General features: G+C 44.3%; 1 pseudogene; it reads right to left on the reverse strand.

The window, feature by feature from the left end:
• Nucleotides 1–47,101: 47,101 nt before the first annotated feature.
• On the reverse strand, nt 47,102–48,034 carry LOC141082704 (olfactory receptor 5I1-like; annotated as a pseudogene).
• Between the last annotated feature and the right edge of the window lie 24,055 nt (nt 48,035–72,089).

Consider the following 72,089-nt stretch of genomic DNA (forward strand, 5'->3'; position numbering starts at 1 on the left):
GTGTCACTTGTAGGGGGTTTCCACTGTTTAGGCACATTAGGGGCTCTCCAAATTGCGACATGGCGTCCGATCTCAATTCCAGCCAAAAAAGTCAAATGGTGCTCGTTCCCTTCTGAGCTCTGCCATGTGCCCAAATAGTGGTTTACCCCCACATATGGAGTATCAGCGTACTCAGAACAAATTGCACAATAACTTTTGGGGTCCTGTTACCCTTGAGAAAATAAAAATTGGGGGTGAAAAGATAATTTTTGTGGAAAAAATATGATTTTTTAATTTTACGGCTCTGCGTTATAACCTTCTGTGAAGCCCTTGGGGGTTCAAAGTGCTCAACACACATTTAGATAAGATCCTTGGGGGGTCTAGTTTCCAAAATGGGGTCACTTATGGGGGGTTTCCACTGTTTAGGTACATCAGGGATCTCCAAATGTGACATGGCGTCCGCTCTCGATTCCAGCCAGTTTGACATTCAAAATCTCAAATGATGCTCCTTCCCTTCTGAGCACTGCCGTGCGCATAAAGATTGGTCATCCTCCACACCTGGGGTATCGGTGTGCTCAGGAGAAATTTCACAATAAATATTGTGGTTCATTTTCTCCTGATACCCTTGACAAAATAAAAAAAATTGTGTCCAAACAAAAATTTTGGGGAAAAAAAGTTAAATGTTCATTTTTTCCTTCCACATTGCTTCAATTCTTGTGAAGTACCTAAAGGGTTAATAAACTTCTTGAATGTGGTTTTGAACACCTTGAGGGGTGCAGTTTTTAGAATGGTGTCACTTTTGGGTATTTTCTGTTATATTAATCCCCCAAACGCACTTTAAATGTGAGGTGGTCCCTAAAAAAATGGTTTTGTAAATTTTGTTGGAAAAATGAGAAATCGCTGGTCAACTTTTAACCCATATAACTTCCTAACAAAAAAAATTTTGGTTCCAAAATTTTGCTGAGAGTAGACATGTGGGAAATGTTATTTACTAACTATTTTTTGTGACATATCTCTCTGATTTAAGGGCATAAAAATTAAAAGTTTGAAAATTGCAAAATTTTAAACATTTTCACATTTCCATTTTTTCATAAATAAACGCAAGTTATATCGAATACATTTAACACTAACATGAAGTACAATATGTCATGAAAAAAACTGTCAGAATCAGCGGGATCCGTTAAAGCGTTCTAGAGTTATAACCACATAAAGTGACAGTGGTCCGATTTCAAAATTAAGGCCTGGTCCTTAACCTACAAAATGGCTTGGTCCTTAATGGGTTAATTTTGGTTGATACATAAAATGAGGTTAATGAGACTAGGGGAAAATATGTGCTAGTGGGTTAACAACTTGCTCAGTGTTAGGAAAAAGAGGGTGGTTATGAAACATACCCTGATTAGAGTGCTGACTGATTTTCTCTTGGATGGAACTTAGATTTGTAGAAAAGAATGGATGTAAGATAAGTCACCTAGAGAAATGTTTGTTCACAGTTATCTCATGCAGGGGTTAGCATTTATGTACATTTAATTGAAGTACATTTCATCAAAGTGCTTGGCAGTTATACCATGGGAGAATCTAACACACATCCCGTTCTCTTCATACAGGTAATCAGCTCATTTATATCCTGCACTGATCCATCCTGAATGTGTTCACTCAATTCTATGTCAGCAAGCAGTTTGTAATGGTAATCAACTCATTCAACTCCTGCACTGATCCATCCTGCATGTGTACAGCTATTCCTTTTCATATTTGCAAGCATATGTAATGGTATTTAGGCATTTAAACTTACTCTGCCTGTCCCTTTATACTGTAAGGTCATGCAACTTTTTCAAAGTGGTTTATGATCCATGTAGGCCTGCATAGTTGTTTGTTAGTTCATTTATGGCCTCCTGCTGTCTTAACTTAGTTGTTTGATTGCTAACGAGGTAAAATAGTGAGAGATCTTAAGCTCCCGCTACACACGGCGAGATCGCTAGCGATATCGCTGAAGTGACAACGATTTTGTGACGCAACAGCGACATCGCTAGCGATCTCGCTAAGTGTGACACACGGAAACGACCGGCTCCCTGCTGCGATGTCGCTGATCGTGCGTGAACGTTCAGGATCATTTTTTGATCGCTGGCGTCACGCTGAACAGCATGCATTGCTGTGTTTGACGCCGACGAGCGACCTCGTTGGCGACTCCGAACTCAGCAACGTAGGCGTGATTAAACTTTGTGTTCGTAACGCCCCCTTAGCGCCAATTGGTTGCCGCAACAGCGACTTCATTATAAAAGACTCTGTAGTGTCGCTCCCAGTCCATTGTACCTGAGCATTGTGTTAGAGCTAGTCTCCCATATATTGAGACACATCCTGGTGAAGCATTTATGCAGGGGGCATTTATGTATGTTTAATCGAAATACATTTCATCAAAGTGCTTGGCAGTTATACCATGATAGTTAGGGCAGGAGACAGGTAAGACATTTATACAAACCTATTCCCAGTACATTTGGACTACAACAATTATTTACCATATGCATTTGTATAATGTATGTCCTGGATGCTGCATTCACTCACATCCACCGTTCTTGCACTAACTCTTAACACTCCATCTACTGTATATTGACCCCTCAGTCCTCTCCTATGTATAGCATTCATGCTTTTTTCATATTGCTAAATGAGTCGCCCTCGCTTCACCCAGGGCTGTGAGGTACTCGGTACCTTGCCAGTGTCAGGGGGATGATGTGTCACAGCAGCGGTGACCCTGTCCGTGGCCCTGGGCCCCAATATCAATGGCGGTGATGTTTGTCATTTATATGGAAAGTTTGTGACGCCACCCGTGGTATTTGGCAAGTAAGATGGTATGCCAACGCTGCTTGCACACCCACTGGGACTGATGGTGTGATGCAGCAAAGATGGTATAGCTCCCCACAGGTGAAGCTGTAGTCCCAGGGCAGTATATAAGTGCGGTGGAGGAGTGGGAGGCACTGAAGGATGTAGATGTTGATACCCCGATGTGGCGGTGCTGATGCGGAAATGAATGGTGGACACCAGAGCTTGCAGTTTCAAAGCTTTACTCACAGTTCATAGTGCACACAGGTGCCTGCTTCGGTACCGTGTCCTCCGGGGCAGAGGCCCAGCCAACCTCCAGGCAAGTTAAGACTCTCCTTGCCAGCACCCCGCCAACATGTGCCTTCCTGAACGACTCCTCTATTGCACCTTTTAGTGTGAAGAGCTCCAGTACCGTGGTTCTCTGAAGTTCCTCCTGTCAGATGTTCCTAACAACTCTCTCACTTGTATGACAGACAGCTGTAGCCTGCTTCGGGGACTCCCTTCTCCTGAATCCCGGCTCTCTATCCGTTTCGCTGTTGTGTCCCAAGTCTTGGTTGGAAGTAGTGCATTTACAGCCAACTACTCCACCGGTGTCTGCTGCAGAACCATAAGTGTCCATACAACCTCGGGGACCGGGCCCCGGCCTTGCGCTGAGAACCTATAGGCAGGGTTCCTATCCAACCCACTCCTCCTCTCTGTTCTCTCTCCTCTTCGTTCCGTACTTGTCTTTCTCTCTCTCTCTTATGGAAATGCAGGTTACAGTTCTACGTCTCTCCTTCCTTTCCCTTTCCAGCTGGCTCAGGTCACAGAGGCAGCTGCAGCACTCCTTCCTCCATCCCTTCTTCCAGGGACCTCTGGGACTCACCCCAGACTCTCCTCTCCGAGACTCTCTCTGACCCTTTCTCCTACTCCTGTAAATCTATCTTTCCCAGTCTTTTATACTAACTCCACCCACCTCCCAGCACATCTCGTGTTATGAAGCAGGGTTCCACGAAAGGTGCTCTGCTACACCCCGAGCCTAAAGCTGCAATGTGTCCCTGCTGAACTATCCTGTGTGTGGGATGCAGGTGTTGGAGTGTGGCAGGGAGTTCCCACCTTACCTGGATGGTGGTGCACTACACCTTAGGAGAAGGTGCAGTACCTCTGTGGCGACTGAGCCTCAGGGGCGCCACATAAACAGCACAGATCCATTCAGTCCCACCATCCAGCACAAGAGACATTCTTACAAATCACTTAACTATCTACTCACTCTTTCTATCCTTCTCCTAGTCGCAGGAGACATCTCTCCCAGCCCTGGCACCTCACGTTATAGCAAGTCAAACCCCCCAACTGATACACTCAGAAACCCCTCTAATCTTATTAATATGCCCTGCATGCCTTCTGTCTCTTTCAATTGTGCCCTTTGGAATTCTCTCTCAGTGTGTAATAAGCTCTCTTTCATCCACGACTTCTTCCTTTCTAATTCTCCTGGCTTTAACTGAAACCTGGATTCAGCAGTCAGACACCACCGCTGCTACTGCTCTCTCATATGGTGGACTACACTTGTCTCATACCCCAAGATCGGACAACAGAGCAGGTGGAGGCATTGGTCTGCTCCTATCAACCAAATGTACCTTTCAGGTTATCCCTCAAGTACCCTCACTTGTTCTCCCTTCTTTTGAGGGCCATGCTGTCAAACTCTACATCCCCTTGTCCATGCTAGTGGCGGTGGTGTATCACCCTCTGGACCCCTCCCATCAGTTCCTGGATCACATTGCCACCTGGCTTCCACACTTTCTCTCCCGTGACATCCCCACCCTCATCATGGGTGATTTCAACATCCCCATTGCTCTTCCCCTCTCCCCATCTGCTACTCACCTTTTATCTCTAACCTCCTCTTTTGGCCTTTTGCAGCTTACTAACTCTCCAACGCATGAAGACGGAAACTCCCTCAACTTGGTCTTCTCCCAGCTTTGCTCAGTGGATGATTTTACAATCTCCCCTCTCCCGCTCTCTGACAACAACCTTCTTTCATTTTCTAGTAAGTACTGCCATCCCGCTCAGGTCACCCCTACTTTCCACACTAGGGATGAGCGAGTATACTCGTTAGGATTCGGTACTCGGCGAGTAATGCGGTACTCGAATCTTGGCGAATATTTCACTACTCGCCTCGCAATATTCGGCACAGCCCAGCACAGTCCCCGTACAGTCCAGCACAGTCCCCACACAGGCCAGCACAGTCCCCACACAGGCCAGCACAGTCCCCACACAGGCCGGCACAGTCCCCACACAGGCCGGCACAGTCCCCACACAGGCCGGCACAGTCCCCACACAGGCCGGCACAGTCCTACACAGCCCAGGACAGTCCCGCACAGCCCAGCCCAGTCCCGCACAGTACCTGCAAAGTCCAGCACAGTCCCACACAGTACCTGCACAGCCCAGCACAGTCCCGCAGAGCCCAGCACAGTCCCACACAGCCCGGCATAGTCCCTGCACAGTACCTGCAAATCTCAGCACAGTCCCGCACAGCCCGGCATAGTCCCCGCACAGTACCTGCAAATCCCAGCACAGTCCCGCACAGCCCGACACAGTCTTCACACAGGCCAGCACAGTCCTGCACAGTCTTCGCACAAGCCAGCACAGTCCCGCACAGCTCGGCACAGTCTTTGCACAGGCCAGCACAGTCCCGCACAGCCCGGCACAGTCTTCCCACAGGCCAGCACAGTTTTTGCACAGTCCCCGCCCAGCACACACACACAGCCCATAAATCGCATTTCCCATAGACTTACATTGACTTCCTGCTCGTTACGAGTACCCGTGTATTAGGAGGTACTCGTAACAAGTACAGTGAGTCGATTACTTCACTACTCGCTCATCCCTATTCCACACTTATAGAAACATACAGAAACTTGCAGTCATCCTCCCTCTCATGTCTTGATTCTGCACTAAAGCATTACAATAAAACACTGCAAAGTGCCCTGGATGAAACTGCACCTCCTATACATAGAACAATATGGCACAGACGGCGACAACCGTGGCACACTCTGCAAACATGTTTCCTGCAGCGGTGCTCCAGGTGCGCCGAATGTCTGTGGAGAAAATCAAATCTACCCGAAGATTTCAGCCATTATAAGTTTGTGCTTAAAACATACAACTCTGCCATTCACCTCTTTAAACAAACTTATTTCAACACCCTCATCACCTCATTATTCAGTAACCCGAAACGTCTCTGACACTTTTCATTCCCTACTCAACCCAAGAGTGCAGGCCCCAACCACGGATCTCCGTGCTGACGATCTGGCCAATTATTTCAAAGAAAATTGACCATATCCGACAGGAAATTATCTCCCAATTCCCTCATACCATGCATTGTCCTCCCTCCCCCACTGCATCTAGCTCACTCTCGGACTCTGAACCAGTCACAGAAGAAGAGGAAATCAGGCTCCTTGCATCTTCTCGCCCGACCACTTGCACCAGTGACCCAATTCTGTCACATCTCCTTCAGTCTCTTTCCCATGCTGTCACCGCTCACCTAACAAAAGTAATCAACCTCTCACTCTCTTCTGGTATCTTTCACTCCTCATTTAAGCATGCCATCATACATCAATTACTTAAAAAACATCCCTCGACCAAAACCGTGTCGCTATCTATAGACTTGTCTTTAAACTTTCCTTCCTCTCTAATCTCCTGGGACGCATGGTCAACTCCCGTCTTTTCTGCCATCACTCAGATAACTCTTCTCGACCCTCTACAATCCAGTTTCCGCTCTTTACACTCTACTGAAACTGCCCTCACTAAAGTCTCTAATGATCTACTAACAGCTAAATCTAATGGTCACTACTCCATGCTAATTCTCTTGGATCTCTCTGCAGCATTCGACACTGTGGATCATCAGCTCCTCCTCACTATGCTCCGCTCCATTGGCATCAAGGACACTGTTCTCTCCTGGTTCTCCTCCTGTCTCTCTGACCGCTCCTTTACTGTATCTTTTGCTGGCTCCTCCTCCTCTCATCTTCCCCTTACTGTTGGAGTTCCTCAAGGATCAGTTCTAGGCCCCCATCTCATCTCTTTGTATACTGCCCCTATTGGTCAAACAATCAGTAGATTTGGTTTCCAGTTCCACCTCTATGCTGATGACACTCAATTATACACTTATTCTCCTGATATCATGCCTGCCTTTTTAGAAAACAAGGGTGATTGTCTTACCGCTGTTTCTAACATCATGTCCTCCCTCTATCTGAAACTGAACCTGTCAAAAACTGAACTCCTTGTGTTTCCTTCCTCTACTCTTCCTCTACTATACCCGACATTGCAATTTCTGTGTGTGGTTCCACCATTACTCCCCAGCAACATGCCCGCTGTCTTGGGGTCATACTTGATTCCGAGCCTTTATTCACCCCCCCACATCAGATCACTGGCTCGCTCTTGTTATCTGCACCTCAAAACCATTTCTAGAATTCGACCCTTTCTTACTTTCGACTATTCAAAAACTCTCAGGCTATGTGCCAACATTGCAAAATGCTGCGGAAATATCACATCAAATATCGCATGCATTTTCCTGCAAAACACAAGCGTTTTGCAATTGTTTTTAGCTTGCGGAATGCTTGCGCTTTTCAAGCGATTTGTAGCATCGCTTGGAAAGGCGATTGACAGGTTGGTCACACTTGTCAAGCATAGCGCTTGACAAATGTGACCAACTTCTTACTACTGATGCTGCCTATGCAGCATCAATAGTAAAAGATAGGATGTAAAAAATAATAAAAAAAATAAAAAATAGGGCTATACTCACCTTCTGTTGGTGCCCAGACTTCTCCCGTCCCTCAGCGACGCTGCCGGCAAGCTCCGTTTCTAGGGATGCATTGCGAGAATTACCTCAGTTGACGTAGCGGTCACGTGACCGTGACGTCATCTGGGGTGATTCACGCAATGCATCCCTGGGACCGGAAGATGCTGGCAGCGTGGCTGAGAGGCGGCAGAGCTCCGGGGCCATCAGAAGATGAATATATCACTATTTTTTATTTTAATTCTATTTTTTACAGGAATATGGTACCCAGGGCATGTAGGAGAGTCTCCTCTCCTCCAGACCCTGGGTACCATCCACACATGAAGCGCTCACTTTACGTATGGTGGACATAGCCACATGCGTAAAGTGAGCGTTTCAATGCAATCCTATGGCTGCGGAATCGCTGCGATTCCGCAAAATTAATGGACATGCTGCGGATTTTACTGCAATGCGATTGTAAGCTTGCGAGCAGGGCCCTCATTCCTCTTGGTATCTGTTTTGATCTGTGTGTCTATTGTTATGCTGTATTGTCTATTGTCTGTACAAGTCACCTATAAAATGTAAAGTGCTGCGGAATATGTTAGTGCTATAGAAATAAAATTATTATGATCATTATTATAAAAGACCTTAGGAATACTCGACCGAACGAGCGCTCCCATGTAAGTGGGAACTGGCTGAGATGACATTTGGCTGAATGTTCGGCTGAAGCATTGTTTCGCAAACAGCCATCTAAAGTCAATGACCAGCTTTAGTTTGGTACAGCATACAATTTTATGGCATAAATTCTAGCTTCTACAAGAGTCTTAGCTGTGGTTTGAGACACTCCATTACTAGACTTGTATGGAATTCTATTTATCCTTCCCTCAGATGTTATACTTTTTTTAAAAAAATAAACCTACTTTATGGAGAAGACTTCTTTGGTTTTTACTTATGACAAACTGGAAGACATTTCTTTCATTTCCTTCATTAGGTTAAAATGCAAGAATTTCTGAATGCTTATCCTTATATTTATAATTCTTTACTTCTGTTGTCAAATCATGGTGAACCTTCCAAAATGTTTATCTTCATCAAAAAGAAAATTACGTAATGCTGATAGCTTTACTCATATATACCTTATATACTTGAGTATAAGCCGATCTGAGTAGAAGCTGATTTTGCCACAAAAAACTGGGTAAGCGTATTGACTCGAGTATAAGCTGGGTATGCATTGTGCCCTCATCCCTGTCTGGTATGCATGGCTCCTTATCCCCTATCCTTGTATGCATGGCTTCCCCATACCTGTCCTTGTATGCATGGCTCCTTATCCCTTATCCTTGTATGCATAGCTCCCTGGTCCCTGTCCTTGCATGCATGGCTCCCCAGTCCCTGTCCTTGCATGCATGGCTCCTTTCCCCATCCTTGTAAGCATGTTTCCTATTAAAAAAATAAACATCCTATTTACCTAGCCTGCGCGCCTTTGTTGCATCTCGTTCCTGCGCCAGTGTGGCGCCCCCAGGAGTAAGGTCGCCACAGTGGCATTACCTTCCTCCTAGGGAGTGTGATGTCATGCTTGGAAGCAATGAAGAGTCTCTCTATCAGGTAAATGCAACACACAGCACAGTTCCCACTCCAGGCCAGCAGAGGGAGCTCTGAACCAAACTGGGGGAGGAGCTGCTCTCTGGGGGCCAGGAAGGGGAAGTTAGTCAGTTCTGTGAGGTGGGCAAAGTGTGTGGATGTGGAAAAGAGGAGCTGGAGGATTGCGGGGAATTTAGGCCCACTTCTGGCTTCAAGCACATGGTTCGGGGTCTGGTATCTGAAGTTGTATGGATGCTGATGGTCCTGCAGCAGAAATCGGAGGAACAGAAGGCTGTAAATGCTCTGTTCCCAACTCGGAGGCACAGCTGTAAAGTGTGTGAGCCAGAAGCGATTGAAGGCTACTGCTGCCTGCCATATGAGGGGCGTTCTAAAGAGAGCAAGCAAGGGGGACTTTGGTGTAACTCAGTACTGCAAGTACCTCAGATAAGCACGAGGAAGGAGACTACACAACCCATCTGCATAGAGAGATTCCTAAGTTGCTTCCAGGCTAATCAACTCCTGTTCCATCTGTGGTCTGGATCCTGGACTGCACTGACAAAGCACAGTAAAGGTAAAGGAAACTGCACCCTGTTGTGTCATTGCCTTCTTCCTGCAACCCCTTCAGCACTGCTACATCTCTGCGCCTAACACTGCACCCTCTCCCTCAACACCTATTACTACTGCCCTGGGACTACAACTCCACCTGTGGGGAGCTTCAACATCATTGCTGCACCACACCATCTGTCCCAGAGAAGCTAGGTCAAACTGACCAGAAACCACAGGTGGCATCACGAATCATCTCAATAACTTTGTCCCCATCACTCTACCCCTTTTACATTGACTGCCTGAGGCCACGGGCCGGGTCACCGCCACTGTAACATCTTCCATTTGTCACGTTGCCGTCAGACTCGGGCCCTGCTGTCCCGGCCTCAGCCACTAGGAGGCGCCGGTCTGTCACATCGCCGTCAGACTCGGGGCCTGCTGTTCCTGCCTCGGCCACTGGGAGGCACTGTGGTTCGCACCCGAGTGATGGTTTCGACAGAGAAGAGGTTCCTACGCAGGCATCTGATGGACGCAGGCTCTGCTCCTCTGGCAATCATGAAGGGGTTGGTGCATCATCATCTGGCCTGGTCCTGGGGGCGGTCCTGATGACATCATCAGTCCGGGAGCCTGTGAGGGATGACCTGATCCCTCAAATACCTTGGGACTGGTCTTGCAAGCCGCCAGGTATATTCTTGGTTCCCCTATGTGCTACTGTATTATTTGCTATTGTTTGACTCTGACCTCAGCCTGGATTTCTGACCCCTCTACTGCCTGACGATTTTGTACCTCTGCCATTCTCCCGGTTTGTGACCTTGGCCTGGATATTCGACTCTGCTACTGCCTGCCGTTTTTGTACCTTGCCGCCCTCCCGGTTTGTGATCTTGGCCTGGATATATGACTCTGCTACTGCCTGCCGCTTTTGTACCTTGCCGCTCTCCCGTATTGTGACCTTGGCCTGGACTGTCGACTCTGCCACTGCCTGCCGTTTATGTTCCTCCGCTGCTCTCCCAGTTTCTGACTACGTTTTTGGTTCCCCGCCTTCTTCCCTATTGGAGACCATCCTGCTCTGGCGCACTGCTCCACCAGACAGCCACCCTCTGGGCCTTGCTAAAATTCCAGATCCCTGTATAGGGGTTAAGGGTCTCGGGGTTTCTCGGAGTGCTGTCCCTACTGCAGTCCAGATCCGCGGATGGACGTTACATTATATCCGGCCATAAAAAAAAAACAAACTGCTTCTTGTGTATATATCCAACATATACAGAAGCAGTTTCCCTGAACTTTTTTTTTCCTTCTCCTGCCTGAGCTGATTTTTGGCCTGAACACCTGTTACTTGCTTCAGTGCATAGTCTGGAGGACCACTCTCATCTTCCTGCATAAACACGCTGCAGTCTAGAGACTTCAGGGAGAAAGCTGAACGTCAGAGATCCACATTCCTGGGACATCGGCCCCTGGGCGGCTCTGGCCAGGGTTGCCCAGGGGCTCCGGTACTGCCCTCAGATGCGGCTAACGTTTTATTACCTATCTCTCTTTCATTTGGTCAGAAATCTCTGTGTTTAAAAGCTTATGTGGATAGTGGATCTGAAGGAAATTTTATGGATTCTTTGGTTACTAAGAATCTTGCGGTACCGCTACTAAGACTTAATGCCCCTATTAATCTATTAATACCACGGCTATTAATGGCACATCCATTATTCAGGAGGGGGTTAAATTTGTTACTGACAAAATTGCTATGTCTGTGAGATCATTACATACCGAGCTTATGTCATTTTTTGTGATGGATAATTTATCTTCTGCAGTTATTTTAGGAACGCCGTGGTTGCGCCAGCACAATCCTGTAATTGACTGGCTCCTGGCTGATGTTGTACGCTGGAGTTCGCAGTGTCAGGATAACTGCATATCATTAGCAGTAAACCAAGTTAAGGTTAAAAACCCACTCATACCGTTTGCTTTCAGAGACTATGAGGATGTTTTTTCTATTGTAGAATCTGAGAAATTACCCCCACACAGAGAGTATGATTGCCCTATAGATCTGATTCCGGATGCCCGTCTCCCAAAAGGGAGAATATTTAATCTCTCCGGTCCAGAGCGTCAGGCCATGAATGACTATATAGCAGACAGCTTAAAAAAAGGGTTTATTAGACCATCCATTTCACCAGTTGGGGCCGGATTCTTCTTTGCAGAGAAGAAAGATGGTGGTCTCAGACCCTGCATTGATTACCGGGAATTAAACGCAATCACTATAAAGAACCAGTATCCGCTTCCACTCATCCCTGATCTTTTTAATCAGCTAATGGGAGCCTGTTGGTTTACTAAACTTGACCTCCGGGAGGCATATAATCTGGTCCGCATAAGAAACGGCGATGAGTGGAAAACCGCGTTTAATACACCTCTTGGCCACTTTGAGTACCTTGTAATGCCGTTCGGACTCAGTAACGCACCTGCCTTATTTCAGAACTTTGTTAATGATATTTTCAGAGACATTTATGGGGTGTATGTTGTCGTGTATTTAGATGACATTTTGATTTACTCTGCTGACCCTGTGACACACGCTCAACACGTCTGTTCTGTGCTGCAAAGGCTGCGAGAACACTTCTTGTTTGCTAAACTGGAGAAATATGTTTTTTTTGTTGAGGTACAGTTTTTAGGGTACATGGTCTCAGACAAAGGGTTCCGCATGGATCCTGCCAAGATCCAACCTATTAAAGCTTGGGTACAACCCAAATCGCTAAAAGCGCTGCAGCGATTTTTAGGGTTTGCTAATTACTACCACAAGTTCATCAGGGGTTTCTCTGGAATTGCCAAACCACTCACGGATTTGACCCGGAAAGGGGCAGACGTGGCCAATTGGAACCCTGAGGCAATTCAGGCATTTTCTACGCTGAAGGAGTGCTTTGTGGCCAACCTGGTTTTGGTTCAGCCTGATCTGGACCGCCCATTTATTGTAGAAGTAGATGCCTCTGAAGTCGGAGTGGGAGCAGTGCTATCGCAAGGCACTGCATCCCTCACTCAGCTTCGCCAATGTGCGTTTTTTTCCCAGCAAATTCTCTGCCACTGAGAAAAAACTATGATATACAGTGGGGAAAAAAAGTATTTAGTCAGTCAGCAATAGTGCAAGTTCCACCACTTAAAAAGATGAGAGGCGTCTGTAATTTACATCATAGGTAGACCTCAACTATGGGAGACAAACTGAGAAAAAAAAATCCAGAAAATCACATTGTCTGTTTTTTTTTCATTTTATTTGCATATTATGGTGGAAAATAAGTATTTGGTCAGAAACAAAATTTCATCTCAATACTTTGTGATATATCCTTTGTTGGCAATGACAGAGGTCAAACGTTTTCTGTAAGTCTTCACAAGGTTGCCACACACTGTTGCTGGTATGTTGGCCCATTCCTCCATGCAGATCTCCGCTAGAGCAGTGATGTTTTTGGCTTTTCGCTTGGCAACACGGACTTTCAACTCCCTCCAAAGGTTTTCTATAGGGTTGAGATCTGGAGACTGGCTAGGCCACTCCAGGACCTTGAAATGCTTCTTACGAAGCCACTCCTTCGTTGCCCTGGCGGTGTGCTTTGGATCATTGTCATGTTGAAAGACCCAGCCACGTTTCATCTTCAATGCCCTTGCTGATGGAAGGAGGTTTGCACTCAAAATCTCACGATACATGGCCCCATTCATTCTTTCATGTACCCGGATCAGTCGTCCTGGCCCCTTTGGAGAGAAACAGCCCCAAAGCATGATGTTTCCACCACCATGCTTTACAGTAGGTATGGTGTTTGATGGATGCAACTCAGTATTCTTTTTCCTCCAAACACGACAAGTTGTGTTTCTACCAAACACTTCCAGTTTGGTTTCATCAGACCATAGGACATTCTCCCAAAACTCCTCTGGATCATCCAAATGCTCTCTAGCAAACTTCAGACGGGCCCGGACATGTACAGGCTTAAGCAGTGGGACACGTCTGGCACTGCAGGATCTTAGTCCATGGTGGCGTAGTGTGTTACTTATGGTAGGCCTTGTTACATTGGTCCCAGCTCTCTGCAGTTCATTCACTAGGTCCCCCCGCGTGGTTCTGGGATTTTTGCTCACCGTTCTTGTGATCATTCTGACCCCACGGGGTGGGATTTTGCGTGGAGCACCAGATCGAGGGAGATTATCAGTGGTCTTGTATGTCTTCCATTTTCTAATTATTGCTCCCACAGTTGATTTCTTCACTCCAAGCTGGTTGGCTATTGCAGATTCAGTCTTCCCAGCCTGGTGCAGGGCTACAATTTTGTTTCTGGTGTCCTTTGACAGCTCTTTGGTCTTCACCATAGTGGAGTTTGGAGTCAGACTGTTTGAGGGTGTGCACAGGTGTCTTTTTATACTGATAACAAGTTTAAACAGGTGCCATTACTACAGGTAATGAGTGGAGGAAAGAGGAGACTCTTAAAGAAGAAGTTACAGGTCTGTGAGAGCCAGAAATCTTGATTGCTTGTTTCTGACCAAATACTTATTTTCCACCATAATATGCAAATAAAATGAAAAAAAAAAAAAAACAGACAATGTGATTTTCTGGATTTTTTTTTCTCAGTTTGTCTCCCATAGTTGAGGTCTACCTATGATGTAAATTACAGACGCCTCTCATCTTTTTAAGTGGTGGAACTTGCACTATTGCTGACTGACTAAATACTTTTTTTCCCCACTGTAGGTAATCGGGAATTATTGGCAATCAAATGGGCCTTCGAGGAATGGCGCCACTTTCTCGAAGGCGCCAAACATAAGATCACTTTAATTACTGATCACAAGAACCTGACCTACCTGGAGTCAGCTAAAAGACTAAATCCTAGACAGGCAAGGTGGGCCTTGTTCTTCTCTAGGTTTGATTTTTTAATCCCCTTTCGCCCTGGTACTAAAAATGTGAGGGCCGATGCCCTCTCTCGCAGTTTTTGCCCCTCACAAGCCGAGGACTGTGAGCCAGTCCCGATATTGGCCAATGGGATCGTTGTGTCGGCAGTGTCTTTGGACCTTCTGGAGGAGATCCGTAGGTCCCCAGAACAAGCTCCTGACACTACGCCCCCCAAAAAATTGTCCGTCCCGGCTACGTTTCGCCTACAAGTTCTTAAAGAATCGCATGACTCTGTTCTGGCAGGCCATCCTGGTTTCAATAATACCACCAGATTGGTAACCAGGAACTTTTGGTGGCCGATGGTGGTTAAGGACTGTAAAGACTATGTTTTAGCGTGTGAAGTCTGTGCCCGCGCCAAGTCCCCCCATAATCGCCCTGCCGGCTGGCTCCAGTCCTTGCCCACCCCTGAGAGTCCATGGACCCACATCTCCATGGACTTCATTAGGGACCTGCTGCCCTCTGATGGAAAAACGTGTATCTTTGTGCTGGTGGACAGGTTCAGCAAACAATGTCATTTTGTCCCCCTGTCTGGGTTACCTAACTCCGAAACCTTGAGTAAACTGTTCATTGTGCATGTTGTACGTCTTCATGGTGCTCCGGTGAATATTGTGTCCGACAGAGGTACCCAGTTCGTCTCAAAATTCTGGAGGGCGTTCTGCAAACGCATTGGTATTGAGTTGTCCTTCTCCTCTGCCTACCACCCCGAAACCAATGGTCAAACTGAGCGTACCAACCAGGCTCTGGAGCAATACCTTTGCTGTTATGTGTCAGAACATCAGTCCGATTGGGTGGAACATCTGCCATGAGCTGAGTTTGCCCTAAATAATCGATACCAGGACTCCATTAAGACTACCCCCTTTTTCTGCAACCATGGACTGCATCCAAGCTTTGGTTCATTCTCTGCCAGGATGTTGGAGCTCCCTGGGGTAGAGAAAAATATACATTGCTTAAAAACAATTTGGTCTGAGGTAAACTCGAACTTGAAAGGGGCCCAGGTTAGACAGGCTTCGGCTGCGAACAGACGGCGATCTAAGGGGCCACACCTGGGAGTTGGAGACAAGGTTTGGCTCTCTACCAAAAACATCAAGCTAAAAGTGCCGTCTGCCAAACTGGGTCCCAGATTTATTGGCCCATACGAAATTATAGAGGTGATTAACCCGGTAGCCTTCCGTTTAAAACTTCCCCAGTCATTTATGTTGTCCAACGTGTTCCACAAGTCTCTCATCAAGCTGTATCGCTCCCCAATTCACACTGTTCAGTCCCCTTCTCCTCCTGTTTCGGTCAGGGGTACCTTGGAGTATGAAGTCCAGGGTATCCTTGACTCCCGCCTTGTGAGAGGCTCCGTACAGTATCTTGTACACTGGAAGGGCTACGGCCCGGAGGAAAGGTCCTGGGTCCCCGCAGGGAACATCCATGCCAAAACATTAATTAGGAGATTTCATCTCCTTCACCCTGACAAACCGAGTTTTGAGGGTCCGGAGGCCCCTCTTAGAGGGGGGGGTACTATCACGTTGCCATCAGACTCGGGGCCTGCTGTCCCGGCCTTTGCCACTAGGAGGTGCCGGACTGTCATGTCACCGTTATACTCGGGACCTGCTGTTCCTGCCTCTGCCACTGGGAGGTGCCATGGTTCGCCCCGAGTGATGGCGGTGACAGAGAAGGGGCTCCTGCGCAGGTATCTGATGAATGCAGGCTCCGCTCCTCTGTCAATCATGAAGGGGTTGGTGCATCATCATCTGGCCTGGTCCTGGTGGCGGTCCTGATGACATCATCAGTCCGGGAGTCTGTGAGGGATGACCTGATCCCTCAAATACCTTGGGACTGGTCTTGCAAGCCGCCGGATATATTCTTGGTTCCCCTATGTGCTACTGTGTTATTTGCTATTGTTTGACTCTGACCTCAGCCTGGATTTCTGACCCCTCTACTGCCTGACGATTTTGTACCTCTGCCATTCTCCCGGTTTGTGACCTTGGCCTGGATATTCGACTCTGCTACTGCCTGCCGTTTTTTTACCTTGCCGCCCTCCCGGTTTGTGACCTTGACCTGGGCCTTGCTAAAATTCCAGATCCCTGTATAGGGGTTAAGGGTCTCGGGGTTTCTCGGGGTGCTGTCCCTACTGCAGTCCAGATCCGTGGACGGATGTCACACCATTGAAATCAACAGGCCCGGCACCGAGTATCCTACTACCTCCGGGGCGGGTCAATTTTGGCGTCACGAACAGGATTTACGAAGCCCGGTGCCACCGGGTCCTGTGTGCCAGAGACTGTGTTGTGTGCCGTGGACTTATTGTGCATTTGCCGCCATTACCCCGCCACTTGGCGCATGTGGGAAGCCAAAGGGGTGTGCTGTCATGGGTGGAGCCTGCCAGAAAGCGTGAAAAGTGAGGTGCTGCGTGGGAAGAGACCAGCAGGCGGGAAGTGAGGAGTGGAGGCCTGCAGTCCCAGCGTCCCCACGATCATCGAGCCTGCAGAGCGGCGACCGGTAAGCCAGTGAGACACAGAGCCTGGCCAACGTTAACTAGGGGGGAAGAGAATGTCTGAGGCAAGAGAAGATGCAGCGGTGAACGCCACCGCATGACCCACAGCGCTGCAAGATGCAGGGGCAAGCGCAGCTGCGGCTCCAATGGCACCCCAAGAACCAGCACCCACTGCAGCAGTCCCCATAATGCCACTGTCCATGCCCTATATACTGGGAGTGGCCTGGTTACCGCAGTACTCAGGGGCAGACTCTGGATAATGATCCATCTACAGAATTGCTTCTTCAGGTCCAAGAGCTGACCAAAAATATGGCTGCACTTGCCAAAACTGCTGTCCACGCAGGAGTCCTCAAAGGAGAAGATCCAGCTGGCCTCCAGTCCAGAGGATGTGCCGTGGCTAAGGAAGAAGAGGATCCTGCATATCCGAGGGAGAGACAATAATCGCTATGACCAGGACGGACATCCCATCTGTCGTCACTGCCGCAAGGCAGGCCACATCGTAAGATTCTGTTATTTAAACGAGCAACCCCTGGGGCAGAGGACCAACCCCCAGGAGTAGGACCACAAGGCCCAAAGAACTGGCGAGCGAAATATGTTGGAGGGCGACCGGTCCTCCCAGTGGTGATTGACGGCATCCCCATAAACGCTTTGTTGGACACTGGCTCTCAGGTGACAACTATGCCATATATCCTTTACAAACGGTATTGGGCTGACTCTGAACTTACTCGTGGCCCAATTGATGAGCTGACAGTAGTTGCCAGCAATGGTCAGTCTTTGCCGCAAGTAGGATGTAAAGAGATTACCATTAAAGTGGGGCGAGTAGAGTTAAAATCTCAAGGTCTGATAGTTGTAGACATTGATCAATGAGAATGTAACCCAGTGATGACGTTAGGTACTAATGTGATTGAAAATTGTCTTGCCGAGGTTATTGTTTTGTTGCAACAGGTAGCCGAGACTGCTGGTTCCAGTGAACCAGTCCTGCAGAAGGAGATCAAGGTCCTGATGCAAAGACAGCAGGTAGAACTGTCTGGCGGAGAAATTGGCAGCGTCAGAGTGAGTGATTCTTTCCCCATTGCGATACCCCCCAGGTGTGAAATGTTAATTTGGTGTCGGGCAGCCATAGGCCTCAGAGGAAAAGATTACCAAGCATTGGTAGAGCCAGTGTACTCTGATAGCTGGCCCACTGTCCTGACAGCCAGAGGGGTAGTTGATGTCCGCAAAGGGAGAGTACCTGTACGCGTCTTGAATTGTGGGGAGGAGGAGGCCACAGTACCTCGGTATGCCACAGTTGCCAAGCTGGTTACTGTCAGTAACAACGCAATACAGGCAGCAGAGCCCTTGGTCTCATCCGACCAGGCAGGGGACAATGGCTCTGTAAAGCAGCTGGAGGAGTGGTGTCAGCAGCTGCATGTGGGAACTGACTCCACCCCTTCATACCAAAAGAATGGGGTTTACCGAGTGGCTCAGGAGTATGAGCGGGTATTCAGCAAAAACCCTCTAGACTTTGGGAAGGCAAAAGGAGTTCAACACCATGTCCCCACTGGAGATCATCCACCCTTAAAGAAAAGGTACCGGCCTATGCCCCCAACACAATATCAATGTGCCAAAAGTATGTTGCGGGAAATGAAGGAAGCTGGGGTGATCAGAGATAGTTGTAGCCCCTGGGCAGCTCCAATAGTCTTTGTGAAAAGGAAAGATGGTACCATGAGAATGTGTTTTATTACAGAAATATTAACAGCATTACACATAAGGATGCCTACCCATTACCCAGAATTGAAGAGTCATTAGCTGCACTTAAAACTGCTAACTATTTTTCCACGTTAGATCTCACTAGTGGGTATTGGCAGATTCCCGTGGCAGAGGCAGACAAGGAGAAAACAGCGTTTACCACACCAATGGGTCTCTGAGAGTTCAACTACATGCCGTTCGGGCTCTGCACCGCCCCAGAGACATTTCAACGGCTAATGGAATGCTGTCTTGGACACAAGAACTTTGAGACAGTTCTGTTGTACCTTCATGATGTCATTGTTTTCTCCAAGACTTATAAAGACCATCTGGAGCACCTGGCTGAGGTGTTTGAAGCCCTGTCCAACTCTGGCCTAAAAGTGAAGCCATCCAAATGCCACCTCCTGAAGCCCAAAGTGCAGTACCTCGGTCATGTAGTGAGTGCAGAAGGTGTGGCACCAGATCCTGACAAAGTCACTGTCATCTGGGACTGGCAGAAGCCCAGCAACTTCCAAGAGGTACGTCAATTCCTCGGGTTGGTAGGCTACTACCGAAGGTTCTTCAAAGGCTTCACTGAGATAGCCACACCTATGCAAAATCTTCTGGTGGGCCAGCCCAAGAAAGCCAGGAAGAAGAGTCCTACATTTGAATGGAATGAGGAACTGGAGAGGTCCTTCACTTGACTGAAAATGGCTCGCACAGGAGATGATGTTCTGGCCTACCCAAATTATGACCAACCATTTGTTCTGTATACTGATGCCAGCAACGTGGGACTGGGAGCAGTACTGTCACTGGTACAGAATGGCAAAGAAAGAGTGATCTCCGACGCAAGCAGGAAGCTTCATCCCACTGAAAGGAACCCTGACAACTACAGTTCCTTCAAACTGGAGTTCCTCGCCATAGTCTGGGCTGTGACTGAATGATTCAAGCATTACCTAGCTTCAGCCAAGTTTACCAACCTCATGGACAACAACCCACTGACTCACTTGGAAACGGCAAAATTAGGTGCACTGGAGCAGCGATGGATGGCCAGGCACTCGACTGAAAATGGCTCGCACAGGAGATGATGTTCTGGCCTACCCAAATTATGACCAACCATTTGTTCTGTATACTGATGCCAGCAACGTGGGACTGGGAGCAGTACTGTCACAGGTACAGAATGGCAAAGAAAGAGTGATCTCCGACGCCAGCAGGAAGCTTCATCCCACTGAAAGGAACCCTGACAACTACAGTTCCTTCAAACTGGAGTTCCTCGCCATAGTCTGGGCTGTGACTGAATGATTCAAGCATTACCTAGCTTCAGCCAAGTTTACCAACCTCATGGACAACAACCCGCTGACTCACTTGGAAACGGCAAAATTAGGTGCACTGGAGCAGCGATGGATGGCCAGGCTGTCTAACTATGAATTTACCATCAAGTACCGAGCACAGCACAAGAATGCCAATGCGCTGTCCAGGATGCCCAATCTGCCAGATGGGGGAGAAGACCCTGAGGCACTCGAAGAAATAGAGTTACCTGCCTTCCACCGGCCAATTGCGGCCCAACGTGCCCAAGGAGTGAGAAACAGACGATCTATCATGAAAGAGGCCACCCTAAATCCATTGCCTCATCATGACTGGGCAGAAACGCAGGATAGCAACCCCGCAGTCCGCCTGGTAACGGAGCTACTGTCACAAGCTGACTCACGCCCAGGTCCAGATCCTCCTGAAGAAACCCAGCAGTTGTGGCAGGAAAGAGGCTGGCTGTTAATCTATGAGGGAAAGCTGAGTCGGGGGAGTATCAATGCCCGCACTCATGAGTTGGTCTGGCAGGTGGTAGTCCCAAAGAAGGAGGCTTCAATGGTCTTGGAAGCAAACCACAATGGAACTGGACATTTCGGATGGAAGAAGTTGGAGGCCTTGCTCTAGGAGAGATTCTATTGGGCTGGTATGAGGAAGGCCATTGAAAATTGGTGCCGGGAGTGTGGATTATGTAACCTGTGCAGGAAGGACCGTAACAGCCAGCGAGCTCCTTTGCAGCGACTAATAACTAAACAGCCACTCGAGTTGGTAGCCCTGGAACATGTGAAGCTGGTCCCAAGCCGTTCAGGCTACGTTTATGCTCTTATCATCATTGCCCACTACTCGAGATTCCTGGTAGTCGTGGCTGTCAAGGATCAAACAGCCAGGACAGCAGCCAGAACATTCCAACAGCACTTTTGTCGACCACACGGATATCCCGAGCGAGTGTTTACAGATCAAGGTCCAGCCTTTGAGGCAGAAGTGTTCCAGGAATTCTGTAACTTGTACGGTTGCAAGAAGATCAGGACAACACCATACCATCCACAGACCAATGGCATGTGTGAAAAGATGAATCAGGTGGTGATCAATCTACTGAAGACCTTGCCTTTGGAAAAGAGGAATCTGTGGTCAGAGAAGTTGCCAGATCTTGTAGACCTCTACAATCACATTCCTGTGAATTCCACCAACCTAATGAGAGCGAGGCCTGGCAAGCTGCCTATTGATTTGGATATGGGAGTCCTTACACCTGAGGTGACATCACCAGATGCTGACTGGGATACAGAGTGGCAGCAGCAATACTGAAGAGTACAAGAGTGCGTGGAAAAGAGTCTAGCACAGGCAAGACAAAAGCAGGAAAAGAACTACAATCAACATGCACCTGCAGCTCCCTTGTCACCAGGAGGATGGAAGAGGAAAAGGAGGATGCATAACTTGGATGACCAATGGGAAGCTGAACCCTACACCTTCCTACCAAACTTTGACAACACCAAAGTGTGCCTTATCAGTTAGGATGGAGGCGAAACCTCATCAGCAGTGTCGCGGGATCATCTGAAACTGTGCCCTGATCAACTAAAGGACAGGATGGAAGAGCCAAACAACCTTCAGCCCATAGAGGAAGAAGAAGAAGAAAAGGTCAGCACTGTACTCGGACAATTCCCTGCAAATTGGACTAGAGCGAATCAGGCCATAGTGGTGCCAGTTTTGACCTTTCCCCAACTGGTAGTGCAAGAAGAAGTGACTCAAGACCACCCTGAAAACCAGCAAGTACTGGCAGTGGATGCCACACCAGCAGTGGAGCAAGAGAATCCTCGCCCTGACAGTGATGAATATGTCATGCCCACGGTGAGTAGAAGTGGTCCTAGGAAATCTAGTATTCCTGTGCTACGCAGAACCACCAGTAGTGTAGCCAGTACAACACACACTACACCAGTAGTAGTTAACACAAGGCATCCAGTAAGGTACCCAACAACACCAGTGCTACGTAGGTCTGGCTGCAGTACCCAAGGTATACCACCCCTAAGGTTTCATATATAAATAAGTTATGTGAATGGTAAACTGTAAATATGCAACTTTTCAAGCTTATATGCCTACAGAGACACTGTAAGAATCTTTTGAGCAATCTCAGTTTGTTTTTGATGGACAATTGGGCCACAGGACTATGTGTGGCCAAAACTCTACTTGTATATAGTTAGCAACTGCTCAGGAAATGGACCATGGACATTGACGCATGGACTAATTGTCACAAGTACTATTTTTGAGCTTTGGTTTTTGTATTTTTTCATTTTTGAAATCTTGTAACAGTTACAATTGTTCATTTGTTAATATGTTTTGCATGTTTTTCTCAGTCCGGGAGTACTGAATTGCACTAGGGGGAATGTCGCGCCCCCAGGAGTATGGTCGCCACAGTGGCATTACCTTCCTCCTAGGGAGTGTGATGTCATGCTTGGAAGCAATGAAGGGTCTCTCTATCAGGTAAATGCAACACGCAGCACAGTTCCCACTCCAGGCCAGCAGAGGGAGCTCTGAACCAAACTGGGGGAGGAGCTGCTCTCTGGGGGCCAGGAAGGGGAAGTTAGTCAGTTCTGTGAGGAGGGCAAAGTGTGTGAATGTGGAAAAGAGGAGCTGGAGGACTGAGGGGAATTGAGGCCCACTTCTGGCTTCAAGCGCATGGTTCGGAGTCCGGTATCTGAAGTTGTATGGATGCTGATGGTCCTGCAGCAGAAACCGGAGGAACAGAAGGCTGTAAATGCTCTGTTCCCAACTAAGACTCGGAGGCACAGCAGTAACGTGTGTGAGCCAGAAGAGATAGAAGGCTACGGCTGCCTGCCATAAGAGGGGCATTCTAAAGAGAGCAAGCAAGGGGGACTTTGGTGTAACTCAGTACTGCAAGTACCTCAGATAAGCGCGAGGAAGGAGACTACACAACCCATCTGCATATAGAGATTCCTAAGTTGCTTCCAGGCTAATCAACTCCTGTTCCATCTGTGGTCTGGATCCTGGACTGCACTGACAAAGCACAGTAAAGGTAAAGGAAACTGCACCCTGTTGTGTCATTGCCTTCTTCCTGCAACCCCTTCAGCACTGCTACATCTCTGCGCCTAACACTGCACCCTCTCCCTCAACACCTATTACTACTGCCCTGGGACTACAGCTCCACCTGTGGGGGGCTTCAACATCATTGCTGCACTACACCATCTGTCCCAGAGAAGCTACCCTGCATCGCTGGTCAAACTGACCAGAAACCACAGGTGGCATCACGAATCATCTCAATAACTTTATCCCCATCACTCTACCCCTTTTACATTGACTGTCTGAGGCCACGGACCGGGTCACTGCCACTGTGACATCTTCCATTGAAATCAGCAGGCCCGGCACCGAGTACCCTACTGCCTCCGGGATGTGTCACCTGCAGCTCTTCCTGCCAAGTGATCACGTGACCCCTCTCATTAAGGTAATAAATATTCACTCCGCGTGCATGGGAGTGGAGAGGCGTGCATATTTATTACCTTAATAAGAGGGGCCACGTGATCGCTCGGCCGGAAATGCTACTGGCGCCCGAACCAATGAGATGCAGCAAGGGCACGCAGGAAGGTGAGTAGAATGTCTTCTGGAAGCTGGTGGCTGCGGGTGTCACTGTGCGCACTATAAGGGAAATGAATATTCATTTCTCTTTAGCAGCGGGCACAGTTACAGCCACAGCCGCCGGCTTCTGCCTCCTGTGACCCGCTGCTCCGCCGCTCCCCCTCACCTACCGGCCCTCTGGGACAACTGACTTGTGTATAAGCCGAGGGGGGCATTTTCAGCACAAAAAAAATGTGCAGAAAAACTCGGCTTATACACGAGTATATACGGTTTGTTGCATTATCAGGATATACGAGTCCTTCGTGTAAATGCTGATTAGGTAAAGTACATGGATTTCCCTGTAGAAATCATACTCTCAAAATAGCTCTAGAGTTTTTTTTTCCTCTGTTAAATATTAATAATCCGTTAATTTCTTATAAGACCCAGTTCTGTAGAATGCTTTAGCTTACATGACATAGGCTATTTTTAAGCTTGGCTCATGGTAGAAAGACAGCTCCATATATGTAGAGACCACGTGCTTTAGGAGACGTATATAATTCATGGCTAACTGTAGAGGTCGCTCCTCTTCTTCCCTCACCATCATGAGAGACAGACGCAAGATGACATGACATAACAGCTGGTATATTACTTGACGGCGATGTGAGAAGCCGAACTGAGACACAGCAGCCATTTGCTATTCAGGATCTCGGAGAGAAGAAGAATACATGTTGCTTTTGCCATGTGGGATCTCAGAGCATGATCTAATGGACAATTTCTCTTTCACCTATTTTTATTCACCTGTTTTTCTGTAATAACCTTTCTTTGATGGAAGAAATCAAATAAACCACTATATTTTTATCTGGTAACTAGTCCTGAGTATTTTACAGGATATGCATTATTTTACATTGGAGAGCCAGCCAGATCTGAATTTTTGTACTTTTTTGCGGATTTCCCTCAACTTGCCCACACGGGGGATTGGACTTTGCTAACGTCAAATCATATGTGCAAGTTATCGGGAATTCCACTACTTACAAGAATCACATAGAACCTAGAAGTAAGAAGTACCAGATAGATTGAGAAGTACTACAAGTGCCAAAAGTACCAGACGTAAGCCAGACGTGTAAAGACAGGAACCCAGCGTTGTCCATCAAAGGGAACAAGCTGAGACATTTCAAGGTAAGAGAAATGGATGTCATTAATTGTCTTGCTAAGCAGAGTAAATTGAAATTTAAGTCTGTAGACAATTCTAATTCAGAAGTTTTATGGTTAAGTTTATATGCCGAGTGTGAACTCGAGAATCAGAGGTTAGATTCTAAGTTTTTCAATAGAGAAAGAGAGAGATTAAAAAATATTCTACAGATGGTAGATATATTTCATAGATCTGTGTCAGAGAAATCTAAAAATGATTGTGTAGAGGATAGTGATATTCCCGAGATTCACTGTAATGTGGAGAAACAGTTACAAGTAGTAGCAGCCATTGAAGGTGACCTTGCAGACGTGGAACAAGATGGAGAAGTAGGAGGAGACTTCAGAACTGACGTAGAGGATGTACAAAGGAAAGACGTACCACTAAAAATAGAAGACTCACAGGCCCAAATCCGAAGTAGCGTGAGGAAGGATTTGATAAAGATATGCCAAATAATTCCTGCTTATGACAACAAAATAGATGTTTGTAGAAACTCTGAGATCTTTGAAAGTTGTTCTGGTAACTTTGATTTATCTAATGAGGAGAAGAATCAGTTGTTCAAAATGTGGATCCCTGTAAATTTTGCTAGGAGATTGTCTTTAAAGTTATCTGGTGAGACACATGAGAATTTAACTGATAAGGACAGATTAAAAATTCTCATTTTTTGTTCATCAAATGAAAATCATCCAGATATTGATATTCTTCAAAAATTAAGGATTGGTCGGAAGGAATGTATTTTTACGTTCATGTCCATATATGAACGTTTGTATAGAATGCTGAGTGAGAATGTCAAAACACCGTCCCTCATAAGGAGTTTTGTAAGCAAATTTTGGTTTCTAAATCCTGCATCTCGTGTTATTGCGTCACAAAAAGATTCTTTGTTTGAATGTGCGCAATCCCTTGATTTTGCCAGAAAACACGAGAATCGTGAGAGGAAAGTAAATTGTGCTAATTTTGTAAAGACAGGCAGAGTAAAATCTTATCAGAAGCCTGTATTAGCAAAGCCTTCTAAAATGAGATTTCCCCAAAATCAAATCTACGAAGAAAGAAAAAGAAAATCACATGTTTGTTATAAACCATATGGAATGATGCAAAAAAACACCGAAAAGACACAAATTGAATTAAGAAAAATGATGAGTTCTGATTTTCTTTCTGTAACAAAGATGGCCGAATTTAACAGACAGAAACAGGTGGTGAGTGACATCATGGCCTGTAAACTGAATACTCTGCTCCAAGAATCTATCAGCTTTAAAATGGCAAGAACCTTTCAGGATATTTTTTGCAGAGAAATAAGTATGGGTGTAGGAATTGGTTAGAAAAAGTAATATATATATTGTGTAACAGTGTTATACAATTAGTGAGTTATATGTAATTATTTTATAGAGTATAATCCTGTAGTTTTATGGTTTGTGGATATATACATAGTCATACAGTATATATATATAGAGTGTTTGTAGAAGTAGAAATAGTAGAACTGTATTTTTTAATGAAAATTAAAATCTACATCAGTAATAATATTTAGAATATGAATATGATATTAACCTTATTTTTTTATGTTTCCTTAGAATTTTCATTTCAAAGCAGGACTTAATCGAGAAAAATTCTCTTCCAAGGATTTATGCCTTTATTTACACAGGAAGTTGCAATATTGCATGATTTTATATATCTAACCCTTAAAAGGAAATAACCAATTGCTTTTTAAAATGTTCTGGGTGTGTGCTTTTTTACTGCATGGTTTGAATGACAACCACAGCAGGTGAATTTGAACCTTGTTCTAATAATACAAGTATACCAGTATACTATGTCCCTGTTCCTTAGGAAAAGAATTTTAAAGGGGGTCTCAACTTTTGCAAAGCAATGGAATTTTTTTTCCAGGCCTAAATGTCAAGTATAGCTATACATATATTTATGTCATGTGTATTTGGGGAATATTCAAAGAAATATTAAGAGACTAAATTGAAATAGTTTACAATGCATTGATAATTAGGATAATTTGGGTTAAAACACGTGTATTCATCACACCTTCGTATGTGAGGTATTTGGTTTAAAGTTAATATGTGACACAGTCTGAGTGACAGTGACTGAGTGTATGAGCAGCTGCTGAGCGAGTAATGTGATATGTTTGTGAGACCTCAGGATCCTGAATGCATGAGAGAAAGGAAAAAAAAAAAAAACCCCAAAAGCTTTTATCTTTAGGAAATTATTAGAATATTAGGATATATATAATGAAATATTATCTATACAACATATATTTCTGTATTTCTATAGTAATTATTTCTTGATTTAGTTAATTGTGGATAAGTGCAATCGCACAACAAAATAGAAAATAGTTTAGGAAGAAAATCTATTCTTTCCTTATCAGCTTTAGCTCTTTTAAACAGGCACCAGCACAGAGCCTGGTATTCACCAGCTGCATCTGGGAATAGTGGACCTTCCTTCTCTGTCCAAGTGTGTTAATCTTAAACTACATTTAAATTAATTTTTCCAAAGGATAATTTTATGATATTCAAATTAATTTTGATGGTTACACATCTTCAGACAAATAATGGTATAAGCAAGTATAAATTCACATAATTTATACATTAATTATTTTTAATTTTGGTTTTGATAAATGAATTATTTCATGAAACAATATTTTTTGGTATTAAGGGGGAAATATGTTTTTTATCCTGACTACATAATCACATTTGATTAATACCTCTTCTTCACACATTTTAATAGGAAAAAAAAATATTAATAAGGTACAATGGTATAAGTATTGGGTATAATAACAAGTATTATAAAGAGTCATTTCTTTACACTAAGAGGAATTACATGCAAAGTTGCATAATTTGAATATTTTGGTAACACAAGTTTATGACAATTATGAAATAATCCAGATCATGGAAATATTAAGGGTATATGTTACTGAATACATAACTACTCTGCATCAACATAAAGGCCTTATTCTTATTCTTATTTTTCATTCTTATTTTTCATTATTTTTAATTTTTTCACCAATATTTAGTAAAGTAATATCTATTGAGAATATTGCTTCATTAAATATAGCAATTATATGGTTCTATTACTAAGGAAAATGTTTCACTTCTGAGTTATATGCAACAATTCTTTTATTCATTCATTCGCTCACTCATATATTCTTATTTTGGTTCATGGCTATACATTCCTACATATTATTAGTATAATAAATATATTCCTTATTAATAAAGATGATAACACTGGTTACATAAAACACAGTGACACCTATGGGTTGAAAAAGGTAATTACACCTATGACATAAAAAATGTTCTATCACATGAAAAATGCGGATAATAATGTATTATCACTTATTATTGGTTTATTATTTCAAATATTGAAATCCATATATGGTACAAATTCTGATAATAATTATATGGATATTACTGATTGCTATGGTACGCTGTGATATTATGGGATAGGGAAATTACCAGATTTGGTATAGAATAGGGAATGAAGACTTCAAGCAAGATACTGAAATTATGTTAATAAAGACTTTTCACATTTCTAAACTTCATTGATTTTTATCAGTTGCAAGAAGAAGAATGCCGCGATCCAGAAATCCCAGAAGGTAACAAAGCTATGATTACTGAGTAATAGACTGTGTTAATTACAAATGCAGTATCCACCACTGACAGTCACAAGTGCAGTATCCACCACTGACAGTCACAAGTGCAGTATCCACCACTGACAGTCACAATTAAAGTGTCTAACCTGACAACCAGAGGACGATGATCCTATGATGCTGAGATGAACGGTGTTATCACGTTCTTATCAAGTTCCAGAGGTTTTCAATCACCTGAAAAGCTTCGATGAAAGCTGGTGAACAATGAAGGTAATTATCAGGAAGCTACAACCCTGACATATGTCCTGTGCATTAGGACAAGGACTGGTTATGGTGCTATGTTTAGCAAGGAAGAGTCATTTTAACCCTTGCTTTGCTGACCAAAGACGTCACACCTGTTCAAAGACCAGTACCGATGGAGGATTCCAGAATATCCAAGGCGAGCCAATGTAAGCCCAGGTTTTTAAAGATGACACTGCACAGATATTAAAGCTGCATTTCATCTATAGACTTTGTTTCTTATCAACATTTGAATTTATGGACTTTGATTTGATACACCACACAATTCCTACAACATCTATATGCTATAAGAAAACTGTATTTTTAAAAGAACCAAGAAGAAGACAGAAGACATCAAAATGAAGACCAGATGACATCAGATGATGATGACTGGACCTGAGATGCTTCAATTTAGACTTAGGGAAGTATAATTATACATATTTTATATGAATATTGTTCACGGCTTACCATAACATGAATTCACATCAATTATGTCATTGAGTACTTATAACGGTAATCTATTATTATTATTATTATTATTATTGATATTAAATTATTTTGTCAAAGAAGAAGAAAAGAAGAAAAAAGATCGTTATATTTGAGGGTTCCAATTAATGTCTGTCTCCCTCAAAAGGGGGAATTGTTATATATTAATAATCCGTTAATTTCTTATAAGACCCAGTTCTGTAGAATGCTTTAGCTTACATGACATAGGCTATTTTTAAGCTTGGCTCATGGTAGAAAGACAGCTCCATATATGTAGAGACCACGTGCTTTAGGAGACGTATATAATTCATGGCTAACTGTAGAGGTCGCTCCTCTTCTTCCCTCACCATCATGAGAGACAGACGCAAGATGACATGACATAACAGCTGGTATATTACTTGACGGCGATGTGAGAAGCCGAACTGAGACACAGCAGCCATTTGCTATTCAGGATCTCGGAGAGAAGAATACATGTTGCTTTTGCCATGTGGGATCTCAGAGCATGATCTAATGGACAATTTCTCTTTCACCTATTTTTATTCACCTGTTTTTCTGTAATAACCTTTCTTTGATGGAAGAAATCAAATAAACCACTATATTTTTATCTGGTAACTAGTCCTGAGTATTTTACAGGATATGCATTATTTTACATCCTCCTTTCAAAGTATTATGGTAAACATTCCCAAATCTTAGAACAATTCACATCAATAGTACTACTGGATATGTATTATCAATTTTGGCAACCCTAAAAAGTAAAAAAAAAAAAAAAAAACCTATCAACAATTGGGGTCAAGTGAAGTCCCACTCAGTTAACAAAATTACTATAATGTCAATTACATTTACTATAGCATATTTTTTAATAAGTAAAACAAAATTAATGATTTAATGTCTGCCCTATAAGCTTTACTTTTATAATGCCTCTTGGAGGTGATAGGAATAAAAATTGGGCTTGCCACTCCATATAGAAAGGACAAGGTCTTGTATGTCTCAGTAGAGTGCATGGAATGAAGTCTCAGAAACATGACCATAATGGTCCCATAATAGACACATGTAAGGTGTGAGGCACTAATGGGGAAAGCTTTTTGACTTCCCTCTGAAGAACACATTTTCAAAATGGTAGAGATTATGTGGATGTGGAGACACCGAATTGTATCTTAATTAACCAGACGTCTATTTTTAGCAAACCAAGAAGATTAGACTTGTTGTCTGCATGTTGGCTTTTGAATTTAAGCATTTCTTTCTGGCTTGTCAAGAAAACAGACTTTTGTTTGTGTAAAGGCCCCGTCTCACTAAGCGACTTACCAGCGATCCCGACACCGATATCAAGGTGTCAGGATCGCTAGTAAGTCGCTATGTGATCGCTGGTGAGCTGTCACACAGACAGCTTCACCAGCGATCAGCACAGCGATGCTGAGTGCCCGGCATCGCTGTAGAAAATAGAATAAAAATAAAAAATATAGTTATTCTCACCTTCCGACGTCGCGTTCAGCCATCCTGCCTCTCTCCACGCTCCGGTCCCAGTGATCCTTTGCACGAATGACCGCGAGATGTCACAGTCTCGAGGGATAACAAAGTCTCGCGGTCATTCGTGCAAAGGATCACTGGGACCGGAGCGTGGAGAGAGGCAGGATGGCTGAACGTGACGTCGGAAGGTGAGAATAACTATATTTTTTATTTTTTTGATTATTTTTTACACCTGATCGCTGGTCTCCCGCCTGTCACACACAGCGAAGCGTGCTGGCCAGCGGGAGACCAGCGACCAAAGAAATGTCCAGAGATTTCTTGCAGCGATCCCGGCAGGGGGCCGCTCGCTGATCGCTGTCACACACAGCAATCTCGCTGGTGAGATCGCTGTTACGTCACTAAAGTTGTGACTCAGCAGCGATCTCGCTACCGAGATTGCTTAGTGAGACGGGGCCTTAAGCCTGTAACATTAACTTGTAAGCTGATATACATAGTGGATATAGCTGATCAAGGATAAAAATCCTTGATGACTAGCGATATGCTAATTATGCACTAGGTAGCCCAAATAGTTTGTTGATTTTTAAAAGAGGAGGAAAATCTATGCAAATAGATTACATAATCAAATAAGGCGACTTGGTTATCACCATTCTTCCCCTTATCTGTGATGCTGGACTGAAGGACACTTGTTAAATATAAAAAGAGGTGATATGCCTCTGTATAGTCTGATAGGGACATGGCAAGCACAGCTTTAAGTGGCCTCTCCTCCTCTTCCTCCAACTCAGCATCACACCCAGTACAGTCCACAGAGGTGGCACCCAAGTTACCCTTGCTTCCCCGCACGTCCCAAATCTCCAACCGTACAACTGACTGTATGGAACTACAGATGGGAGAGTCTGAAGAGCTGTTCACACATTCTATGCCATGGTCATCAGAAGCGTACTCAAAAGCTTCTCAGAGTCAAGAGGAGGGAATCTGCACTGATGCTTAAATTTTTTTAGTTTAGATCCGGGTCAGGATGAAGTAGGGTCCGAGCAGCATCCTGACCCTTGTCACCAGACATTAACCCCTGGGGAGAGGTGGTCCTGATGAGATTCAGATATCTGAGGTTCATAAAGACTGTACTGTGCTGTCAGGGCAGGAAGAGGAGGGCGAGGAATGCGATATGCTGCCTTTCCGCCTGGTAGATACAGACAGTTTCCTAAGGCTCATGGCTGTTGCAGTCCCTCTGTACCAGTTGCCCAGTCGCCATTACTTTTCTAAGAAAGCTGTGCCTGTGCTACACCAGCATGTCACAGACAACACCATCCGTTCCTTGACTAAATCTGCTAGGGTGCATTTTACCACAGACACTTGGACGAGTAAGCATGGCCAAGGGCATTACATCTCACTGATTGGAAACTGGGTGACTCTGGTGGCTATGGGGGCACTGCTTCTGCCTCCTCATCTATCTCCTCTAGGGCCTCCACCTGCACCCTCAACCTCTGCCTTAATGAAACATGCATTCCAACAGTGCAGAGGGAACCCCCACCACCTCCATACTGCACAGCCAGGTTTCATCGCAATCATGCAGTGTTAAAATTTATATGCCTTGGAGATCAGTGTCATACATCTGAAGAGTTGTGGACAGCTCTCCAGGTTGAGTTTGAGCAATGGCTGTCTCCACTGAACCTCCATCCAGGGAAGGCCGTGTCCGATAAGAGTGCGAACCTGGTTGTGACCCTATAGTGAGGCAAGCTCACACATTTGCCTTGCATGGCTCACGTCCTCAACCTGGTGGCACAGCGCTTTCTCTGCCACTATCCTGATCTGGGAGAGATGCCTCAGAGAACATGGAAGCTGTGTGCTCTCTTCCACCATTCACACCCCTCGGGTCATTGACTTGAATCGATACAGAGGTCTTTGTCCATGCCAGTTAGCAGGTTAATATGCGATGTGTCGACATGGAGTAATTCCACTCTGCACATGTTGCAGTGACTGTGGCAGCAGCAACGAGTCCTGACACAGTATGTCATGTCATATAGCCTGGACTAAAGCAGTACTGATGTGGCGCATATCACGTTTACGGAGTGGGCACAGATTAAGGTCCTCTGCACCCTTCTCACAAGTTTTGAAATGGTTACTAAGATGGTTAGCGCTGACGCCGCTGTCATCAGCATCACTAATCCGGTCATCTATATGCTGGAGCAGACTTTGAATAGCCTGCGGGAGGAGGTGGTGATCCCAGAGGAAGAGGAGGAAGCAGAGGATGATGTAGAAGGGATAACTTTGTCTTAAAGTCCTAGACTCATCACACAGGTGGGTGCCAAGGGAGGGTGGATTACTGTGATCGAGGGGGACTGGTGATAACAGACAAACTGTTAGTGAAGGTGCAAGATCTGAGGAACAAATGGAGGAGGAAGAGGTGATGTGCGAGCAACTGTCAGGAGATAAAGAGGATTATCATCCCTTCTCTTTTTTCATAGTTGGCAGGAGAGGACAGATGGAACAAATATCAGTGTTACCCAGCCACCAACACAGCATGGGCTTAAGCCTTGAACCTCATGGTAGAGCCCAATATATGAGTGCATTTTTTCTGCACTATCTGCAAAATGATCCCCGTATAGTTATGATTAGAAATAGCGCTGACTACTGGGTTGCCACTCTGTTAGATCCATGTTACAAAAGCAAATTTTGCAAGATGCTTCCCACCCCGGAAAGGGACATGCAAATGCTGGAGTATCAAAACACGCTTTTACACAGCCTTAAAACAGGTTTTCTCCAAGATAGAAGTGAAGAACACAGTGCACATCGCAGCTCTAAACTTTTAGAGTCCAGTGGGTTGCCCTCCCAGGGCTGCGGGGTACTCGGTACCGGGCCGGTGTCAGGGGAATGTGTCACAGCAGCGGTGACCCGGTCCGTGGCCCTGGGCGCCCAAGTATTGGGGGAATGTACTTAAATAAATGGAATAGTTCGTGACGCCACCTGTGGTGTTCAGCAAGGGAGGTGTTAAGCCGATGCTGCAGACAGATCCTCCGGGACAGATGGTGTGGTGCAGCGATAATGGTATAGCCCTCCACAGGCAGGGCTGTTGTCCCAGGGCAGTGTAGATGCGGGGACACTTAGGTGGTGTAGTGTCCGGCACAGGGGATGTAGCAGTGTCAGGCAGACGGACGCAAGAAGGAATGGAGGACACCAGGGCATGTAGTTCCAAAGCTTTACTCACAGTCAGTAATGCCCGCTTCCATGCCGTGTCCTCCGGGTCAGGGACCCAGCCAACCTCCAGGCAAGATGAAAAGCTCCCCTCCAACACTCTGCCAACTTATGTGCCTTTCCTGAACATCTCCTCTATAGCGCCTTTAAGTGTGAAGATCTCCAGTACCGTGGTACTCTAGAGTTCCTCCTGGCAGATGTTCCCAAGAACCTTACTTGTACGGCAGACAGCTGTAGCCTGCTTCGGGGACTCCCTTCTCCTGAGTCCCGGCTCTCTATCCAATTGCTGTTGTGCCCCAAGTCTTAGAAGGGAGTAATGCATTTACAGCCAACTACTCCACCGGTGTCTGCTGCAGAACCATAAGTGTCCATACAACCTCAGGGACCGGGCCCCGGCCTTGCGCTGAGAACCTATAGACAGAGTTCCTCTTCCAACCCACGTCCTCTCTGTTCTCTCTACCCCTTCGTTCCGTACTTGTCTTTCTCTCTCTTATGAAAGCTTAGGTTTCAGTTCTACTTCTTTCTCCTTCTTTTCCTTTCCTGTGCCAGCTGGCTCAGGTCACTGAGGCAGCTGCAGCACTCCTTCCTCCAGGGATCCTCACTCCTGTCTGAGTGACTTCCTACCGACTGACCTTCTGTCAGACTGACCTGTCATCCTACACTTTCCCACTCTTTTATGTATCTTAACTCCACCCACCTCCCAGCACATCCAGTGTTCCAAGCAGGGAACCATCAAAGGTGCTCTGCTACTCTCTAAGCACTGAGTCGCAATGTGGTTGTGCAGAACTACCCTGCTGTGTGGGGTGCGAGTGTTGGAGTGTGGAAAGGAGTTCCCACCTTACCTGGATGGTGGGCACTACACCTTAGGAGAAGGTGCAGTACCTCTGTGGCTACTGAGCCTCAGGGGCGCCACATCCAGCATGTCAATTCATCAATGCCAAAACATTACCAGCAGCAGTAGCGTAAGAAGCAATTTCTGTGAGTCCTTTAACATTTTCTTTTAGACCAGCTCATGAACCAGCACAACAGAGTCCAAGTCTTACACGTGGTGAACAAATGGAGAGGATGATGCAGGAGTAGCTAGAACTGAATATCAGTACTATCAGGGAGGATTTGGACCCTTTCACATTTTGGTCTTCCAAAATGGATAAGTAGTCCTATCTTGCCTCACATGCCTTGGAGGTTTTATCATGCGTGTAGGGGCGCAGTGTGTGGTGGTCCTGACAGCAAATGGGTGAGCCATGACTTGGAGGTTATGACCTGAGGACTATTAGCAGGGGATTATTTTGTAATTCACACATCACTGGGGGATTATTTCACTTATGCTAATAAGTACCCATAGGGCCTCTGGAGCACAATGGCACTAGTTTTAGATATGGTAATCTTGCTTGCTGTTAGTAACCCTGCACAGAGTTGCACCTTAAGGGACCTTTACACATAGCGATATCACTAGCGATATCGCTAAAGCGTCACCGATTTTGTGACGTTGCAGCAATATCGCTAGCGATATCGCTATGTGTGATACTTACCTCCGACTGGCTCCCCCGCTGTCTGTCGCTGATCGGGCGAGATCGTGCAGCTCCATTTCTCGTCGGGCGCTTCCTGCTGGCATCGACGAGCGACGCGTGGACGCGGGCGGGAGGACATCAGGATCGCCGTGTCTGAAAGGTAAGTAACGACCGCTGCTGCCTCGCTACATTGCTGTGAGATCTGCCTGTGTGGCAGCTCACTAGCGACCATTTAGTGATGCACCAGCCATCCTGACCGGGTCGTATCGTTGTCGGGATCGCTGGTGCATCGCTAAATGTAAAGGGGCCTTTAATCTCTTTGTAACGCATTGTCATATTTATGGTTGTTCACTTGTGTCTATGTATTTTATACAGTCTTTTCTGAATACTAATAAAATAATGAGGTAATTTTATTGGTGGATTTAGACTCCTTTTCTCTTGGTTTGTTCATATATGCATTGGAGTTTTCCATGGACTAATGCCTGTATGTGGTGTAGAGTATTAAGCATTCACCACTATTTGTGATGATTTCTGCTACTGGGATTTTGTATTATATACTTTTTATACTGTGGTGAAATTGATGCCACTTTGGTGGTGTCTGACAATTTTTGGAAATGTGAACACTCCCGCTTGGGTGTCCATCTGCTGGGTTGGGCGTAGTGTAAGACCAGTCGGTCCCTATCATACTATTTCCACTCTTCTGTAAATGATGCCACTTTGGTGGTGTCTGCCAATAATTTTTGGAAATGTGAACACTCCTGGTTGGGCATCCATCTGCTGGCTTTGGCTGAGTAGAAGATCTGTCGGTCCCTATTATACTATTTCTACTCTCGTGAAATTTATGCCACTTTGGAGGTGTCTGCCAATAATTTTTGGAAATGTGAACACTTGTTGGGTGTCCATCTGCTGGGTTGGGTGTAGTGGAAGACCTATCCCTCCCTATTATGCTTTTTATACGGTGGAGAATTTGATGCATTTTTGCTGGTGTCAGGCTCTTATTTTTTGATATTTGAAAACTCCTGGTGAGATGTCCATCTGCTGGGTTGGGTGTAGTGGAAGACCTATCCCTCCCTATTATGCTTTTTATACGGTGGAGAATTTGATGCATTTTTGCTGGTGTCAGGCTCTTATTTTTTGATATTTGAAAACTCCTGGTGAGATGTCCATCTGCTGGGTTGGGTGTAGTGGAAGACCTGTCAGTCCCTATTATACTTATACATATTAGTCCAAACTGTCCTTCACACCCAAGGTCACACTCCATATGACATTAAGGGTACCGTTACACATAGCGATGCACCAGCGATCCCGACAACGATATGGATCGCTGGTGCATCGCTAAGTGGTCACTAGTGAGCTGCCACAAAGGCAGATCTCACCAGCGACATCGCAGGGGTCGGGTGTCGCTACTTACCTGTCAGACGCGGCGATCCTGACGTCCTCCCGCCCGCGTCCACGCGTCGCTCGTCGTCATAGCAGGAAGCCCAGCAGGAAGCGCCCGACGAGAAATGATCCAGGACCTTCTCGCGCAACCAGCGATAACCAGCGGGGGAGCCGGTCAGAGGTAAGTATCACATGTAGCGATATCGCTAGCAATATCACTGCTACGTCACAAAATCGGTGACTTTACAGCGATATTGCTAGCGATATCGCAGTGTGTAACGGGGGCTTTAGACTACCATACCCTCACACAAGCCAGAAGGCAAAAGGAGTGTATATAACAAAATTATATTTTATTTAACATCTAAATAAACAAGAATAGAAGGATGATAATCTGGGCTAATAATACCAAGAAAGGGTCTTATAACAGAGACTCATAATAGCTATTTTACCTAAGTGGTATACATAAGTATACCGTGTCTATCACCCCTATACAATCAATGCATAAAGTGCTTTAGTGCGCAGAAAAAACTAAATAATAATAATCAGGGCTAATAATGCCAAAATAGTGTCTAATAACAGGGACACATAACAGGCATTTTATCTCAGTGGTACGCGTGAGTATGCCATGTCTATCACCCCTATACAATCTTCTTTGGGAACAAGAAATTGCGAAACGCGCATTGGGGTGATAGACACGGCATACTTCTGCTTACCACTGAGATAAAATGGCTATTCTGTGTCTGTTATTAGACCCTTTTTTGGTATTATTAGGCCTGAATATTATTTATTTTTTTCTGCGCAGTAAAGCACTTTATGCATTGATTGTATAGGGGTGATAGACGCGGCATACTTATGTGTACCACTGAGGTAAAATGGCTATTATGTGTCGCTGTTATTAGACCCTTTTTTGGTATTTTTAGCCCTGAGTATTATTTATTTTTTTCTACGCACTAAAGCACTTTATGCATTGATTGTATAGGGGTGATAGACACGGCATACTTATGTGTACCACTGAGGTAAAATGGCTATTATGTGTCCCTGTTATTAGACACTTTCTTGGTATTGTTAGCTCAGATTATCATTTAGTTTTTTTCTGTGCACTAAAGCACTTTATGCATTGATTGTATATGAGCGCCATTAGATTACTTGACATCTTTGTCCTATTAATATTGAGGCTATTTTTCTTAGGGTTTTTTTCTTAGGGTAATGTGCCTAAAAATTCATGGGGATATTTTTTTTTTACCATCAATAGGCACAGTGACACTTTATATATCTCAGGGGAAGAGTTAGCAAGTATTGCAATATCTGATGTAAGACTTTAATATCAGTCAACATGTATATTACGCTGCTTATTGATTAATCTGTCCTGTTTCAGTGCTGTGATAGATGTGTAAAATCACCTATATTTTTCAACTTGAGCAGTTGTGATTTGCCAAGTCTTTTTTCTTGACACTAGGCATCCTTTTATTCTTGTTTATTATGTGATAAATAAAATATAATTTTGTTATATACGCTCCTTTTGCCTTCTGGTTTGTGTGAGGGTATGGTAGTCATATTATACTATTTATACTGTTGTGAAATTGATGCGACTTTGTTGGTGTCTGCAACTAATCTTTAAGATGTGAACACTCCTGGTTGGGTGTCCATCTACTGGGTTCGGCATAGTAGAAGACATGTCGGTCCCCATTATACTATTTCTACTGTGGTTAAATTGATGGCACTTTGTTGATGTCTGCCACTAATTTTTGTAAATGTGTAGACTCCTGGTTGAGTCTCCTTCATGTGCGTTTCATTGGAGTCATCTTCCTGTGTTACTACTATCCTTAGATTTTTCTGACATTGGTAGTCTTCAAAACTGATATTTGTGCCACCTGAGTGTGGCTCAGCATGAAAGCAGCTTGAGCTGTTGAATGTGGTATCAGGGCTCCAAGCACAACAGGCCTACACTAATCTCTCACCCACCTCATCTTACTTTAACATTCAGTTGAAAGCTGTAAATTCTGGCCCAGACGAAGATACCTCATGCATGGCGAACTGCTGCAGTGTCACGTTACAATTTGTACTGTGGATGTATTGAGGCTACGTTCCTGGTGTCTGTCCCTCATTTGATATATTTTGGCAGCTTTTGAGGCTGTTAGAAGGTACTATGTATGCATTTGTTTTTGCCTTCCAATGACTGTAATGGCGTTTGGTTATGTTCTGTGAATAGTCGATAAATACATTGGTGAATATTGCAAATTCGGCGATCGTAATCCGAGCCGAACATTGAAATGTTTGATCATCTCTAGTCATTACCTCTTCTCTGTGTGTGTGTCACAGGTGGCGTAGTCGACTCAGAGCTCTAAAGTACCGTATATACTCGTGTATAAGCCGAACCGTGTATAAGCCGACCCCCCTAATTTTGTCACAAAAAACTGGGAAAACTTATTGACTCGCGTATAAGCCTAGGGTGCACAGTGAGTGGCCCCAGATAATGCTGCACAGTGAGTGGCCCCAGATAATGCTGCACAGTGAGTGGCCCCAGATAATGCTGCACAGTGAGTGGCCCCAGATAATGCTGCACAGTGAGTGGCCCCAGATAATGCTGCACAGTGAGTGGCCCCAGATAATGCTGCACAGTGAGTGGCCCCAGATAATGCTGCACAGTGAGTGGCCCCAGTTAATGCTGCACAGTGAGTGGCCCCAGTTATGCTGCACAGTGAGTGGCCCCAGATAATGCTGCACAGTGAGTGGCCCCAGATAATGCTGCACAGTGAGTGGCCCCAGATAATGCTGCACAGTGAGTGGCCCCAGATAATGCTGCACAGTGAGTGGCCCCAGATAATGCTGCACAGTGAGTGGCCCCAGATAATGCTGCACAGTGAGTGGCCCCAGATAATGCTGCACAGTGAGTGGCCCCAGATAATGCTGCACAGTGTGTGGCCCCAGATAATGCTGCACAGTATGTGGCCCCAGATAATGCTGCACAGTGAGTGGCCCCAGATAATGCTGCACAGTGAGTGGCCCCAGTTATGCTGCACAGTGAGTGGCCCCATCATGTTGCTGCTGCTGCTGCTGCCGCTGCCTCCATTACCAAAAAAAAAAAAAAAAAAAAAACTGTATACTCACCTCCGTCGCTGCCCCCTGCTCATCAGTGTTGCGGGCTCTGCAGTGACTGTGCAGGCAGAAAGCGCGATAGCGCCATCTGACCTGAATCTCACTGCAGAGGATGCAAGACAGCAGAGCGATGCGCAGGGACAGGTGAATATGCCTCCCCCCGTTCATACTCACCCCCGTCCTGGCGCTTGTCCCTGCAGTGCAGCCCCTCTGCTTGTTCCATGTTCTCGGTGCTGCTCTTCCTGCTTCAGCGGTCACGTGGTACCGCTCATTAAACTCATGTATATTCGCATATTCATGAGTTTAATGAGTGGTACCACGTGACCACTGAAGCAGGAAGAACAGGGGGCACCGAGAACATGGAACAAACAGTGGGGCTGCAGAGAAGGGTGAGTATGATCTTGGACACCCCTGCTCCCCCTCCCCCGCCGATCCCCCCAGTATATGGCTCGTGTATAAGCCAAGAGGGGGACTTTCAGCCCCAAAGAATGGGCTGAAAATCTCGGCTTATACACGAGTATATACGGTAATAGCCGCTGATACTCCCACATTATGGTGGCAGCAGTGGGATACTGCTCAGCCCGGTCTAACCAGGGGAGCTGCAGGGACTGATGTTCTTACACATTGTCCGGATCCTCTAGGCCAGGCCTTATTCAGAAATCTCCTGTGAAAAGCCTTAATTAACCTGGAGGCTGAGGCGTCCACAGCTCTCACCCAGGAATCGTCCGCGGGACCGAAACCCTTCCAGGCCTCGAGATACTGTAACCCTCCTCTGTGCCACCTGGAATCAAGAATGCGTGAAATCTCAAACTCGCAGTCCTCATCAATTGGAGGAGCAGACTGCATACCCACCTTATCTGGCGTGACAACTTTCTTCAGCAAAGATACATGAAAAACTGAATTAATTTCCAGGACGAAGGAATGTCTAATCTCACCGCTGCCGAATTGACAATCTGAACCATTTTGAAGGGTCCTACAAACTTAGGCCCCAACTTTTTAGAAGGGATCTTCAAATGCAGATTCCTAGAGGACAACCAAACCATGTCCCCAACAACAAACCTCGCCTCCCTTCTTCTCTTGTCAAAATATTTCTTAGACCTCCTATTAGCCTGTTTCAGATTATGGCGCACACTGGTCCAAACCCTTTCCAAATTTCCAGAAAAACTCTCTTTCTCAGGCACTGCCGCCCCAATCCTAGAAAAAGAAAACGTATGATTGAGAGCAAACTCAGCTAATGGTAGATATTCCGACCACATCTCCTGATTATCTGCTAGAAAACATCTCAAAAATTGCTCAACGTCCTTGTTCTTCCTCTTGGTCTGTCCATTGGACTCCGGATGATAACTCGGCGAAAATGACAAATGAACCTTAAGTCTGTCACAAAATGCACGCCAAAAGCGAGCCACAAACTGTGGTCCCCTATAGGAGACAATGTCCGTGGGAACACATGGAGCCTGACAATCTCTTTCACAAACGCCCTGGCAAATGTCTCAACCCCTGGATGACCCGCCAAACGAGACTCATGACATTCCTTAACAAAGCTCTCCTCAGGGCTTTAGGCACAAATAATTTCCCATACGGAGTGTTAGTTGGTGCCGCATCCTGGGCTTTAAGTAAGCTATTTTCCAAATCAGAACCTAATGCTGCCACCACCACCCCTCTCTGCAGAATAGATTCCTCCTTTTCAGTATTAACCACTGGAAAGAAACTTCGAGACAAAGCATCAGATTTAACATTCTTTGTCCCAGGGATATCTGTCATAGAGAAATGGAACCGGGCAAAAAACAATGCCCACCAAGGTTGACTGGCATTCAAAGATTTAGCAGCATCCAGATAGATCAGATTCTTATGATCAGTAAAGACTTGTATAGGATGTCTAGCGCCCTCTAAAAAAATGTCGCCACTGCTCAAACACAAGCTTAATAGCCAGCAATTCTCAGTTCCCAACATCACAGTTGAGTGCCTCCTCCGAAAATTTCTTAGAAAAGAACGCACAGGGATGCACCCCATCCTCTCCTTCCTGTGACAGAACAGCCCCCACTCCAACTGATGAGGCATCCACCTCTACCAGAAAGGGCTTAGTCTCATCTGTCTGGATCAAAACAGGAGCAGAGCTAAACCTCTCCTTGAGATGCTCAAAAGCCTCAACAGCCTCAGGGGACCATTGGACAGTATTAGAACCCTTATTAGTAAGATCAGTAAGGGATTTTGCGATAACAGAAAAATTCTCTATGAATTTTTTATAATAATTAGCAAACCCCAAGAATCTCTGAATCGACTTCAAGCATTCAGGTCTAGGCCACTCCAATACCGCCTGAACCTTCACTGGGTCCATCTCAAGCCCATCACTGGAAACAAAGTACCCAAAAAACTAATTTTCCGTACATCAAATTTGCATTTCACCAGTTTAGCAAAGAATGTGTTTTCTCTCAGAATCAGCAGAACCTCGCGGACTCTCTGCCAATGCGACTCCAGATCGGGCGAGTAGATCAAAATATCATCCAAATAAACAATAACACTCCTACTGCTCAACGGCCTCAGAATCACGGCCACAGGGGACTTAGAGGGTCTTATAAGACCTGCAGGTATTCCTTTAAGGCCTCCCTCTTGGGAATCGTCAGATTAAATAAACGACTCTTAGGGAGAGTAGCACCTGGGACAAACTCAATAGCGCAATCGTAATCTCTATGAGGTGGTAGAGCTTGTTACTCAACCTCTGAAAATACTTTCCAGTATTCCTGAATGGGTTCAGGTAGCTCATTTTTCACAACAGCAGCAATGTGTATATCACAACATTTCCCATAACATCCCTAACCCCAGGATCTTATCGTACTTGACGACCAGTCCAGTACAGGATTGTGCATTTTTAACCAGGGTAACCCCAGGATGACTGGAAAAGGCAATTTATCAAGTAAAAACAAATCTAAAGATTCCTGGTGTTCCATATTAACAGTGAGTGGAAACCCGATGATCTCTTGAGAAATGCACCCATGGTCTAGAGGAGTGTTCTCAATCGCCACTACAGGAAAAGGGGATGATAAAGGTACAGAAGCAATCTTATACTCATCTAGAAATTGTTGATCAATCAAATTAATTGCAGAACCACAGTCCACCATCACTTGAAAATCAATAGAATGACCACGACAGGTAGAACTACCAGAAAAAGAAACTCCTGCGGACCGTAAAAATGCAATATGACCGGGAGGATTACTCTGACCTTTTTTTTTCTCTTTTCCTTATTTATGCATCCTTCACATTGCTTAATAAAAATGGCCAGCCTTACCACAATAAAGGCATAGCCCCTCAGAGAACCTTCTCTCCCTTTCCTGGGAACGTGAGGACATCACCTCAAGTTGCATCGGTTCCCCACAGTCAACGGGGTCTCTGGAGAGACAGGGACCAGCAAAATTGAAGCCTTCTCCTCATTCTGCCTGCCTCTCAATCTTCTATCCACCCAGATAGCTAACTGCATAGCAGCTTCCAGCGTAGCAGGTGCAGGATATGCAATGAGTAAATCTTTAACCCTGTCATTCAAACCTGCTAAAAACTGACTCTTGAGTGCTGGATCATTACAGCTGACTTCTGCAGACCATGGTCTGAACTGGGTACAATATCTCTCAGCACCGCCAGAACCCTGTTTCAGCCGTCTGAGTTCTGCCTCGGCTGTAATGACCCGATCAGGATCATCATATAATACCCCATAGCAGAAAAAAACGCTTCTACTGGCATCAAACAAAGGTCATCCGGATGCAATGAAAGTGCCCAAACTTGTGGCTCACCTTGCAATAACGACATAATAATCCCCACACACTGTAATTCAGCCCCTGAAGACCTGGGTCTAAGGCTATGTGCACACATAGTTTTTTGGGTGTGCGGATTTTGGAGAGAAAACCGCAGGACAAAAGTCCTGCGGTTTATCTGCGGTTTTGCCTGCGTTTTTACACCTCATAATGGAAGAGGTGTAAAACTGCAGCGTTTCTGCACCAAACAATTGACATGCTGTGGATTGTAAACCGCAGTAAAACTGCGCGGAAAAATCCGCAGCATGTGCACTGCGTTTTTTTTTTCCATTGAAAATAAAGGTACTGGACAACGCAGCAGAATCTGCTGCATTTCTGCAGAGCCAAAACCGCTGCGGAAACGCAGCAGATTTCACTACGTGTGCACATACCCTAAGCTGAAAATAAAGTAAACATGCATTTTTTAAACAAAAAAAATTCCTGCTGTTACCAGAAAAACATTTAGGCAAACCCACCTTCGGTTCTTCAGAGCAGATTCCAGGGCAGTTACTCACGTGCTGTTGTAAGCTGGCAACTTCCAACGTTAACCCTTGCAGGCGTCGAGCAAGATCTTGAATGCTGTTCATATTGCAGAAATCCGAGTGGTTTTTTTTTATACTTTTTTAGGCTGGACAAAGTGTTACGGATCTGCAACACAGGACTAGGGTGGGGAAAGGGGGAAAACGGACCCTGCACTATGACTAGGCTGATACCCTACGATGAAGTGGGTGACCCATTCCTTGCGAATAGACCCACCGACGATCCTAGGTTAATCTCAACCGAAGACTTATAGATAGGGGTCCCTGAAAGATCTAAGGACTGGGTACAAAAACGGGTCACCTCCTAACAGAAAACACAGAGAAGGCTGCACAAACCAACAGCATACAGAAACAAATACTAGCAGAACCAGAGGTCCCAGCACTGCACAAATTACACACACAGAAGGCAAGGCAAAGCAACAAGCCAGAAATCAAGCGGAATAACACTGTTATCCAGCAAGGACTGGGAGGCAGGTGCTGGTAATAAAGAGTGACACCATCACCTGACCCAAGACAAACCCAGCACCAGAGGAAAAGACCAGTAGCCAGAACACCACAAGAAAATGGCGGCTAGTCACAAACTAAACTGATCCTAACAAGATCCATGTCCCTCGTGATGGTGCCATGATGAATTGGCTGCAGTCCTGTCTCTCATGCGTTGGGTGGTTTGCAGAATGTCCGGCTGTCTCTGAGTCTCTTTATACAGAGGCATGTAACCTATTTTTAGATTTACCCTGTGTCCTTCAGTCCAGCATCAAGTTAAAGGGAACAATGGTGATGAGATTAAGTAGCACTATTTGACCATTCAATCCATTTGCACAGTCTTTCTCTCTCCTCTTTTGAAGTCAACAAACTGGCTCCATAATGCAATGCATAGTTAGCAAATCAGCAAACATCAAGAAATTATAGAATCCACAGCAGAATATAAAGTAGGGAGAACAGACTAACTACAGTTCATAATGCCTGCATCAAACACTGGTATAATCAAGAGCAGATGTAACTTGTGTCAACAGGCTCTATTGTGATGCTTATAGCAAATGAAAATTACAGAGCTGAGGAGAAGGCAACAGAAAAAAAACAGCAACAGAACACATAACAGAGTCAATACTCAGGCACAGGGTTGTGTCTAATAAGGCCTTAAAAGGACTAGAGAGGTGATGTCACTGAAGATCCTCAGGCCACTAAGTTAATAATCTTTATTTTTATATCACGCTAATATATTCTGCAGCGCTTTACAGTTTGCACACATTTTCATCACTGTCCCCGATGGGGCTCACAATCTAAATTCCCTATCAGTATGTCTTTAGAGTGTGGGAGGAAACCGGAGTGCCCGGAGGAAACCCACGCAAACACGGGGAGAGCATACAAACTCCTTGCAGATGTTGTCCATGGTGGGATTCGAACCCAGGCCTCCAGCACTGCAAGGCTGCAGCGCTAACCACTGAGCCACCGTGCTGCCCATGTTCTAATGTAGAGTATAACAAAGGGCAGTGTAGGGTTCAGCAGGTTCGCAGGATGCAGTGACGAGACACGAGACTGAGTGTGGTTTGTGGAAATAACTTTTATAAACTGTAGCCGCTGAGGCTATATTGAGCAAACAAAAAGTGTTAACAACAACCAGTCCACGCAGGGACTCAACAAACCTAACAACACTTTCTTATGGTAAATGCGACTAACCCGGTTGGCCCGGGTGCTATAGGCCACGTATGACCAAACTGGGGGACCTTATCTCCTATAGTAACTTATCCTTCCAGGGATCTGTCAGGATCACAGGCGTGGCCGCGTAGAGGTCGCTGATGCGGCTGCCTTGACGCCTCGATATTCCGGGATGAAACTGGGCTCGACAGGCCCTTGAAGAAACGATGCTGGTGGGGCGTAACAGGCCCTGAAGAAACAATGACGGTGGGGCACAACAGGTCCTGAAGAAACGATGATGGTGGGGCACAACAGGCCCTGAAGAAACGATGCCGGTGGGGCGCAACAGACCCTGAAGAAACGATGACGGTGGGGCGCAACAGGCCCTGAAGAAAGATGCCGGTGGGGCGCAACAGGCCCTGAAGAAACAATGACGGTGGGGCGCAACAGGCCCTGAAGAAACGATGCCGGTGGGGCGCAACAGGCGTCTCCTTGCGGCTCTCGTCTCACCACGGAGTTATGACGCCGTCTCTAAATATAACCGTTCACCAACCTCTGCTCAGGGTCCCTTAGCAAATCTGACGGGGGCCTCTACGGCCGCCTGTAGCGAGGTGGTGCCCCCCGGGGCCGGTGATGACAGGGCCGCAACTGTGGGAGAAGGCAGGGGGACAGTGTCCTGACCGCTGTCACGGAATGGTCTGTAGTCGCAGCGGTCACTGGAGGTCGCGGACTTGTCACAGCAGGGCGGTAAACAGCGGGGGCGGCTGTATGCGTCTGTATGCGGGGAGCGGCCGCCGGTGAGAGTCCCTCACGTGTCACTTGTCGGTGAGTGCGCAGCTTTCCTTTCACAGACCCCTGTCGGTCCCTCCAGAACACACCGTCCGCTCCCTCGGTCCTCTCTGTCTCACACGGCTTCCTGCCTGTTGTCACACTCTCTCCCAACTGCCACTTCAGCGCGCCCCCTGCTCCTTTTATCCTTGCCCCGCCCCCTGTTTCCCTGACATCTTCAGTCAAGTCTCTCCCTTTACTGTCCTCCCAGTATCGTTCCCTCAGGAACCCTGATGGCGGTCCCCTGGGTACCTGCCCGGTCACTGCCTGGGAGTCATCCTCCCCACAGCAGCAGCCATATAAGATGGATGTGAAGTTTAGACAAGTGCATAACATTGATAAATGGTTACCAGGCTATATTAGTTCAACACTTGAGAAAAGCACTCTTCGGCTGTGTGTCCTGTTTGGCCACTCCATCAGCTGTGAGATGGCAATGGAAAAGACTATCTTGGTGGTTCATATCTAATGGTCCCCGGTTATTCCTTTCATCAGTGGGTGGTTTTCTCCAAAGCTGTGGGAGGAGGGGAAGATCATGTTTCCTGAACAAAACATTCACTGACCAGCAGTATCTTGATTCAATGGTTTGATTACCTAAATAGTGTAATTTTGATTGTGTCTTTAACTTCTTTGTTCCTCATGCTGTAGATGATAGGATTCAACATTGGTGTCACCACTGTGTATACAATAGACATGATTTTGCCTATCTCAGGGGAGTAGGTGGAGCGAGGTTTCAGGTACATGGACATAATGGTCCCATAGTACATAGACACAACAGTGAGGTGGGAGGCGCATGTGGAGAACGCTTTTTGTCTCCCTTGGTAAGAACGGATCTTGAAGATGGTGAAGATGATGTGGACATATGAAATTAATGTCAATAAGAAAGCACACATGATAATAAACTGTCCCGCAACCTGCATGACTATTTAATTAATGCGAGTATCCTTGCATGAGAGTTGAAAGAAAGGAGGCATTTCACAGAAGAAGTGATTGAGATGGAATTTGCAAAATGGTAGTTGGAAAGTGAGCAGCGTGTGAATAAGCGAATTGGCAAAACCTGCGGCCCAAGATATGGAAGCTAAACAAGCACACTTCCTCTTGTCAATAATCATTTGATAATGTAGTGGTTTACAAATGGCTACAAATCGATCATAGGACATAACAGCAAGTAGAACACACTCAGCGCCTCCTAATGTCATATGGAAATACATTTGAAGTGCACATCCCAAGCGAGAAATACTTCTGTCCTCAGATAGGGTATTTATTAGAATTTTAGGCAAGATGGTGGAGGAGAAACAAATGTCGATAATTGAAAGATTAGTTAAGAAGAAGTACATTGGCGTTTGCAGCTTTGAGTTGATCCTCACCACAATGATCAGAAAAATATTCCCAGACAAGGTTGTTAAATACATTATCAAAAACATAATAAAGCAGATAATCTGGAGATAGGGGACATTGGGCAAGCCTAGGAGAATGAATTGTTGTGGAGACGATTGATTTGAATCTCCCATTTTATGTACTGAAGCTGGTGAATGGTAGACAAGACACAAAACAAATATAGGTACCAATGGTTGATTTCTTTTTGTATCTTATTTTGGAAGAGCACTAGTTTAGCATTGTTCCGAATTTACAACTAGGGATGAGCAGATCGCTTTGCGCAACCCCAGTCCATGGTCCAGGTTACTGCTGTTTGTCTGTGGCCTGGTGCTGCATGGATCTCCTTACCCTCCGTCATCCTAGGACTTGGCCTATGATTAGCAGGGCTGTTTAAACATCACATAAATGATGTCACAGCAGGACCACGAATCTAGGAGCTCAGGGAACTTGTGCAGCTCCTGTCCACGGCCAGAGAGCACTGACCTTGAGCATAGAACAGAGATGCACAATGCTATCCCTTCATCTCTACTTACCACCTTCAATTGCATTCACAATTAATCTTTTCTGCATTCTTTTGCTTTAGTGTAATATTTAACCTCATGTTCTTTTATAGTAGATAATTTCATAAGAAGGCCTATGGTCATGATATTCCAGTCCAACCTCTCTTGTAGAGTGAGACAGGGACGTACAACTCATAGGCTTTCTCTATGATTGATGGAGGGAAGCAGGACTCGCAGACTTTTTCTGTGAATGAGTGAGGGAAGCAGGCCTCACAGACTTTAGAAATTACAGACTTTCTCTATGAGTGAGTAAGTAAATCAGGACTTAAAGGCTTTCTCTATGAGTTGAAAGAGGAAGCAGTACTTACACAGTTATTCAATAAATGCCTGGGAGAAGCGTAATTTACTGGATATTTTTTGGCAGTTGGTGGGGTATGTAGGACTCACAGGCATTTTTTTATAAGTGGAGAAGGGAAGAAGGGCTCACAGGCTTTTTCTATGGTTGCCAGGCGTAACAAAACATCCGAGGCGTGACAGGCGAGTTCAGGCCACTCTTCCAATTTTAAAGACCAAAATGCAAAAGGGTCTTAACCCCGCTGATGACACTGATAATGAGCTCCAGATACTCCTGCACCATCCTCTCTAGTCGTTCACAATGTGTCAGACTTGTACTTTGTTCTGCTGGTGCACAGGCTGGTCTAAAAAAATGTGTCAAATGACTCACAGAACTTGCTTCTTCCACTGCTGCTGCTGCTCATGTTTTTGCAATGACACCTTGACGTTTCTGGGGTTTAACGTCTAGAACTGGGATGCATAATGTGTGCCTCACTGCTGTCTTGGGGAAAACCACTCTTAAGATTGTCTACAAGCGTGTTTCGATACTTCAGCATGCGTGCATCCCTTACCAGGGGGAGAAGCATTTGGCTAAATTTACTCTTGTGCGGTGGATCTAACAGAGTGGTAGCCCAGTAGTCAGCACTATTTTGAACCCTAAGAATACGGGTAACATGTTGTAGATAGAGCAGCAAAAAGGTGCTGATGTGTTGGTCGCTTCCATGAGGTCGAAGTCCATGGTGTGTTGGTGATGGGGTAAAACTCAAGGCTACTTCCTCCATCCCCTCTTGCCAACCATGGACAACAGAGAGGGATCATTATCCTTTTCATCTCCTGATTGTTCACTAACAGTTTGGTACCATGAGCCTGTGAGACTGAGGGCTGGCTGCTGTGCTGAGAGAGGGTGGAGAACAGAGAACAGGAGAAACTGCTGGACTGTGAGTGAGGTGCAGGCAGAGATGTTATGGTGGATTGAGAAAGATATGTTATGCTAGGGTGACACAAAAACAGCCGGCAACTCCACTTCCGTAACAGCTGACTAGTTCTCACTTAACCCAACTGTAGTGGGTAAACAAGTAGAGTTTTTGCTTCCATAGACCTGTGTTAGAAGACTTAGCATGGTGACGGAAGAGAATGTGGCTGATGGGACAGCCAGTGGTTGCCGAGGCCCGCTAGTCCGCATTTTAGCATAGTGAGATTCCCACACTAAGGCATGTTGATCGCACATGTGCTGGCTCATGCATGTAATTGTCAAATTTTTGGAATTTTTGCCTCTACGAGTTTTTTTTTGCAAATTTGGCAGATAATGTGAGTTGGGTCATCCTTTGCGGTCTCAAAAAAGGCCCAGACTAGGCAACACTTTCCGCTCCAGCGAACTGCACACTTGCGACCGATGCTGTCCAAAGCCAAAGTCGGGGCTGAGTATACAGTGCTTGTCATGCTTGCATCATTTCGTGCCTGTGTGGGAAGCTGTTATGAATGAGTCACCGAAGGAGGAAAAAACAAAAATACAAGCTAAGTCCAGAAAACCGGAGAGGTTGGTAGCTATCGGATTGCAGACCCCGGATCCTATCCACAACAACTAACAGTAGCCGCGGGGGGTTCCTACGATGCCCTAGACCACTCGATCACAGCCGGAGAACTAAATAGGCCTAATGAAAGAAAGGGGAAATCTAAACTGCCCCAGAGCAGACCCCAAAGCAATAGGCAGCCCCCAACATATAATGATGGTGAAGCAAGATGAAAACACTAACACAGATAGAAAGAAAGGTTGAGCAAACGATGGGGCCCAAGCTAACTAAAAAGGACAGGATAGAAAAGCTGCTGTCTGCATTCCGCAAAAAACCCTACCAAAAAATGTTCCAACCGTCTGATAGGAAAAACAGGCCCTGAAGTCGCTAGGACTTCAAAATGACTATATCAGCACTCAGGTAAATTCTCAAGACAGAGCAAAGAGACAAACTGATCAGAGACAAAAATGGAACTCAGCACACCCCCGACCGGGGATGGCGGAACTCCAAAAAGCAAGGTAAACAAAAGAAAACTAATAAATTCAATAGCAGAGCAAAAACGTATCTTTGGGAAGCAGGAATCAGACTGGTCTCCAAGAATCCAGCAGAGAAATCACCAGCGACTCAGAAGGGCGTCGGCTTCCTTATATCCAGTCAGCAGTTCCTGTTACCCAGTCATCATCTACCAGATCAGGTGTTTGGTAATCAGCCTCACTACCTTCCTTCACCAGAAGAGGGAGTTCATCAGACATCGACAGTGAAGGGGAAAATGAACTCACAACAGTACCTCCCCCTTGAGGAGGGGTCACCGAACCCTCATCCACACCACCAGGGCGATCAGGATGGGCCCGATGAAAGGCACGAACCAATCTTTCGGCATGAATATCGGATGCAGGGACCCAAGAATTATCCTCCTGGCCATAACCCTTCCATTTAACCAAATACTGGAGTCTCCGTCTAGCCAGGCGAGAATCCAGTATCTTCTTAACCTCATATTCCACATTACCTTCAACCAATACCGGGTCAGGAGGTGCCACCACAGGAACTACTGGCTCAACAAACCTCTTTAACAGAGACTTATGAAACACGTTATGGATCTTAAATGTAACAGGAAGAGCCAATCGAAAAGAGACTGGATTAAGAATCTCCAAAATCTTGTAAGGTCCAATAAATCTAGGTTTAAACTTTGGAGAAGCCACCTTCATAGCGATATTCTTTGATGACAACCAAACCATATCACCCACCTTAAACTGAGGACCAATGGTCCTATGCCAGTTGGAAAACCACTGGGCCTTTTCCTGGGAGAGACAACTTATCCACCACTTGGTCCCAGATCTGGTGCATTCTCTCCACCACAGTGTCAACACCTGGGCAGGCAGAAGGCTCCACCTGCCCTGAAGAGAATCGAGGATGAAACCCAAAGTTACAAAAAAAAGGTGACATCAAAGTGGCAGAACTAGCTCTATTATTTAAAGCAAATTTGGCCAAGGGCAAAAATGAAACCCAATCATCCTGATCAGCAGAAATAAAACATCTCAAATACGACTCCAAAGTCTGGTTTGTTCTCTCCGTCTGCCCATTGGTCTGAGGGTGAAACGCAGAGGAGAAGGACAACTGAATTCCCAGTTTGCAACAGAAAGTCCTCCAAAATCTAGACACAAACTGAACTCCTATGTCAGATACAATGTTCTCAGGAATCCCGTGCATGCGAACCACCTGTTGCAAAAACAAGGGCACCAACTCTGAGGAAGATGGCAACTTAGGGAGTGGTACAAGATGGACCATCTTAGAGAATCTATCACAGATCACCCAAATAACAGTCATTCTCTGAGAGACAGGCATATCAGAGATAAAATCCATTGAAATATGGGTCCATGGCCTCCTGGGCACAGGCAAAGGCATCAACAACCCAATAGAGCAAGAACAAGGTTTAGACTGAGAGCAAGTCCCACAGGACTGCACAAAATTCCTGACATCACGAGACAAGGCGGGCCACCAAAAAGACCGACTCACCAAATCTCTAGTACCAAAAATACCTGGATGACCAGCCAATGCAGAGCAATGAACTTCAGACATCACTCTCTTCCTCAACTGGTCAGGAACATACAATTTTCCAATGGGACAACGCTCACGTTTGTCCTCCTGAAACTCTTCCAGAGCACGGCTCAAATCGGCCGAGATGGCAGAAAGAACTACCCCCTCACCTAAGATGGTAGCAGGCTTGGTCACAACAGGAGAATCAGCAAAGAAACTCCTAGAGAGGGCGTCTGCCTTGACATTCTTAGTGCCCGGAAGAAAAGAGACCACAAAATCAAAACGTGTGAAAAACAAGGCCCACCTAGCCTGTCTAGGATTCAAGCGTTTGGCCGACTCCAGGTAAATCAAATTCTTGTGGTCAGTAAGGACCACGACTTGATGTTTAGCTCCCTCCAACCAATGCCTCCACTCCTCAAATGCCCATTTCATGGCTAACAGTTCCCGATTCCCCACATCATAGTTACGTTCGGATGGGTAGAACTTTCGGGAAAAGAAAGCACAGGGATTCATTTTAGATGTTACAGGATCCTTTTTGGACAAAACAGTTCCTGCACCAATCTCAGAAGCGTCCACCTCTACCTGAAACGGGAGTGAGACATCAGGTTGCCGCAAAACCGGAGCAGAAGTGAACCTTCGCTTCAGCTCCTGAAAGGAAGAAACAGCCTCTGGAGACCAATTCAGCACATCAGCACCCTTCTTAGTCAAATCAGTCAATGGTTTGGCAATACCAGAAAAATTAGCTATAAATTTACGATAAAAATTAGCAAAGCCCAAAAACTTCTGGAGGGCCTTCAAAGAAGTGGGCTGAACCCAATCATAAATGGCTTGTACCTTGACCGGGTCCATTTCAATAGTTGACGGAGACAAAATAAATCCCAAAAAAGAAATCCTCTGTACACCAAAAAGGCATTTCGATCCCTTGACATACAGGGAATTCTCCCTCAAAATCCGGAACACAGTCCGAACATGTTTCACATGAGAGTCCCAATCCTTGGAAAAGATCAAAATATCATCCAGATAGATGATCAAAAATTTATCCACCAAGTCTCAGAAAATATCATTCATGAAGCACTGGAAGACAGAAGGGGCATTAGTGAGCCCAAAAGGCATCACCAGGTACTCAAAATGTCCCTCTGGAGTATTAAATGCCGTCTTCCATTCATCCCCATTCTTAATGCAAATAAGATTAAACGCCCCCCTGAGGTCAAGCTTTGTAAACCAGCAAGCACCTTTAACTCTGGAGAATAGATCAGAAATCAGGGGTAACGGATACTGATATTTAACAGTAATTTTGTTGAGGGAACGATAGTCAATACAAGGCCTTAATGACCCATCTTTCTTAGCCACGAAAAAAACCCAGCACCTAAGGGTGAAGAGGATGGTCTAATATGACCCTTCTCCAACTACTCCTTAATATAGGATCGCATAGCCTCGTGCTCGGGTACAGATAAATTGAAAAGTCGACCCTTGGGAAATTTACACCCAGGGCTCAGCTCAATTGCACAGTCATAACTCCTATGAGGAGGCAAAGACGCAGACTCATTCTCACTAAATACATCATAAAAATCAGCCAAATAGTCAGGAACATCATGCGACTGGGGAGAGGTTGAAAAAACAGGAGCATCACTAAGGGCACACCGACAACCCCAACTCACCACAGACACAGATTTCCAATCCAAAACTGGATTATGGATTTGCAACCAGGGAAACCCCAGAACAATGGTATCATGCAAATTATGCAACACCAAAAATCTGCAATTCTCTTGATGGTCTGGGGCGACCCACATTACCACCTGGGTCCAAAACTGAGGTTTATTCTTCGCCAAAGGAGTAGCATCAATACTCCTCAAAGGGATAGGCGTCTGCAGAGGTGTCATAGGAAATCCACAACGTTTAGCAAAATCCAAGTCCATCAGGTTCAGAGCTGCTCCCGAATCCACAAAAGCCTTAGCGGAAAATGTGGACAGGGAGCAGATCAGAGTAATTGCCAGAAGAAACTTAGGTTGAACACCATCCACAGCAAATGTGAGTGTAAAACGTTTCTCTCATTTAGGGCAGACAGAAATGATATTCGAGGCATCACCACAGAAGAAACACAGCTTATTACACCTTCTGAACTCCTGACGTTGCGCCCCAGACAAAACTCTATCACATTGCATAGGTTCAGACATTTGTTCAACAGGTGGTAACACCTCTCGTGCGGTTTTGCTTTCACACAAACACCGATCAACCTGAATGGCTAATGACATAGAATCGTCAAGACCAGAGGGAACAGGAAATCCCACCATAGTATCTTTTACGGTTTCTGACAAACCCTTCCGAAAGAGAGCTGCCAAGGCACCATCATTCCAGGTAGTAAGGACCGCCCACTTTCGGAATTTTTGACAGTACAACTCTGCAGAATCTCAACCCTGGCTCAATGCCAACAGGGCCTTTTCAGCCTGATCAATAGCATTAGGTTCATCATACAACTACCCCAAGGCTTGAAAAAATGCGTTCACATTAGTAAGAATAGGATCATCAGGTTTCAAAGAAAACGCCCAATCCTGGGGATTGCCGCGCAGCAAAGAGATGACAATTTTAACCTGCTGCGTGGAGCTCCCCGACGAGTTAGGCTTCAAGGCAAAAAATAATTTACAATTATTCTTAAAATTCAAAAATTTAGACCGATCGCCAAAAAACACATCAGGAGTAGGGATCTTTGGTTCAGCAGCATGTGAATGAGCAAGATAGGCGGAAATTCCCCGCACTTCAGCAGTGAGCTGCTCCACATGATCAGACAATTGGTTCATCTCCATTGAGAAAGAAAAAAAAATTCCCCCTGCGGCCTCAGTGGGGAGAGCGTCAGGAGAGTGCCTGAAACTACCAACATGCCGGGAGTGATCCCAACTCCAATTCCTTCCGCAACAGCTGACACCGCTGCTCCTTCTGATTTGCAACGCTCTGAACGTTCAACGACTGATGTACTCCCCGTTCGCTATAACCAAGATCAGTGCGTCTGGCAGCACATTGTGCAGGGACTGGAAGACTGTCAACGAGAACTTCCGAAACTCTCGCCCGTGGAATGGTGAGCAAAAAGAGAGGGAGACTGTAAGGGGGTGAAGCACAAGAAGAATCTGAAGGGGGTTACCTCCTCTGCTCCGTGCCCAGATTCACATAGCTGGGCAGCAGGGTTGCCGGGGGAAGACTTTTAGTTCTGGACGTCTGCATCATGTGTCTGTTAGAAGCAGTGGGGAAGGTGAAGGGGTGCTGGACAGGAAGCAGTGCAGGCTAAGGGCGCGAAAACACTGCACGCGTGAGTCAGAGCAGCGTGTGCAGCAGAGAGAGCAGGTTGCAGCCGCATGCACCAGAAGAGAGAGGACTCCTGGTCAGAGGGCTAAGACAGGAGGACGTGACATAGAAATTGCTGTCTGTGAGTACGTGAATGTGGAGTCCCCATTGGCTAGAGGAGAACGTCCTCCTGACCATGCAGAGACAGTTGCATTCAATTGCATTAAGACATGTCAATATGGAATATATGAAGTGTGAATAGCATAATGGCTTTTCAAATTTAGAAAAAAACATATGAGATGCTTAACACAAAAATTGGCCAAAAACTCAGAGCAGGGGAGACCCAGTTTGCCCAGAGTCCCCCCTGCCTTCTGCTTTAACCCCTGAGGACCCGGTTACCTACTACAGAGACCACAGAGACTACAGAGATTACAGAGACTACAGAGACTACAAGTGCCGTTGTTGACGGAGCCCCCGTTAGAGAAAACGACCCTACAATCAAGATTTCATCAGACTGATAAGTTGCAAGAATACCCGTTAATTACTGTAGTTCTGCTTGACTGTTTGATAACTTTGTCTAGTTTTCATATACCATTAAAACACCATTACCTTGTCAGTTTAACCCCCACTGTTTTCTCCCTGCGAGGAGATTCTGACCCCTGTAAATAAACCCTTTATCTTTTGGTCTGTCTCTGTTCCGTGGTGACATACTCAGCACCTGCATGTTATTACACTTGGAGGAGCAGGAGGCCCATAATGTGCTGCATAGAGGAGCAGGGGCTCATAATGTGCTGCACGGAGGAGCATGGACCCATAATCTGCTGCATGGAGGAGAAGGGGGCCAATAATGTGCTGCATGGAGGAGCAGGGGGCCCATAATGTGCTGCAGGGGGCCCATAATACTGTATGCAGGAGCAGGGGGCACAAAATACTGTATGGATGAGCAGGGGGCCCATAATACTGTATGGAGGAGCAGGGGGCCCATAACACAGTATGGAGGAGCAGAGGGCCCATAATACTGTATGGGGGAGCAGGGGGACCATAACACTGTATGGAGGAGCAGGGGACACATAACACTGTATGGAGGACTATGTGGTGACCAAAATACTGTATAGCGGACTATGTAGTGCCCATAATACTGTATAGCAGACTATGTAGTGCCCATAATACTGTATTGCGGACTATGTGGTGACCATATATTGTATTATACCTCTATTGTTTATCTGTGCATCAGGAATCATGGCATGTGTTAAAGGGGCCCACTGATACGCTTTTGCCTGAGGCACACAAAAACCTGCAGCTGACCCTGGCGACAAAGCACATCAAGATAAATGCTGGCTGCAGCTGTGACAGAGCACTCTGCTCTGTGACAGGCTATGCGTCGACTTCAATGTTACTGCTATGTGACGTCAGCGCTCGGCCTGTCACCGAACAGAGCGCCCTTTCACAGCAGTAGTCGGCAGCCATTTTAACGACCATGCCGAATATGAAGCCACAAGAAGCCGCCGGGGAGCGCAAGAAGGTGAGGAGAATCCCCCCTATGTGATTGGGCAAGGTAGTGGCCATAAGGGAGGACATAGGGTCTCAGGAAGGGAATGTTATTAAAGTGGCAGCATGGTGGCTCAGTGGTTAGCACTGCAGCTTTGCAGTGCTGGAGTCCTGGGTTCAAATTAAACCAAGGACAACATCTGCAAGGAGTTTGTATGTTGTCCCACTGTTTGTGTAGCTGGACATAGAGGAAAAAATATACACAAAAATATTCTGACAAACTCTTTTTTTTTTTTTTACAATTCTTTCCTGCTATTGAGTACCCTAGGATCTGCGGTATGGCTGGTGATTCTGTTATGAATGAGTCACCGAAGGAGGAAAAAACGAAAATACAAGCTAAGTCCAGAAAACCGGAGAGGTTGGTAGCTATCGGATTGCAGACCCCTGATCCTATCCACAACAACTAACAGTAGCCGTGGGGGGTTCCTACGATGCCCTAGACCCCTCGATCACAGCCGGAGAACTAAATAGGCCTAAAGAAAGAAAGGGGAAATCTAAACTGCCCCAGTGCAGACCCCAAAGCAATAGGCAGCCCCCAACATATAATGACGGTGAAGCAAGATGAAAACACTAACACAGATAGAAAGATAGGTTGAGCAAACGATGGGGCCCAAGCTAACTAAAAAGGACAGGATAGAAAAGCTGCTGTCTGCAATCCACATAAAACCCTACCAAAAAATGTTCCAACCGTCTGATAGGAAAAACAGGCCCTGCAGTCGCTAGGACTTCAAAATGACTATATCAGCACTCTGGTAAATTCTGAAGACAGAGCAAAGAGACAAACTGATCAGAGACAAAAATGGAACTCAGCACACCCCCGACCGGGGATGGCGGAACTCCAAAAAATAAGGTAAACAAAACAAAACTAATAAGTTCAATAGCAGAGCAAAAACTTATCTTTGGGAAGCAGGAATCAGACTGGTCTCCAAGAATCCAGCAGAGAAATCACCAGCGACTCAGAAGGGCGTCGGCTGCCTTATATCCAGTCAGCAGTTCCTGTTACCCAGTCATCATCTACCAGATCAGGTGTTTGGTAATCAGCCTCACTACCTTCCTTCACCAGAAGAGGGAGTTCATCAGACATCGACGATGAAGGGGAAAATGAACTCACAACAGGAAGCTGTAAAGTAATCTTGTTTTCCTCCTCCTCCTTCGCTTCCTCTGCTGAGCTACTCAGCTGCATATGTCTGGGTTCACATCAAGTGGGATCTACAACTTCATTGCCATCCTCTCTGTTCTCACACTCCTCACCTTTAGAGTCACCCTCCTCCTCTTCCTGCCCTGATACCACAGTACAGTTCGTGTGCACCTCTGGTATCTCAGTCTCATCAAGATAACCTTCACCCCCGGTGGTTAACGTCTGGTGACCAGGGTCTGCATTCTACTCAGACGCTGGTTCGTCCCGCCCAAATGTAACAAGGAAAGATTTTGGCCATGGGTGCAGATGCTTTCCTCCTCTGGGTTCTGTGAATCTTTGGAGCAGACCTCTCATGTCCATGGAATAGAATGTGTGGACAGCAGTGCAGAATGGCCCACCCGTTGTTCCATACAGTCAGTGTCCATCCACTGGAACGCATACTCTTTCTGGCCCTCATCTACAAAGCGTACTTCTGTATGTTTGCCAAAGAAAGGGAGTGGAGTAGCTCATCTAGTAACAGAACTTGTCAGTGGTCTTTGGATAGGTCAAGACAGTGTTTGTTCAGTTGAGCTTTCATTAACATTAGCATCTAACCCACGTACACGTCGAACACCAAGCCTCGTCCCCCTTCCACCACAACCTCGCTTTTTCCCACTTATGTTGTATGTACCCTTCTCCACTTGTAACCTGCTGATTCACAAACTTAGACCTACACCTGTCAGTCACCCGTCACTAAATGAACAATCACTACTTATTTTCTTAGATAGTGTGAACAACAGGTCAGGTGTTGCCCCATCAGAAGTAATTTTATATCTAACGAGAGAGTACTACGTAATAAAAGGGCGCTGTCAATATACAAAATAACAAGAATACCGTATGTAAGAGGCAGTGCTGTACATAACCGTAGAGGAAGCTATATAATAATCGACAGCACCATGTACAGTATAACTGGAGAAGATGGTACGTAATAAACGATGGTGTTATACATAATAAAAGAGGAAACTATGAAACTTAAGGCGGCACTATACATAATAAGTGAGTACACTATATGCTAAGGAACTGTGCTATACATAAGTGAGTACACTGTATACTAAAGGACTGTGCTATACAAAATAAGTGTGTACACTATATACTAAGGGACTCTTCTATACATAATACGTGAGTATACTATATACTGAGGGACTATTCTATACATAATACGGGAGTACACAATATACTAAGCGACGGTTATACATAATAAGTGATTATTCTTTATACTAAGGGACTGTGTTATACATATTAAGGCTACATTCCTGTATCCATTTGCAGTGTCGGTGTGCTGCCTGCGTTTACAGACACATTGAGCATGTCATTCTGAAAAATCGGATCAGAATAAAACATTCTCTGACCCTCATGGATCTCATTCTCAGATCCATAATTTTCACGGATGTGTGAGTGGACCTATAGAAAAAAAATCTGGCAGCACAATGACAATTCACACAAATATGAGAATATGGACTAAGGAATTTTACAGATAACATTATCACTTCAAGTCATACAGTGCAGATATAGAATAATATTTACATCCAGGCACTTACCGCTGACGCCTCATCTGATTAGAGTAATTTTCTGCTTTGTCTTCTCTATCTGGTCAGACCTTTATGTCGACATCTCTCTCTCAGCCACGACTCATCGTGATGATCATCGCAGACCTGAAAATAACAAGGTAACATACATTGTATACCTATATGTGTCTCCCTCCTGAATACAGATATGTACCCCACCATTAAAAATATAAAGTGATAAGCAGCACTGTTCCCCTCATTAACTATAATCTCTGCTGCTCATTAGTCATCAGTCTGTGACTTTCCCTAATTAACTTTAAGGCTATGTGCACACGCTACGATTGTTATGGAAAATGTGCAAGGTTTTACAGTATAAAAAAAGTGAATGAGATCCCTGAAGTCTCATGCACACGCTGCTTGCAGATTTGCAGCAGATTAAAATCTGCATAATGTCAATTCTTGCAGCATATTTCATCCAAACTAAAGAGTGGAGAAAAATAAGTAACAAAAGCATGGTAAATCACAAAACTCAAGATAAAAAGCGGACGGCACCGCTGTTACCGTGTGACTTCAAATGATGTGCGGCATACAGAAGCCCAGCAGCCGGCCGTTTCGCGCAGCTCGAGCGCTTCAACGGGTCAAACCCGTTGACGGCCATTGTCAGCCTTTCTTGCACTCCTTATGTCACTCCCCCGACTTGACATGTTCACGATATGTCAATAAATCAGTGAAACGTCGATCTCGATGAGTGCGACCTTTTCTCTTTGCATGGAAAAGCATGGTAAAAACGTGGCAAAAAATAAATGTATTTTACGCAGCAATTTTACTGCCAACACATTAGAACATGCAGCAGAATTTTGGTCTGCAAATCCTGAAACTATGCACTCAGCCTTAGTCCCTGTCATGTGTCCCTCCCATTCACTATAAGTAGAGATGAACGAATTTGTTCAGATTCCATTCTGAATACGATCGGAACCGAATATTGTTTTTGCAATATTCATCGAACACAGCCGAACGTCATTAGAGTCAATGGGAGTAGAAATTACCGAATATGTTCGGAAACGATCATAAGACATACATTCGGCACGAATATTGTTCAAATATGGCTCAAATATGTCAACATCAGATTTGTGCAAAAAAACAAAAAAAACAAATTCGCTCATCTCGAATTATAAATACTTGATAGAATCATAATGAATTTGTGGTTGGGAAAAAACATTATTAGGCACTTAACATGCTCTGCCACCTCCCGATTCATTACAAGTCCCTGACAGAGTCTTCTCCCACCTTTCCATTCATTATAAAGCGTCCTATGCACCTTATCTCCTCCTCTCCCTCTCCCCAATAAATTTTAAGTCCCCAGTAGCATCACAAAGAATTGTGAGATGGGGGAGGACACTATTAGGGGCTTAGCACCCTCCTCCACCACCCAATTCATTTTACATCCATATCTAACAACCTCCTCTCCCTCCTTCTGTTCATAAGTCCAATATAAGTCCCCCTTCCTCCCATATGAATCCCCCACATCCCTCATTGTCCTCTCCCTCACCTCCATCATTGCCCATTCCACCACCTCCATCACTGGCCATTGACCGCAGGAGCAGAATCTGTGCACTGTGACACTGAGAAAATGGAGCAAGTAAGATAAGATGTTCACTTTTTATATGACCAGGGACATGTGACTTCAGCAGACAATCATAGAAGACCTTGTGTCATGATGTTGTGGATGGTTTCTGCGCACTGATTGGCTGCCGTAATGTAAACACATTTAATTATTGAAAAAAGAAACACTCTACAGCTCCTCTGACCTAAACACACCCCATTCCCTTATCAAACATGTCCCGCCGTACCACCCACTCATCATATAGCACCACTATCCTAGCCAAAGTAATAACAAAAGCATTATTGGAAACGCAATGATTTACCGAACTATGACCGAATTTTGACTTTGAGTAAAAATACTCTTAAAACCGAACACGAATCCAAATGTGCTACGTTCGTGCCAAATTTGAGTTTGGTGAATGTTTTCCGAACATGTTCTTTAATGTTTCGTTATCACACATTTATTATGCATACCTTTAGGGACATTTTTTTTTACTGAAATGCATTTATTTATTCTTGCTAAAATTCAATTTTTCAATTTGGTTTTATTCAAAATGTTCTACTGTTTGGCTTATAGTAGCTCTACATTTTACAGCAGAATGATTTACTGTAATTGCAAATCCAATAGTGATCTCGTTGCGATGGGGAGTCTCTACTGATTTAAACTAAGCTAATCTTCGATGTGGTTATATTATAAATCAGCAGAGAGAAGCTAAAAAATAGACAAATATATCATCTTATTAATGAACTAAGTTGCAAAATAGACAATTTTAGCCTAAAAGACATGCATTTATATGTCTAAAAATAAAAACTTACGTTGTCCATATATTTTAAGTAAGCCTCTGGCAACAATGAAAGATGATAAATGGGAGCTAAACTACATCTGTAAAAGTGATACCAAAGTCTATAAGCAGACCTTTGTCCTTCTTCCAAAAGTGTTCCTACTTTTTTTTTCCCCATACCCCAAAAGTTTACCTTAGCAAGAACACATTTAGATGCTTTTTGACCACAAGACCTTCTGATAACTGCTGAAATGGTGGCAATGGTCTGCTCATTTTTGGCCAGCGTGTGACAAATTGTTATGCTTAGAATGTCCCCTCATTTATACTGTACTGTGAACCTTTAGTTCCTCCTGTGTACAAGCGAAGGAAAAGAAATTGTAAAGTTCCCGAAAATCCCTGATGGTTTATTGCCCTGTAGGCATCAAAGAAGTTCCAAGTTGTCTGAAAGTTTCACTGTGTTGTCCATAAAGTTTCATCAAGTTTTGATTTGAGATTATATCTTAACTTTTTATTTTATGTTGTTTTTTTTACATTGTTATTGATGTCATATAAGTGTATACAGTATGTCAAGCCTTCCCACCTTGGTCAATTTTTGTTTTGTTTTGCATTTTAACTTTTTTCCTTCCATTTTCTCAAGAGCCATAATTCTTTTTTAATAAAAGTTTTCATTTCCATAGCCGTATAAGGGTTTACTTTTTTTTGCAGGACACATTGTAGTTTGGTGTGACACCTTTTATTTTAACACACAGTGTATGGGAAAACAGGAAAGAAATAAAGATAGAAACGCAATCACAGAGATAAAAGTAATATCAATAAAGACTGTCATATATGATAAAAAGTATTATCTTATTACTGGAATCCGGAAAGCTGTCCAAGGCATTAAAACAAACTACATTAAAAAACAGGTTGTGAAAATCCATAACAATAACAATAGAACAACACAAAATGAGTGGAATAACTCAGGCACAGGATAGAACAAAGAAGAAGAAAGGAAAAAGAGAAAAGCAGAAGAAACACAAAGAAAAGAGTGAGGGGGAAAGGAAGGGAGAAAAGGAGATGGGGAACTTAGTTAAAAGTTGTTGCCATAAGATTACGGGCTTAGTTTTCCACGATAAGAGCCAGACATTAAGCAGAGGATCTAAATTCCATCCAGTTAATCCAGGTTATGAACAAATGCTCATATGAATTATTGATGGTATAGGTAAGTTCCTCCATTAATACCACCCTATTCATTTTAGAAAAACAAAGGGAGATTGTCGGAGTGGTATTTTTTTCTAGCGCAGGGGGATGTACTCTCTTACAGTCACGAATAAGAGTCTTAATATTGAATGCCTGTGTATTTTTCATGGACTATCACAGTGATGAAGAAGGACGAGAGGCAGATTTGGGTCAGAAATGAGATATGTGATTTAACTTATCACTAGTTTTACTTATTCCCAAAAAGGTTACAGAAGCCGACAAGACCATAAAGTATGTAACAGATAGTCTTGTGCCCGAGCATGCAAGTTCAAAAGTTGTCTTGTCATATAAAAACGTTTAAGGGAGTGAGTGAAAAAGTGGGAAAGCTGAGCAACTCTCCAGGTTCCCAGGGGACAATGGGTAGAGAGGCCAAGGAGGTGTTCGTTTGAAGGCCAACTATGACCAACTGCAAAATGGAACTCTCTAAAACAACCATTATTTAGTTAGCTATGAAAAACTTCATCCTCCAACCCTGGGGGGGAAATCACTTTATCCAAGATGGAATACAATAGCATGTGAAATTTTCGGCACCCTTGGTCAAAATTAAAATGAAATGATCTCTAAAAGGCTTAAAGTTTAAGATGATATATATTTTTTTCCTCTTTTACATTTCAAAAAGTACAAAACGGAGAATGGACCAATGCAAAAGTTTGGGCAACCTGCATGGTTAGTAACTAGTAGCACCTACTTTTGCAAGTATCTACTTGTAAATGCTTTTTGTAGCCAGACAAGAGTCTTTCAATTCTTCTTTGAGGGAGTTTCATCCATTCTTCCTTGAAGAATTCTATTTTGAGGTCTAGCCACAGATGTTCAATGATTTTCAGATCAGGGGACAGTGAGGGCTATTGTAAAACCTTCAGCTTTCGGCTTTTGAGGTTGTCTATTCCGGATTTTGATGTGTGCATCCATTTGTAAAAGCCATCTTCTTTTTATCTTCAGCCTTTTTACAGATGGTGATATGTTTTCAGCAAGAATTCGTTGAAATTACATTGAGTCCATTCTTCCCTCTACCCATGAAATGTTCCCTGTGCCATTGGCTGTAATATAACCCCAAAGTATGATTGATCCACCCTATGCTCAATGCTTGGCGAGATGTTCTTTTCCTGAAATTCTGTAGCACTTTATTGATTAATGATATTGTATATCTCTGGATACACGATTAGCACTTTATCACCAGTGACAACAATATAACTGGCATTTCTTCTGGCTGTGGATACAACCTAGTCTTAGTAGGAGAAAAGATACATGAGATATATCTACTATCTAACATGGAAAAAATCAAGTCTGATTACTACTCTTAGCTATATGAGATATACTGTATTTACTATCTATCACTAGCAAGGTGTGACCATTATTAAGGCTCATAGTACTTGATCCAATTCCATGGGTCAAAGTGAATCTGTATTTTTTTTGTATATATACATGTAGTTTAAGGGTTGGCATGGATTTAAGGGACAGCCGTCGTTGAGTAGGGGTGCCACATTGCAAATTTAGAGTGCCAATCTCTGCTGGTAGGTAGGCCACAAGATTTCATGGTCTACCAAGGATGGTTAGTATTAACTCATTTTAATATGTATTAATAGACTGCTACCCTTACTCCTTGTTACTACCCTTAATTTGGGTTGTTTGTGTTGGCATATGCAACAGAAATGGACTTATTGTTTATGTAAAGGATTACTTTACACTAGCCTGACAGCAGATGGCGATAGTGTGAAGTTATATGTTTGCTGTATTGTGGGGAGGGAAGTTCTCTATTGTTGTTGCTAGTTTTACTTTCGCTTTTGATTGTATTATACCAGCAACATGGGCTGTGTGCTTCTGAATTCTTATCTCATGTTTACCCATAAGAAGTAAATGTTGTTTACTCAAGATAACTTGCTCAGTGAAGTTCTCCTGTGCACCTGTAAATTCTCAAAAGATACACTCTGCTACAGGTTATGGGCCCAGAACAGGAGATAGTCCCAGACACCCAGGACAGAGACACCCAGAAGATAACTCCAAGCAATAAATCCAGACACCAGAGAAGCAGATAATCTCTGTTAACAGAAGGAGATAAAATCCAGTGAACGGAGGCTGAAAAAGAAAATCCAGATACAGAGGGACAAATTAATTTATTTTCCAGTTACTGGATGATCACACACTGGAGATCATTACAGAGAATCACCACACACAGGATATACAGGAACTCTCAAGAAGAAAGCCAAATGAAGAATATCTTCATAAAACAAGTAAGACTATATAAAAATGATCTGCAGCACTGAGCTGAAACTCACAGTAGCTAAGCTGAACAGTGAAAATGATCAGTTATGGAAATTCAAAGTAGAGATGTTGTTATCTAAGGATGATTAAGGCTATGTGCCCACGGTGCATGTTAAAACGCACACCAAAAACCGGACTCCTTCCCAGAAATCGCGTGTTTTTTTCGCGTGATTTTACCGCGATTATGATCATGATTTTGCCGCGATTTTCGTGTGCGATATTCAAGCACTTTCCAAGCGATTTGAAGCATCGCTTGGAAAGTGATTGACAGGTTGGTCACACTCGTCAAGCATAGTGTTTGACAAGTGTGACCAGGTTTTTACTATTGAGGCCGCCTATGCGGCCTCAATAGTAAAAGATAGAATGTTAAAAAAAATAAAAAAAAAAAATCGGTGTATATTTACCTTCCGGCGTCCCGCGCTGCATTCCCGGGCCACAGCGTTCCCAGTAATGCCTTGCGAGACCTGTGATGTAGTCTCGCGTTGCTATAGCGATCTCGCGAGACTGCTAGAGTCACGCGAGACTACGTCATCACTGGACCGTGCCGCAAGGCATTACTGGGAACGCTTAGGCCGGGAATGCAGCACGGGACGCCGGAAGGTAAATATACCCCGATTTTTTATTTTTTATTCTTTTTTTACAGGGGTATGGTACCCAGGGCCTAGAGGACAGTCTCCTCTCCTCCACACCGTGGGTACCAACCGCACATGAGACGCTTAACTTCCCGCATGGTGGGCATAGCCACATGCGGGAAGTAAGCGATTCTCATGCATTCCCATGGGTGCGGAATCACGGCAATTCTTTGCGATTCCGCACAAAAGAATGAGCATGCTGCGATTTTTTTCCGCGATGCGATTCTGCCGTGGAAAAAAGCGCAGCATTAGCACAGCATGTGCGGAATGCCATAGGAATGCATGGGGGGCGTTCTGTGCACGATTTTTAAAAGTTTTCACTGCATTTTCACGCCGAAAATTGCGGCAAAAACGCTTAAAAATCGCTACGTGGGCACACAGCCTTATGGGAAGTAATCATTACAGATAGACCTGATGAAGATAATCAGACATGGGATAGAAAGAATAGAGAATCTAGAGCCACCATTAGCTTATTAGTGGATGATGCTCAATTAATACACATAAGGAATGAGGATACAGTGAAAGGAATGTGGGACGCATTAAGAAAATTACAAGACCCAGTTTAAATCACAAGTTATTTCTATTAAGAAAGCTTTACAGTATGAGATTGAGTGCAAATGATGACATGCAGAAGCACATATTCTCAATGATGGAAGTAATATCACAGCTAATGTCCATTGATGAAGACATTAAAGAAAGTCATGTAGCAGCAATATTATTGTGCAGTTTACCAGATTTGTATACAGTCTTGATAAATGCCCTAGAGACAAGGCCAGAAAAAGACATCACATTAGATTTTGTGAAAACCAGTCTAATAGATGAATATCAGAGAAGAAAAGAACAGACAAATGATTCTTCTACTGAAAAGGACAGTGGAAACGCTCTTAAAGCTACAGAATTTAAAAAACCCTATAATAAAGAGACAAGAGAATGTTTCAGATGTAAGAAAAAAGGTAATTTAAAGTAATACTGTACCATATGGAAAGCAGAACAACAAAAATTACAACATAGAGAGCATACACAGAAAGTGAAAAACACAATTTCCAATTCATGTGAGAATAATTGGAATGGCACATTTAAAGTAACAGACAAGAAATCATCACTTGGTTGGTTTATTGATTCAGGAGCTACGAGTCATATGACAAGTGACAATAATTTCTTCACTGATCTTGATTTAGATAAGAAAGAAGCCATTTATCTTGCAGATGGAAGCAAAATAACCACAGAAGGTATTGGACAAGGTATGCTAAACTGTTCAAACAAGTTCGGACAAGATTCAAAGATACTTGTACAGAATGTGTTGTATGTTCTAAAAATTGGAAGGCGGATTGTTATCTGTGAAGCGTTTAACAGCCAATGGACTCACTGTAAAATTCAAAGACAATGAGTGTGCAATTCTAGGAGGAAACAAGGTGATAGCCAATGTCAAGGCAGATGAACAATTATATCATCTTGACACACCAAAGGAACAGATGAAGGTGATGAACACATGATCACAAGAACTGTATTCACGTGTGGAATAGACGTCTAGGACACAGACACCCTGACAGTATAAGAGAACTACAAAGAAAAGAATTGACAAAAGATCTAAAGATTTCAGGTTGCTCAATTACCATAAGATGTGAATGTTGTATAAAATCTAAAGCCACAAGAATATCTATTTCAAAAGAAAGTGAGATAAAAAGCAAAAGACCACTTGATTTGGTGCATACTGACATATGTGGACCCATGAAAGTAACTACATCAGGAGGAAATAGATACATGGTGGCTTTCATAGATGACTACTCAAGATACACAGTCACATACTTAATTAAGAACAAAAGTGACGTTTTTGATAAACTTGGAAGCTAATTGTCATCAGAAGTGATAATCGAGGTGAAATTACAGGTCACAAAATAGAAAACTACTTAAGACAGAATGGAATAGAACACCAGAAAACTGTTCCGTACACACTTGAACAAAATGGAGTAGCAGAAAGGAAAAACAGAACTCTGACAGAATTGATGAGATGTACTTGTATGCTGACAGATTACAAACTACCAGAGAAATATTGGGGTGAGGCAGCAATGACGGCTACATATCTACAGAACAGACTTTTTTTTCCAGAAAACTGAAGAAAACTCCATATGAACTGTGGCAAGGTCTGAAACCAAGTGTCAATCATTTAAAAGTTTTTGGATGTAAAGTTTTTATATTCATTCCTACAGAAAAACGTTCCAAACTTCAAAACAGATCCATGGAGGGAATATTTGTTGGATATAGTGAAAATTGCAAGGGATACAGAATCCTAGATCCAAAAACAGACAGAGTCATGGTGAGTAACAGTGTGACATTCATTGAGGATCTAAATGAAGACACTATGATTTCAAGTGACAAAAAATGAGAAAAACAGCAGTGACATAGCTGAAGAAGTATCTGATGAAAGAGTAGTTGAAATTGATGAAGAACAGAATACTGAAAATGAAGAAATACAACTACAAACAGACACAGAACCAAGACGTTCAATGAAAAGAAAGGTAAACCACCAAAACGTCTCTCATACAAGACAAGCACAAGTAAAATTTATGAACCTACTTCTTGGGAAGACATATCTAAGCTCCCTAAAGAAGAAGCTAATAAATGGATAGAAGCAACAGAAACAGAAATGAAATCCATGCATGACTCAAATACATGGACACTGACAGATTTACCAGAAGGAAGAAAAGCCATAGGATGTAAATGGATTTTTAAAGTATAATACCAAACAGATGGCACACCTGAAAGATACCGAGCAAGATTCGTAGCTAAAGGGTACTCTCAAAAATATGGAGAAGACTATGAGGAGACATTTGCTCCAGTTGTCAAACATACTACAATAAGAACTTTACTTGCAGTTGCAGCAATGAAACAGATGGAACTGGTACATCTGGATGTAAAGACAGCATTTTTGAATGGAGATTTAACAGTAGACATTTACATGGAACAACCTCCAGGATTCAAAGATGAAAGAAACCCAAACAAAGTTTGCAAATTCCAGAAAAGCATATATGGTTTAAAGCAAGCAGCTAAAGTGTGGAATGACAAAATCACACAAGTGCTTACAAATGAAAAATTTCAAAGAAGCAAAGCTGATCCATGCTTGTACACAAATGCTGATGAATAGATGGATTTATTTACTCATATATGTAGATGACATTTTGATTTGTTCTGAACAAGAAAGGGATAAAGAAAACATTCTAAAAATCCTGAAGCAACATTTCGAAATCAAAGACTTGGGAAATGTGAAGTATAATTTCTTGAAGGATTATCCTACTGAAGAAATGACAGCAGACATCTTCACGAAGGCGTTGAATGCTGATAAACACCAGAGACTAATAAAAAAGTTGAGTTTGACTGAATAAGTCCTTACTGTTGAGAAAGGGTGTTTGCATATGCAACAGAAATGGACTTATTGTTTACGTAAAGGAGGACTTTACACTAGCCTGACAGCAGATGGCGATAGTGTGAAGTTATATGTTTGCTGTATTGTGGGGAGGGAAGATCTCTATTGTTGATGTTAGCTTTACTTTCCTTTTTGACTGTATTATACCAGCAGCACGGGCTGTGTGCTTCTGAATTCTTATCTCATGTTTACCCATAGGAAGTAAATGCTGTTTACTCAAGATAACTTGCTCAGTGAAGTTCTCCTGTGTACCGGTGAATTCTCAAAAGATACACTGTGCTACAGTTTGTTAAACATTTGTTCTTTTTAAACAATTATTATTAAAAATATCTTTGACTTTTTGAATGCAAAATTGGCTAAAATCGAGAGTGGATGCTATGTCGTGTTGGAGAGCTCATGATGTGCCTAAAAACTGAAAAACCCCTCACAAGTGATCCCATTTTGGAAACTAGACCCCTCAAGGAATTTATTTAGATGTGTGATGAGAACCTTGAACGCCCAAGTGCATCACATAATTTTATAACGTTGAGCTGTGAAAATAAAAGATCACATTTTTCACCCCAAAATGTTTTGTTTAGCCCTAAATTTTTCATTTTCACAAGGGTAACAGAAAAAATTGACCTTACAATGTGTTGTGCAATTTCTCCTGAGTACGCAGATATCTCATAAGTGATTAAAAACTACTGTGTGGGCGCATGGCACAGCACGGAATGAAAGGAGCACCATTTAAGTTTTGTAGTGCAAAATTAACTGGAATAGATAGTGGAATCCATGTTGTGTTTGCAGTGCCGCTATGCAGATTTGCCTGTAATGGTTTTGCGGGTGCAATGTCACATTGGCAGAGCCTCTGAGGTGTTGGGACAGTAGCATCCCCCATAAGTAACCCCATTTTATAAATAACACATCTTAATGAAATCATATAGTGGTGCAGTGAGCACCATGCCATTGAGCGGTGAGGAAAAAAAAAATTACATTTTTACCACAATAATCTTGTTTTAGCCTCAGATTTTACATTTTCACAAGGAGAAATAGGTAAAAAAATGACCACATAATTTGTTGCACAATTTCTTGTGAACGAGGCAATACCCCATGTGTGGCTTTAATGTTTGGCCATACATCGAGACTTGGGATTGACATAGTGCTATTTGACTCTTGGAGAACAACTTTTCAAGAAATAGTTTGCGGACTCGATAAACAGAGCTCCTAGTTGCCAGTAGTGCAGAATCAATCTCAATTGACCCCATTTTGGAAATTACACCCCTCTGAGAATTTATCTACAGATGTAGTGATTATTTTGACTTCATGAGTGTGTAGGCAGTGGACCATGGTGGGCTCCCCAGAATACAGTGACACTGTTGACAAGGAAAGCAACAAACACTAAACTTGTCAAACAAACTTTTAGGTTATGTTCACACTGGGAGTTTTTGCTACATTTTTTATGCTAACTTTCAGCTGCTTTTTACAGTGCAAGCAAAGCCAGCCAGTGTCAGCAAAGATTTCAGGAATCTCATGCACACATATTGTTTTTTTTTTCTATTCATGATTGTGTTTTGCATAGTTTTGTTGACATAGAGCATGTCACTTCTATCAGCGTTATTGCAGCGTTTTTCACCTATTAACTTGAATAGATGGTGAAAAATCACTGCAAAAATGCACCAAAACGAAGGTATCTTTTTTTGCAGCGTTGTTGCTGCAGAAAAGTCAAGGACAGCAGGATATGACCGCACAGTCTGCTACTGCTACATCTAGATGGCAGGCTGCAAGGTTGCATGATGCGACCATACAGCCTGTCATCCAGCAGAAACACTAAGCAGTGTCTGCTCAGTGTCTTCCGATGTACTCTGATAACCTATGTAAGATGGCCACCGGAGGGGTCCTTTAGGGGAGATATTTATCATTGCAGTTGGTAGCTTCAGTGATGTGAGTTCGGAAAGCATGCTCCAGCACATAGTGGACATTTCAGGGCCGGATTTTACGAGCAGTCAAAAGAGATGGGTGGGAATGACTGGTCATATATCCCCACCCCAGGGGTGGGGTTTGGCAGATAAAATGTTGACCGCATGTCTCATTCAGTGTCTGGGTCTGAAGATGTGTGGATCTCCTGAGTGTTGGTCTGTGCTAAGGCCTAAAGAACCGGACGCTATCCTGATTGGTTGGACCAGCGATATTGTATGAACTTTGTGTATTCCTTTTTTGCTGGAAAATGCTATATTTCTTTGCTTATGCTAAAGCAGGTTTACAAAATTTTAATAAACCTGCCAGGATGTTTTAACAAATTGCTTCATGTGCCTACCACAACCGCAGCTAAGTAAGTACAAAACCCTACACCTATCTGATGTCACTGTGAGGATGAGAAAATTATGCCAATGAACT

This window comes from Dendrobates tinctorius, unplaced genomic scaffold (assembly GCF_039654945.1).
Source record: "Dendrobates tinctorius isolate UK_male_01 unplaced genomic scaffold, ASM3965494v1 ptg000019l, whole genome shotgun sequence".
In the NCBI taxonomy this organism is placed as follows: domain Eukaryota; kingdom Metazoa; phylum Chordata; class Amphibia; order Anura; family Dendrobatidae; genus Dendrobates; species Dendrobates tinctorius.